The sequence below is a fragment of the Gadus chalcogrammus genome, chromosome 13 (assembly GCF_026213295.1).
Source record: "Gadus chalcogrammus isolate NIFS_2021 chromosome 13, NIFS_Gcha_1.0, whole genome shotgun sequence".
Taxonomy (NCBI): Eukaryota; Metazoa; Chordata; class Actinopteri; order Gadiformes; family Gadidae; genus Gadus; species Gadus chalcogrammus.
In genome coordinates, this window is record NC_079424.1 from 24,002,757 (window position 1) to 24,063,704 (window position 60,948).

Below are 60,948 nucleotides of genomic sequence, written 5' to 3' on the forward strand. Positions count from 1 at the left end.
CCCTATGACGTCATTGCGCCATGACGTAAATGTCCGCCATCTTGGTTTATGTCAAAAACCTTCAAAATGCTACTCCTATCACAGATCTTGTCCAATCATCTTGTAACTTGGCACACATGATCTTCTGGCCATCCTTGATGAAAAACATCGAATAGATTTGTCAAATTCAAAACCGTTTGCCCGCTAAAGCCAATCAAATTTGGCGGCGAAGCCGCCAAACAGGAAGTGAGCCGATTTCTCAGCATCCCTTTGACATATCATAACCAGACTTGGTATATAGACCCATGGCCTCATAAAGGTGACACTGATTTAATTTGGTGACCTTTGACCTGTAGGGGGCGCTGTTATTAATGTCCATGTGTTTTGACCTCTTTCTCTTCACATGAGTACATTTACAGCTTATTTTCAATGTCTGGTGATACTATCAGACCTCCCCGTATAGCTAGTATATTATAACTTGCACAAATATCCGCGACAGCCAATGATATTCAACCGCGAAGCCGCCAAACTGGAAAAACGCCAATATCTCAGTATCCCTTGGACAAATCATAACCGAACTTGATACATAGACCCATAACATCATTATGGGGACACTCAATGAATTTGGTGACCATTGACCTCTAGGGGGCGCTATAATTAATGAAGACGTGTTTTAACTCCTCTCTCTTCACATGAGTACATTTCAAACTTATTATCAATGTTTAATGATACTGTCAGACCTCCCCATATATCTTGTAAATTATTTTGTTGATATTGTTCCGAATACCCCTATGTATTTGTGACATTTGTTCTGTCAGGCAGACTGCATTGCCCCCTTACCTCTAGGTGGGGTCCTTTTCCCATTTACTCATCCCACCGGCTGTCGGTATTGCCGATTTCCGAGGCGGTCGTCATGTAGCCCCCTGGCCGATTGCGTCCATCCGGCAGAATAAGCCTACCGAGTCCGATTATGCTTGACACCCACATTGCTGCTCGCAGCTATATTTATTATTATGATGCTGCCATTGGAGTCAATGGTAGCCCATAGAACCGCTTGGCGAAAAGTTGTGAAATTTGGCACACTGGTTCAGGACAGCCCCATTAGCCCATTAAGCCAATCTCAGGTCGCTAGCCCAACAGCTCTAGCGCCACCAACAGGTCAAAGTTGGGCATGCATTCATGTTCATAACTTTCGACCTATTCGACCAATATTCACAAACCAGGTATCATTGGATTCCTTGAACCAAGCCCAGTTCAACACACCCTATGACGTCATTGTGCCATGACGTATATTTCCGCCATCTTGGTTTATGTCAAAAACCTTCAAAATGCTACTTCTATCACAAATCTTGTCCAATCATCTCGAATCTTGACACACATGATCTTCTGGCCATGCTTGATAAAAAACATCGAATAGATTTGTCAAATTCAAAACCGTTTGTCCGCTAAAGCCAATCAAATTTAACCGCCAAGTTGCCAAACCGGAAGTAAGCCCATATCTCAGAAGCCCTTTGACCTATCATAACCAACCTTGGTAGAGAGACCCATGACCGCATCACGGTGACACTGAATGAATTTGGTGACCCTTGACCTCTAGGTGGCGCTGTTATTAATGTCGATGTGTTTTGACTCCTCTCTCTTCACATGAGTACATTTAAAACTTATTTTCAATGTCTGGTGATACTATCAGACCTCCCCATATAGCTCATATATTACGTCTTGCAGAAATATCCGCGACAGCCAATGATATTCGAGCGCGAAGCCGGAAAACCGGAAACACGCCAATATCTCTGCAGCCCTTTGACATATCATAACCAAACTTGATACATTGACCCATAACATAATCATGGGGACACTCAAAGAATTTGGTGACCATTGACCGCTAGGGGGCGCTATAATTAATGAAGACGTGTTTTAACTCCTCTCTCTTCACATGAGTACATTTCAAACTTATTTTCAATGTCTGATGATACTGTCAGACCTACTCATATAGCTTATAAATTATTTCTCATTGCAACATCAGAACTTGGCCGCCATGTTGAAAGTTGTCAAAATCAGTTGTAAATTCCCACAGGCCACAAATTATGTCCAATCTTCATGAAACTCTGCTATATATGATCTTCAGACCAAGCTGAACTAATGTGTTAAACAGCTTTCTCAAATTCAAAACCGTTTGGCCGTGACAGGCAATCAAACTTGACGGCGCTCATTAATGGGTAGACACTGCACTCGTGTGGCGATAAGCGGTACTTAATGTATAATGCAACCAGGGCTCTACGCTAACTTTTTTTTTCAGGAGCACTCGTGCCCCTAAGTTAAAAAATGTAGGAGCACAGAAAAAAAAACGGGCACAATAGGTTTTTGTTCAGAACATTTACTAGGGTGCAGAAATTGCACACACCAACCGCACCAACAGCACCAACTTACTAAAACTAAATTAATACAAACAGACAAGATTACATTTAGGCTACACAAAACAGCACCAATTTACTAAAAAGATAAATAGAAAAGATCACATTTAGGCTACACAAAAATCATGTCGGACTCTGAATCACTTGGCCATGACTTGTAGTTGGGTCGACGTGACCTTTTTCCAGCTGACGGCTTTAGTGGGATCTAATAATTCAAGTGAGGGGCCCTCTGTAGTGATCCTGATAAGATCCTCTGTGGTGGAGACATGCAAGCAGCTCCTCAAAGAGCTTTTGAGGCGTTTCTGCGCAGAGAAGCCCCGCTCACACTGTGCAGAAGAAATTGGGAGGACCAACAGTATGTCCACAAGGTGTAGGATGTTCTGTAAGAGTAATTTAAAAGGGACTCATAGTAACTGATCAAAAGAAATAACTACATACCAGAAATACCTCATTACAATTAAAGTACAACCTTCCATTTAAGTGCTGAAGTGTATGTTACCTTGTAGTCAGTTCTGTATGGCTCTTTGGTTGAAACTGTATGCCATAAGCTGCTGTAGGACTTGTCCTTAAACGTGTAGCTGACAAGGGTCTTCAAACTCTGCCATTCCCCTGGCAAAGCATCCATCTGGCATCCAGAGCTAGAGAGAGAAAAACATAGGCTTGTCACTCATCTGTTTCATAATCTGGTAACCCATCAAATCCATGATATTAGACAGCAACGTGCCTTGTAAGGACATGACGGAAATGCTCCATTAGGGCCTCCAACTGATCGTTGCCATAATCAACCAGTTCATTGGTATTCTCAGGCCAGGTGTCGTGATGAAAGATTTTCATGCAATTCACTGCAGAGTAGTCTTCAGAGTCCTCATTAATGAGACTGCCTAATCTGGTGTTAATGGCTTCCACAGTGGTGGTGATGACAGAGGTGATGTTTCTCTGTAGCCTCTGCTGCATTCCTGTGACATCTCCCGAGAGTGGTACACCCTTTAAGAAAAAATTATGGAAAAAGAACAGAACATACCTAGTTATAGCATCCAGTAGCTTGTGCACACAACATGTACATTCAACCTACAGAATATTTCACACAGACATGTATAAGACATGTGAGTTGATTACAAAAGAGTAGTAATGGATTAATTCTGATTAAGCTGTTGTACTACACTCACTATCCTGTATCCCTAACAAACCTGAAATGAGATCTCTTCCTGCCCTTGTAGACATTCCATGAACTGACATAGCATGCCCCCTCTTTGCGGTGTTTCCTGCATAGCCTGCAACACCATCACTGTCTTTCTCAGCGCTGAGATGGCTTGAGGAAGAATGAGGTCATTCTTCTGCAGAACGCAACTGAGCGAGGCCAGTTCATCAAACACGTCAGCCAGGAAATGGCTAAATGCGCAGAAGTTACTCTCGTGCATTCCCTTCCTAATCTGAACAGGGGCAGTCAGAAAAAATACCTTGTTTAGATTTTAAGTGATATATCTCAAAATAAATCAGGTCACTTTCATAAGCAATGTGTACTATGGTTTTGTAAAACGTACCTTCTTTGCACGCCCTTGAATTTCAGCACTGGCTGCTGAGGAGGCAAGGTGGTCCATGTGGCGCAAAACAGCCGTATACTGACCACTGTCAGTTGACAGACTCCCTTCTTTTGCTGCACGAAGGAACACACTCAGTGCCCGGTGTACATGGGGAATCCACCTCGTCCCTTTCACGCTCGAAGGAGAGCAGACCCTCACACCTAGCTCTTCTCCAATCAGGTTCAGCTCACGCCTGGATTTAGGGCTCTGGTGGTACGTCTTCCACACAAGATGGAGAAGGTCATAGACTTTGGCCACCATTGTCTCATTGCGCTGCAGGTTGAGAATGGCCCACTCCAACCTAGACATTGACAACAAACACAGACAAATCTTATAGCAGTAGCCTATTACTAATGGACAAATGCATACAATCAACCATGACATTCTGTAATATAGTTGTGGCACAATGTATGTACATTCACCTGTGAGGCATGCAATGAATGGGAATTACATGCTGTCCGGCTGCCTGTTTGAGTAGAGCACTCACTCCCCTATGCACACCCATGTTGACTTTAGCACCATCTGCACCAAATGCGACACACTTGGCCTTTGTGATGGAAAATCTACATGTTACGTTCAGGTTCTTCTAAAATGTAAATCTTAAGGTGCGGCCACACCAAACGCGTTACCCGCGTACCTCGCGTATAAAATCGTCAATTTTTCCATAGGGAACCATTGGTTTACGCGCGTATAAGACGCGTACACGCGTTACATGCGCTAAAGCAACATTTTACCCGCGTTAGCCGTGTATGAGGCGCACGCGCGTACGCGAGGAGTTCAAAAAATTGAACTTTTTACGCTCATACGCATGACGATTAGCCGCGTTGCCCAATCAGCGTTGAGCTTGACCCGACGTCACTGGCAGAGAGTAGTGAGCTTGGACAGAAGCATACGGCCGACATCTTTCTTTATTCTGTGTGGAAATAGTAACATAGTTACGCCATTAAATGCTTTTATGGAAACATTTCTAGCGAGAAATGTGCATTTTACTTTCATAATGTTCGCTCTGTGAATGTGAAGGATGTTTGGTTTGATAGTTATGACGAAGAGGGAACGCTCCGTTCACTTGCATGGACAGAGTCTCTGGTTACTAAGCAACCTCAACGTCTTGGCGGACTATATATCTGCTGATCAACACTACGAATGCTGGAAACACACCAGACACACCATGTGAAGTTATTTAACCTGATTATTGTTATTTATATCAGAGATTATTTAATCTAACCCGATCTAAACTCTATCACCCAAACACGGCGGCGTTTGGGTTTCCTACCTCGGACTCCAGCGCAGCCACGGCCGACAACTTTCTTTATTCTGGGTGGAAATAGTAACATAGTTACGCCATTAAATGCGTTTATGGAAACATTTTTAGCGAGAAATGTGCATTTTACTTTCGTAATGTTCGCTCGGTGAATGTGAAGGATGTTTGGTTTGATAGTTATGACGAAGAGGGAACGCTCCGTTCACTTGCATGGACATGGACTCATCTAGGCGCGTAGGAGCGTAGACGCGTTAGGAGCGTATGCCCATTTTTGACACAAAATGGTCAAGCAACATTTTAGCTGCGTTACGCGCGTAAAAATTACGCGAGATACGCGTCTGGTGTGTTCGTACCATTAGTGTTTCGTGTGATGTAATCTGGTTTCACATTCCATTCTTGGAATCATGCTATTCTGCAGGGTCTTCTGAAATGTAATTCTTAGTGTTTCATGTGATGTAATCTGGTTTCACATTCCGTTTCCGTGTTGTATGTAGTTTGGTTTGGGCCTGTTTTACTTGACCCCCTGGGGAGCGTAGAGAAGCAAAGGGTGATAAGGAACAGCCTCAACCACCTTCTTAACCTCTGAAGAAACTTCAATCAATAGATTAACATCTGGTTAACAAAGGCTTTTGGTTTATTGGAGGCCAACTGCCCTCAAGGATCCAATCTAAGTGTATAAAAGCTCCTGACTTTAGCTTCTCAGTGGACTTCTCCCCAGCGTACCTTGAGTATGAAGTAACACGCAAAGAAAAAGCTCCCATCTGAGGCCTCAGATTATTGTAATGTTTGCCTGTTATGTTGTTTGTTGATGCATGTTGTGATGTATCTTGTATGTATCCAATGTATCATATAGACAGTTGGATGTATCCAAATGATTGTTGTCTGGTTCTCACCAGCCTTACGCGACCTGATCAGCTAAATGTAATATTATATATGGTTATTATATATATTTATTATATATGGTTATAGTAAACAACGGGCTATTGTAGACAGTGGATACTCGATTTTTACAATCTATCACAACCAATTTAATGGTCAACCATATCACACAGCCATGACATGACCCCGACTGACCCAGACTAACCCTGACTGACACCCGACTGACAACGTGACGGGGACAACAGAAGTGTGTTGCATAATATTGAAAATGCAGATTTTTTATATTATGATATTTTGTTTTATGGTCAAATGGCAAGAAGGTGAATTAATGAACGTATGAGAGAGATTGGAAGAAGTATGTGTTATGGAAGGAGAAGAGATAGATGAGAACGTAAGGCAAGACAAGATAAGGAAAGGGGTGGGGAGAGAGATAACCCATCTGCATCGAGTTTTGTTCAAATAGATCCGGACCTGGACAACGCTCCTCCTCCTCCTGCTTTCAGCCCGACCAGTGGCCCAATACAGTGCAAATACCCCACGTCACGACTCCTCTTCATCAGACTTTATGAAGTTACAGACCATGGGAGGCCCACCTGAAGAGCTACGGAACGGTCTGCTGGACGACACAAGGAGACAGTCCAGCAGGACCAACAGCACCAGAGTGGTGGCCTCCATGGTGCCTGTGTAGCCACAAGGAAGTGGCCTGAACAAAGAGACAAAGGAGGGTCTCAGAGACGGGAGAGACGTGGGGACAGGCACTTCAAAGGACAGCCCATGATGCGGATGAGAGGCAGGAAGCAGAGAGAGAGGGGGTGGCGTGTCCAGGCGGAGGGAGAGAAGAGCAGTGTACGGAAAGTATCGCACTAGACACAGCATTCACGTATTTTACAAGAGACGAGATCTAATGTGTAACTAGGACTGTCTATATGAGTGTGTGATAGTTTCTAAGAAGTTTATCTGAAAGGTTTGAAAGTTATTAGGAAAAGTAGTTTGAAGGATCAAAGACAAGTAGAAAAGTTGAAGGTTAAAGAAATGTTTTTTTCAGAATTAAAGTAGAAGGTTTTTGGTGCGCTCGCAACAGAAAGCCATGCTTACAGGCCTGGGCTTTCCCTTATTATGGTAAATTGACACATGGGAAAGTCCATGCGTCAAGAGGGGGGATGGGGAGCCCACAACAACAACCTTGGGTATACCAAAGCAAACCAAAGGAAATAATTACTCAGGAAAAAAAAAATGAAACAAACCCCATGTAGGTCCCTCAGAGACATCATGAAGGACAATGGGAAAGAGAAGAAGAATAACGTTTAAATTTTGGGTTATACTGTGTGTTATTAATACTGACTGGATTGACAATTAATGTTTAGAGTAGTAAACATTAAGTGCTTGCCAATTACTCATGTGTTTATATCACGGAAGCAGCATTAAGGACAAATCAAATAAGAATATTTTTTGTTTAGAAATATTTTTAAAAGGTAGCCTTGTTTCTTTGTTTTATTTATTTTTATTTTTTTATTTTTATGACTTTTGAATATATGGAAACAGATGACTTGATTGTAATGTTTATGTGGATAATTATCAAAAGGGGGGATTCCCAAAGAAATTATCCAGTGACAATGGTTCACATTTGGTGAACCAAGTCATCCAACAGAATTGATCCACGCAACCATTGTGCGTACCACCCTCGGAGTGGTGGGACAGTAGAGAGGGAGAGTGGTCCCGTAGAGAACAACGTCTATGGGACAACAAGCCAAGGCAACTGCAGATACAGCCCAAGGAAGGGCAACTCAACGATACATGGATTACTATCGAAGACGTGCCTGGAATTCACCAAGGTGGTTGGAATCATTCCAAGTCCTGTGGATCACAGCAAGGTAGCTAAGAGTGCTACCCAGACCCACGCCAGCCACTGCAAGCGGGCACCATCACCAACAACAAAGGTCACTTCCGACCCAACCCCCCTGGCCGTCACCCCACACTGAAACCAGGGTGAAGTGCAAGTAACTCACCCTTACACACACAATCACGTCAGAACCAGGCCCAAAAGACTGTCTCTGGCCTGGGGAGAGATGAGGTCCAGAATCGACATCATTCAGAATGGATGCCAGCCCTGGACCACTATCTGATGGGATTGATAGTGTGATGGAAGTTTAATTGTATTTTTCCAGGTGATTTTATGCTACCTTCTGTAAAAGCGAACGGTGGTATAAATATCTGTACTTGGAGGCCATGGTTGGACATAGTAGATTATGAACATATGCATGTTTTGATTAAGTGATCATTTTTAATCTTAAGGGTTGCATGATTTTGTGATTATAAATAATCAAAGGGGGATTGTGATGGAAAATCTACATGTTACGTTCAGGTTCTTCTAAAATGTAAATCTTAGTGTTTCGTGTGATGTAATCTGGTTTCACATTCCATTCTTGGAATCTTGCTATTCTGCAGGGTCTTCTAAAATGTAATTCTTAGTGTTTCATGTGATGTAATCTGGTTTCACATTCTGTTTCCGTGTTGTATGTAGTTTGGTTTGGGCCTGTTTTACTTGACCCCCTGGGGAGCGTAGAGAAGCAAAGGGTGATAAGGAACAGCCTCAACCACCTTCTTAACCTCTGAAGAAACTTCGATCAATAGATTAACATCTGGTTAACAAAGGCTTTTGGTTTATTGGAGGCCAACTGCCCTCAAGGATCCGATCTAAGTGTATAAAAGCTCCTGACTTTAGCTTCTCAGTGGACTTCTCCCCAGCGTACCTTGAGTATGAAGTAACACGCAAAGAGAAGCTCCCATCTGAGGCCTCCGATTATTGTAATGTTTGCCTGTTATGTTGTTTGTTGATGCATGTTGTGATGTATCTTTGTTCGTACTTTTATTACAAATATATATGACCACTAATTGTCAACAGTATTGTGTGCTTTTTGCATCTAAATATCTCATCTGCTTAGACGCAATATCTGATACAGAAACAGAAATTGCCACTACACCTTCCAGTCGCATTTACCACGTCCAAGAGCTTCAAATGCTGCATTGGTTCCAACCAGGACACCTTAAGTAAAAAAATTAATAAATTAAATTCCTTAAAGTAGCCTTTTTTTTAACAAGCAATTGTCCACATATTCATATTCTGTGTAAGTAATTTTGCATTAATTTCATTGATAATGTTAGCCTATAGGCCTAACTATTGTTGTAGACATGACATTCACATTTCAGTCCCCTTGTTTTATATTATTATTATTACCCCTTTACCATTGGACTTTATATAATACACCACCAATAAATACCTAAACTTAATATAAATATACACATTTACATTATAAACACACACACACACGCACGCACACACCACCACCAATCATCATCGCATTTCAGAATAACTAGGAGAGCTAGGCCTATACGATTGGTGAAGAAGATAAATTGTGGGGCTGTGTGATTAATATAAAAACATAGAATTTCTTTGCCACTCACCTTGCGCATGAGCGTGTAAGAGAGCCTGTTGGCCGACGAGGCGGGTCACCGGTCTGCCATCCTCCACGAAGCGCACATACACAATCTCACACTCCGTGTTTGATATGTCCGTATCGCCATCTATCAGGACTGCGAGGTAACGGGCCGCTTGTAGCTGGGCAGCGAGAGTGTCTTTGATGCCTTCTGCTGTTTGACCGACCATCTCAGCACATCTCACATCATTGTCATATGTGGGATTGATGTTGAATCCATTTTTATGGTGAAGGGCAATCCTCGGTCCAAATTTAGTGAAGGCTATCTCTTCCTTTGCGATCACATACCCTATGGTAAATTTAACCTTCAGCTGCCGGAGCGCGTCCTGATTAGAGATAGCCACTTGTCTGCCAACGGCGGCTTCCACCGTGCCAGGGTTATTGGACTGGGTGTGATTTATATATAAATCGCGACATCGAGAATGCCGAACGGACTCGCTCTGTTTTACCACAGCATCGCGTTTTAGATTAGGGTTCCCGGTTCTAAACAGAGAAGAGCCTGCCATTGCCGATGGGGCTTCCTTACAAAATGTACAGAACATTTTCATGTTCTCGGCATCATAAAGTAGCCCCCCGAAATCCTTCAACCAGTCGGGGTTGAATTTGTAGACTTTATCGACTACAGTAACTTTCTCCACTCTAACCTTCTTCCTGGCGATTTCTTCCTCTTCCTCTCTTCCTCTGTTTGTTTGTGTTTTCCCATCATTCTTTTTGAAAAACGCAGTTATGCTTTGCATATTTGTTTTAGCTTAGTAGTTAGCGGTGTTGAGATGTGCAATATCACATACAGCGAGAGGCGCTCGAGCAGCAATATCACATACAGCGGGAGGCGCGCCGCGCTCGAGCTATCACATACAGCGAGAGGCGCTCGAGCAGCAATCTAAGCAAAAATAGATCTCCGTTGAGCGGACTGTTGCCAAGCAACATATAAACAAAACACCATGCACGAAGAATGCGGAGTGAATTACAGTTTGGTGAAAAGTCAGAGTGACGTTGTACGCTCATATCAGCGCTCCTGCAGAGCACGAAATAAAAAAAATAAAAGTGCCGGAGAAGTCACTCGCACGCGTGCTCCTGTTTTGTTTTTCTCGTTCGCACGCTGAAATATTCACTCGCAAATGCGAGTGAAATGGGCGCACTGTAGAGCCCTGCGTATGTGAAAGGAGCAGTGTTTCTATGGTTGTTAACTGCCTATGGCAGCAAAACGGAAAATTACCAAGTGTTCCCAGGGTTTTTTACCTCTCGTTTGGGGAGGGGTAATTTGTTTTTCGGGCTGGGAGTGTGTGGGTGGGGGGAACTATGTGTTTTATGTTTGTACACTTCTTTATTCTTTTAGCTTGAATGTGTGTGTGGCAGTGTCATTTTCAAAATGCTGTAACATCCTTCAGTACCCTACTAATAACATAACAATCGGCCATGCTCTGATGAGCATGGTTGATTGTTTGCGGCAAAGAAATAATGGCTGACAATATTACAGTAAATTGCATTAGTTGGAACACCAAAGGCCTGAATCATATTAATAAGCGTAACAGGGTATTGTCCCATTTAAGAAGTATGGATTTTAATGTTGCTTTTCTCCAAGAAACTCATCTCAGGTCCTCTGACCATAACAGACTGTGCAAAGGATGGGTGGGGCAATTATATCATTCCATTTTTGAGGTGAAATCTAGGGGTGCTGCTAATTCTTATTAACAAGAATACTCCTTTCATCTTGCAGAAGGTTACTGCAGACCATCTGGGAAGATCTGTTGTGGTCACAGGTACCCTGTATAATGTACCTTTAATCTTGGCCAATGTTTATGCCCCAAATTGGGATGACGTGCAGTTTATGAAAAAATTCTTGTCCTCATTACCTTGTTTAAATACACACAGGCTTATTTTAGGGGGTGATTTCAACTGCGTATTAGACCCAATACTGGATCGCTCCTCGAACACCAACTACAATATATCAAAATCAGCTAGGACGATTAATGCTTTTCTACAAATGTATAATATGTCTGAACCCTGGCGCTCCTTGTATCCCAATTCTAAGCATTATTCATTTTTTTCCCCAGTACATAACTCCTACTCCTGCATTGATTACTTTTTAATTGATAACCAGCTAATGCCCTCGGTTAAGGACTGCAGATATGAGGGCATTGTCATCTCTGACCATGGGCCCGTGGTTTTACAAATATCTTTTCCAAAGAAATCTGCTCGGCGTCCTTGGCGTTTTAGTAATGTTTTGCTTGGGGATGAATCATTTGTTAAGTATATTAATACGCAAATTGATATTTTCCTGTCCATAAATGATACGTCAGATGTTAGTAAATCCACCCTCTGGGAATCCCTAAAGGCTGTTTTAAGAGGGGAGATTATCTCTTACACCTCCTGGGAAGCCAGGTCGAGAAAACTGCGTCTTAAAGACCTTTCCGACCAAATTAAACAATTCGATTATAAGAACTCAATTGCTCCCACGCGTGATTTTTTAAAGGACAGATTGACTCTGCAGACAAAATTTGACCTAATAACTACCCGCCATACAGAACAGCTCCTCCTCCAGTCTCGATCAAGGTTATATGAACATTCTGATAAGGCTGGCAAATTCCTGGCTCAACAGGTTAGACAGTCTATGACCTCTACTCTCATTACAAACATCCGAAAGCATGATGGTCAAATTTCTAATGATGAGCAGGAAATGAATGAGGAATTTAAGAGGTTTTATTCATCTCTTTATACTTCTGAGGTGATATATGACCCTTCTAAACTTGAACTCTTTTTTCCGAACTTAAATCCACCTCAAGTTAATGTATTATTAAAGGAGCAATTGGAAAAACCTATGTCTAAGGAGGAAATTACGACGGCCCTTTACAGTACGCAGAATGCAAAAGCTCCAGGCCCTGACGGATTTACGTTAGAATTTTTGAAAACATTTGGAGATAAATTATTGCCAATCTTGCTATCAGTTTTTGAGGAGTTCTTTGTCGAAGGCCACCTTCCACCAACCCTTTGTCAGGCCTCTATTTCGGTTTTACTGAAAAAGAATAAGGATCCCCTCAATTGTGGGTCATTTCGCCCTATTTCGCTCCTGAATGTGGATTATAAATTGTTGGCTAAGGCCTTGGCTCACGGTCTAGAGATCATTCTCCCTTCGATTATTTCACCGGACCAAACTGGTTTTATTAAAAAAACGCCTCTTTTTTTAATATTCGTAGACTTTTAAACATCATACATTCCGCAGACGGTCAACACTTGCCCGAGGCAGTTATCTCTTTAGACGCTGAAAAGGCGTTCGATAGAGTGGAATGGGGTTACCTATTTTGGTGTCTAGACAAATTTGGTTTTGGTCCAAAATTCATTTCTTGGGTAAAATTGCTATATAACTCTCCAACTTCATCAGTGCGCACTAATAAAACCAATTCCCAATCTTTTCCATTACAACGCGGGACAAGGCAAGGATGCCCAATTTCCCCACTTTTATTTGCTATAGCTATTGAGCCCCTTGCAATGGCAATACGCTCCTCTCCTGAGATTCGTGGTATTGTAAGAGGGGGTAAGGAACATAAAACGTCATTATATGCTGATGATCTTTTATTATATATAATTGATCCACAGAACACCTTGCCCTATCTTATGAAGTTATTAGACCTCATCAGCAGCATTTCTGGGCATAAGATTAATGTTTCGAAAAGTGAGCTTTTTCCTGTCAACTCTGCCGCTAAGTCCATATCCTTTAATTCCTGTCCTTTTAAGGTGACATCTGACAACTTCACCTACCTGGGGGTGGTTGTTACACGTGGCTTCTCTGACCTTTTTAAGCTTAATTTTGTTCCCCTTCTTGAGAGCTCTAAAATTGCCTTCAATAAATGGTCCATGCTTCCTCTCTCTTTAGCAGGAAGTATTAATCTAATTAAAATGAACAAGTCTTTCTTTTCGCACCTAAATAAGATTATATCTGACTTTATTTGGAATAAGAAGCCACCCCGTATCCATAGGGAATTTTTGCAGAGGCCAAAATCAATGGGTGGTATGGCTTTACCACATTTCCAATTATACTATTGGGCGAGCAACGGTAACACTTTACAATAAGGTACGCAAAAACGTGGGTAGTTACTGAGGAACGAATGAGTAACGAATGATGAACGACCAGGGGGCCGGCCCTAAGTGAGTTACTCAGTAACTACTGAGGAGTTACTGGTAAACAGACTAGGGGACTACTGTATTCGTTACTGAGTAACGAATGATGAACGACCAGGGGGCCCTGATCGTATTTTGTTCGCAGGGCCCCCTGGTAAACTACTGAGGAGTTACTGGTAAACAGACTAGGGGATACTGTATTCGTTACTGAGTAACGAATGATGGACGACCAGGGGGCCCTGACAGGGCCCTAAGTGAGTTACTCAGTAACTACTGATGAGTTACTGGTAAACAGACTAGGGGACTACTGTATTCGTTACTGAGTAACGAATGATGAACGACCAGGGGGCCCTGACAGGGCCCTAAGTGAGTTACTCAGTAACTACTGAGGAGTTACTGGTAAACAGACTAGGGGATACTGTATTCGTTACTGAGTAACGAATGATGAACGACCAGGGGGCCCTGACAGGGCCCTAAGTGAGTTACTCAGTAACTACTGAGGAGTTACTGGTAAACAAACTAGGGGACTACTGTATTCGTTACTGAGTAACGAATGATGAACGACCAGGGGGCCCTGACAGGGCCCTAAGTGAGTTACTCAGTAACTACTGATGAGTTACTGGTAAACAGACTAGGGGATACTGTATTAATTAATCATTCTGTGAATTAGCAAACTGACCAATTGATTATGAAAGCAACTGAATTTTCCTGGGATTTCACAATTAGTTATTAAATTAACAGGACACAGACGGGATGATTGTCATATTTTAATGAAGATATTCACAATACATACACACAGTACATACATTAATATTCACATTAAAGGTTTATTATGTGGCATTTGTAATGCTGATGGCTTAAAAGCAATTGTCCACCGCTGCAGGGCACGCTTTAAACCTGCCGCCCTTGGTTTCAAGCGCTGTCGAGGGCTGGCTTGGGTCCCACACTGGATCGACTGGTGGAGCTGGATCTGACTGATGATGAGTTGTTACTCATTCGCGAACCATTGGTTCACCAGTAGTTAAGCTTTTTGAACCATTCGTTCACCAGTAGTTAAGCTTTTTGTGTACCTTCATGTAAAGTAATGCATCATACTGAGTTGTTACTCTTTCGCGAACCATTCGTTCACCAGTAGTTAAGCTTTTTCAACCATTCGTTTACCAGTAGCAAAGCTTTTTGAATCATTTGTTTACCAGTAGTGAAGCTTTTTGTGTACCTTCATGTAAAGTAATGCATCATACTGAGTTGTTACTCTTTCGCAAACCATTCGTTCACCAGTAGTTAAGCTTTTTCAACCATTCGTTTACCAGTAGTGAAGCTTTTTGTGTACCTTCATGTAAAGTAATGCATCATACTGAGTTGTTACTCTTTCGCGAACCATTCGTTCACCAGTAGTTAAGCTTTTTCAACCATTCGTTTACCAGTAGCGAAGCTTTTTTTTTATCATTCGTTTACCAGTAGTGAAGCTTTTTGTGTACCTTCATGTAAAGTAATGCATCATACTGAGTTGTTACTCTTTCGCGAACCATTCGTTCACCAGTAGTTAAGCTTTTTCAACCATTCGTTTACCAGTAGCGAAGCTTTTTGAATCATTCGTTTACCAGTAGTGAAGCACTTTGTGTACCTTCATGTAAAGTGATGCATCATACTGAGTTGTTACTCTTTCGCGAACCATTCGTTCACCAGTAGTTAAGCTTTTTCAACCATTCGTTTACCAGTAGCGAAGCTTTTTTAATCATTCGTTTACCAGTAGTGAAGCTTTTTGTGTACCTTCATGTAAAGTAATGCATCATACTGAGTTGTTACTCTTTCGCGAACCATTCGTTCACCAGTAGTTAAGCTTTTTCAACCATTCGTTTACCAGTAGTGAAGCTTTTTGAATCATTCGTTTACCAGTAGTGAAGCACTTTAGGGTTAGTTATAAAACGCCAAACCACTGTTGATGACAATGAGGGATCTACAGCCACTTTAGTTAAACATTTATAACATAATAATAACATAATAACGGGGTAATACAGAAAATATTAACAATTTAAAACACAAACAGAAACAAAAAAAGGCATTTTAAAATGGAACAAAAACAAAGGCTGCACTTTTAACAAGGCATTTCTCGATGTCACTGAACAAATCAACCAAAAAAAAGGGCATTTTAAAATGGAACAAAAAAAAGGCACCCTAAAAACAAAACAAAAACCTGCTCTGTTCTTTACAATGCCCGGTGTCCAATTTGCAAAAGTTCCCCGTTGCTTTTCTTTTCATTCACCTTATCCTGAAGGTTCCTGCCAAGTATTTCTAGATTACATTTTGCCGAAAAAAGATAAAGTGTCTCTCCCTTGGGCATTGATGCCCTCAGCTGGTCATACAGGTCCTTGTCAACAGCGTGTAGCTCCGAAATGGCGGCCGTTGCTGCCACCGTTTTTCGGTCAACCCCGACTTTGACGTATGCCTCAGTTTTTGTCATGCCCTTTTTCACTGCTACAAAGACGCGCCTGTAGCGATCCATGGACTCTTCTGGGGTGAGGACTGAAACAAAGAAAATTATAAACATGTGTTAACTGTAATTAACAGTAGTATTTTGTCAGGATGATGGTGCAGTTGGTTAGGGGTTTACTAGTATTAATACTATTCTTGTATTAGTGTTATATAGTGTACAGAGGTATAATAATAATTATTATTACATTTCCAGTAGTATCAAGAGTACTGTGAGTGTACTGTTTATTCGAGTAGTATTATCTGTACTCTTAACAGTAGGTTATTATAAATCAAATGAGCACAACTAGAGAGTAAAGTGGAAGCACTGTATAGTTTAGATAAGTGGTAGAATAAGTCAATTATATCGTTAAGTGTTATTTGAAAGCCATGTTCAGACGTGGCTTTGATATTATAAGCAGACTTGGGACCAGCTGATCAACCAGCTGATTGATCCATAACATAGCATTTGTAGGCAGGCTTTTCCTTTTTATACAGTGGTCAGTAATATTTGTTGGAAGTTGGAACAAAGACTGGGTTAGGCATTTCAAAGGTGATAACTGTAGTACACCACAGATGTACCCCGCCTTATCCCCTGGTTGCCAACGTACCTCTTCTTCTTCTTCTTCTTCTTCTTCTTCTTCTTCTTCTTCTTCTTCTTCTTCCCTCTTTCTGAAGAAGATGATGAGGAAGAGGAGGAACTGTCGGAGGAGGAGGAGGTGGAGGAGGAAGATGAAGAGGATTTTTCAATACTTTTTTCGTGCAAGGAGGGTGCTGCTGTCACTTGGTCCTCTTTATTTGAAGCGCCAAAGCTGAAACAAGCAAGACGATAAGCACGTTACTAGTGTTACCAATAGGGGTGTGAAATTATCACTCACTCGCAATCATTCTAGCGTTATACTTATGCTTAAATGTACACCTGGGCTCCCCCACTTTAGGGTAGAGTGATTAGATTTTTGGGTTGGCATAGAAAAAACAAACAATCAGAGGCTTCCACCTTAATGAAAATAGAGGCGGCAAGACAAAAACGATCTATTTTTTCTAAACTGCCATGCAGCGCTTAGCTGTGACCATCACTTGTTAGCTGCCATCACAAGTCAAAAGTGAAACTTAAAAGTATTTTACATTATGCCCAAATGTATCAAAGTGTATAATTAATAATAATGGATGAAAAGATCTGCGAGTTCCTGGCTGTTCAAGATCTGTGGAATCAGACCCCACTCTGTATCCTCAGAATTACCCTTGATGGCCGTAGCGCTATCCCCATGTGCTATGGCAGCCGTTTTCTACTCCTACTACAACATCACACAGTATCCCCTAAGAACATACCCCTGTGAAACGGATTTCCTTCTCAGAATTGGCCCCTTACTCCAATGAAGAGTTACAAAATGGAAAATGAGTGACCTAACATGCTAAACATAATTTTTACTATTGTACATTTTTATGGCCTTATTAATGATTGACACATAGTTAATCTTAAGCTCTCTATTTTACAATTGTACTAATGTACATATTGATTACTTACTTTTACTAATTTCTTTGAATTTACAATTTTACTAATGTACATATTGATTACTTACTTTTACTAATTTCTTTGAATTTGCAATTTTACTAATGTACATATTGATTACTTTATTAATGATTGATTTTTACTAATTTATTTGAATTTTGTTCCTATTATTCTGTGTTTTAACTTGTTTTACCATCATTTGTAATCCTGTGACATAATATATCACCTGTAATAAGTGTTGATCTTATGATCAAAAAGGGAGGAACTGTCGTGGAAATATCAATCATAACTATAAATATACAATCACATACAAATTATATTAACCTTGTTTATATAATTATTACATTAGAAGAAACTGTATACATTCTCCCTGTAACTTAAAACAAATCCCTTCCTCTCTTAACTGAAAGAGGTTAAGTTAATTCGTATTCAAGTTCCCACTGGAGCCAGTAAGTCTGGTTCTGTGACGAGGCCAATCGACTGACTTCTTTGTTGTGTAAACTGCTTACAGACATGTCTTACAGACCTGCAGACATGTCCAATATCCACCCATTGTATTACAAATTTACTTGGCCTAAGGTCACTCCCACTCCCTTCCCACAATGAAAACGTTCCCTATAAGAATCTTATGAATCTATTGTCTCGTCGGATGTGTTCTTGGTAACTCTTGTATCCAGTACCTTCCCATGATCATGCCTTAAAATTAAATCAAATATTTCGCTGTCCGACGTGTCCGTGAGAGAACTTTCTCTTCATCAAATGGCGTTGTCGGCAGGATCCCAATATGAGATCATCAGACTGGTAAGTTATGTTTTTTTTTAATGACTATCTTGCCATTCTGACCCTCTGACGGGATCCGGAATTGGGAAAATAGATAAACACATGTGATTAGGATCTGACCCGGACCTTTGGAGGCGATTAGCACTAAAACAACTATTCAGCTAAAGAGGGGATAAGTGGACATAGTTGCCTGCCTTTGGTATGATGAATGTAAACTAGTGGTTTATATTATATAAGGGTTAAGATAACGCCCTCGGGAAGATCGATCTAAAAGCATGAGGTTTCATTTAAATTCTTATTTAGGCGGAGGCTCTGTCTGATATTTTTTGCTAAAATATCCAAGAATTAGGAATCCCTACGAATTGATAATCCGTACTACGTAGGCATCAATGATTGGCCAGTAGTAGACTGTTTGTTCCTACGAATGGGAAGCTTGTGCCGTGCGAATCATTAGCAAGATTTCGCTCTGCAGATTAACTCTTGTTATGTGACGAATGCAGGAATGTTGGCGGAGGATGTTCTGATTACTCGCAGTAAAGGGTAATAAACCTCCAAAGAACTACGTACATTACAAGAGTTACGTTGGTGTGTTACAAATAACTGTGCATCCCAAGTAAAGCCCATTCAGTAAGTAGCCCAGTAATAAAACAGTTTGGGACCCCACATACGGCCAACCAGTGAATGCATTTGCTTGGACCTCAGATGAATGGGTAATGTACGTCCCTCGGATGTTATGCAATTCTGACCCGGACCTTTGAACGTTTCTGTACTGACAGACTTTTCACTGGTATGATGATTAGACAGAGATCTATTTCAAATAGGGCTGATGATTGCACCCACGGGAAGAAGTTATTTAATTCTGACCCGGACCTTTGAACGGTTTCTGCACTGACAGAAACTTTCCAAAGGTATGCTGAATACACAGAGATCTATTTCAAATAGGGCTGGTGATTGCACCCACGGGAAAACCAAGTAGGATGAATTGAGCGGCCTCATGTTGTTTGAACCTGAATGAAATGTACATAAAATAGAAGAGCCTCCCAACCTAAAGACACCAACGACGGCGGAAAATTTGATTTAACCACTGTTCAACTTTTCTTGTCATGTTACTAAACTTATTTTTTGAGTGGTAAAACTAAATATAATAGAGAAATAACGTCCGGCCTTTACGGACGCAAACAGTGCCAGCGGGTAAGTATGGCACTGAAACAACTGAGGGAATAGGCCCCCCTCGGTTGTGAAAAGAAAAAATATATAAAGAACATCGTTGTGTCTCATCCCAATTGTTATGTTATGTATTTTTCGCGCCGTATCTCTATCCTTTCTTTCCATGCTTGCTTTCATGTAGTCTACAACCTCTTGTAGACCCTTCTTCTCTCCACAGCGCTCGAGAAGCAGTTTTACGCCGTCCCGAAATTCTAAATGTATTTGAATGCGATTGTAATAGATTTACTGCTGAGTTGTAATAATATGATCTGAGAGATCGTATAGATTTTTTTTCAGATAAATAGCAATGTCCAAGGAACGAATGCCCGAAAAAACGTAGCAGTTCAGGACACTGATCCAGAGCCAGAGGACAATTCAACTCCACAGAAGTTTATTCTTCAAACAGGTTTGATTGACAAACCACGAGTGAGTACCCTGAAACTAACATAGAAATTAATAAATCGGGCTCCTTTGAGACATTGACTTTACTCTGATTTACAAATTTTTACAAAATATATTAATATCATTCAGTTAGGTAACATTTCTTTGTTTCTTTATCAAACAGATCTGTGGTCTCCATTTACGTTGAGTTCCACATGTTTTACAATAATTAAATAACATTAACATAGGCTATTTTTAGCATTAAAGAATTCATGACGTAAAACTATAACAAAAGTGATTGTGTTTTGTTTCGTATATCCCTATCTGTTGTATCAGCTGTGTGTGTATTCCTTTATTTGTATTCATTTGTTTGTGTTTTCTTTCCAAAAGAACGTCTGACTCCCACAATCATAAGGAAGAGTAAAATGGACGCCCATTCATCAAAACGGGACGCTAAGGTGACAATAACGGTATCTAAGCAAATTAAAAAAAGAGCGGACCTGGTAAGAACCCACTATGGTAAAAAAAAAAACGATCCTATAGTGCCACCAAGATCCCCCGCAGATATAGTCTTGAGAGAAGAAGGCATATACTCGGTCTTTCCATTTACTTATGATGTGTACGAATGGACAGATGGCTGTTGGCCAATAGGTGGTTCTTTTGATTCTTGCAAACTACAAGAATTAAAAGAAACAATAACATCTGGACCAGATCCGAAATGGGATTTTCATTACACACAGAATTGTTTAGATGCATGGATTCGCACGGCAAAACGACACCCAATACCGAAACAAGCTAAACAAGACTTAACTCCAGAAATCGCGTCTAACATTTTCAAAATAACGATGCAAATCAACCCAGATTGGACAGAAGTGTATACACTGGAAAAAGGGTTTTAAGCCGTACTTCATCTGATTATTATTTTGTAATTCAATTCAAATAAACATTTTTTGTTTTATTTTTAAAATAACTTTTTTTTATTTCAAAATACTGTGAAATATAGATATTTTTAATTAGGAGCTCAATTAAGAAATATCCATTTTGACAAATGTAAAATTTTAAGGTTGTGTATTCAACTGATTAATAATTTTGTCATTCAATCCAAATAATTTTTTTTGTTTTCTTCCTAAAACACTGTTATACTTGATTAGGAGCTCAATTTAGAAATATTTGTTCAGACAAATGCACAATTTCAAGGTTACGTACAAGCCTGCGCATGCGCATTAAATACAAAGACGCTTACGACTACTGGACCAAACCGCAGTGTTGCCAACTTAGCGATTTTGTCGCTATATTTAGCTACTTTTCAGACCCCTTTGGCGACTTTTTTTCAAAACAGCGACAAGCGACAAATCTAGCTTCTTTTTCAGCTGCTATTGGTGACTTTTGGCGACTTTTTGAGGTGAAAGCACTAGCCTTGACCAGAGTGACGATGACTCACTGGTTCTGTGAGCTAGGACAGTCTGTCTGTGTCTGGAGGGAGGTCTGGAGTTGGTCTAACTCTGCCATTTAGATTGTTAATATATATTGTATATTGTGTGGCGGCAGTAGCTCAGGTGGTAGAGCGGGTTGGCTGGTAATCTGAAGGTTGTTGGTTCGATCCCCGGCTTCACCAAGCAGTGTATCGAGGTGTCTTTGGCAAAGCACCTAACCCTGACTGATGTCGCAATGTTATGTCGAATCCAGACAGAAGCGCCTCAAGGCCATGAGGCGGCGAGAGCCGAGCGGGAAAAAATGATGATGATGATGTATTCAATAATGAGAAACAGTAGTTTGATTAAATTGTAATCTTTTTGATTGGATAAACCAAATTATTTCTGATAGATATTTCTTAAATGAGAACCAATTGTTGGAGTGAATCAATATTTTTTTGTTTAGGATTTAACATACGATTTAAATGTATTAACTTCATTCAAAGAATAGAATTATACTTGGTGCCAAGTTGTATTATTTTGTTTTTATGAACATAGGAAATATTGTTTGAGGCAAGCTATATATTTGTCATTGGCTCAAGTTATGTAATATAGATGTGAACCATTACCCATGTTTTTTTTAATTGGTTCAACAGAAGGCTTTTTCCAGTGTAGAACAGCTCTGTTGAACATAACAGCAACTAGGAATGCAGAACATGTTGATAAATTAATGACTGAAATAGAGTTAACAGCCGCCGAAGTAGACGCTATTAAAACAGCGCAAAACAACATAAAAGAAAAAAACGTCCTCGCTACACTTTGTGTATGGAGCCAACGTCAACTCGTTATAGACCTAAACAGATTGCAGAAACTAGCGCGTAAAGTAGGACTTTCCGTTAACCAAGACTGTACAGGATTGTTTCCCAAACTGCCCACAGATAACGGACTAGACGACACCGAACTCGCCGCAATAGCAATCGCCACACTGGAAAAAGTCTTTCATTGAACCAATTAAAAAAATGTAGGGTAATGGTTCACATCTATATTACATAACTTGAGCCAATGACAAATATATAGCTTGCCTCAAACAATATTTCCTATGTTCATAAAAACAAAATAATACAACTTGGCACCAAGTATAATTCTATTCTTTGAATGAAGTTAAATACATTTAAATCGTATGTTAAATCCTAAACAAAAAAATATTGATTCACTCCAACAATTCTTTCTCATTTAAGAAATATCTATCAGAAATAATTTGTTTTATCCGATCAAAAAGATTAAAATTTAATCAAACAATTGTTTCTCATTTAAGTCATAATATGCATCCGATATAATTTGTTTTATCCAATTTTAAAGATAAAAATCTAATCAAACAATTGTTTCTCATTTAAGAAATATCTATCACAAATAATTTGTTTTATCCAATCAAAAAGATTAAAATTTAATCAAACAATTGTTTCTCATTTAAACATGAAAATTTTTAAACATAACATATTTTTGTATACAATATATATTAACAATCTAAATGGCAGAGTTAGGCCTACTCCAGACCTCCCTCCAGACACAGACAGGCTGTCCTAGCTCACAGAACCAGTGAGTCATCGTCACTCTGGTCAAGGCTCTCTACTGCAGGTTCAGCTGTAGGTGCTACACTGGAAAAAGGGTTTTAAGCCGTACTTCATCTGATTATTATTTTGTAATTCAATTCAAATAAACATTTTTTGTTTTATTTTTAAAATAACTTTTTTTTATTTCAAAATACTGTGAAATATAGATATTTTTAATTAGGAGCTCAATTAAGAAATATCCATTTTGACAAATGTAAAATTTTAAGGTTGTGTATTCAACTGATTAATAATTTTGTCATTCAATCCAAATTTTTTTTTTTGTTTTCTTCCTAAAACACTGTTATACTTGATTAGGAGCTCAATTTAGAAATATTTGTTCAGACAAATGTACAATTTCAAGGTTACGTACAAGCCTGCGCATGCGCATTAAATACAAAGACGCTTACGACTACTGGACCAAACCGCAGTGTTGCCAACTTAGCGTTTTTGTCGCTATATTTAGCTACTTTTCAGACCCCTTTGGCGACTTTTTTTCAAAACAGCGACAAGCGACAAATCAAGCTTCTTTTTCAGCTGCTATTGGTGACTTTTGGCGACTTTTTGAGGTGAAAGCACTAGCCTTGACCAGAGTGACGATGACTCACTGGTTCTGTGAGCTAGGACAGTCTGTCTGTGTCTGGAGGGAGGTCTGGAGTTGGTCTAACTCTGCCATTTACATTGTTGATATATATTGTAAATTGTGTGGCGGTAGTAGCTCAGGTGGTAGAGCGGGTTGGCTGGTAATCTGAAGGTTGTTGGTTCGATCCCCGGCTTCACCAAGCAGTGTATCGAGGTGTCTTTGGCAAAGCACCTAACCCTGACTGATGTCGCGATGTGATGTCGAATCCAGACAGAAGCGCGGCGAGAGCCGAGCGGGAAAAAATTATGATGATGATGTATACAATAATGAGAAACAATTGTTTGATTAAATTGTAATCTTTTTGATTGGATAAACCAAATTATTTCTGATAGATATTTCTTAAATGAGAACCAATTGTTGGAGTGAATCAATATTTTTTTGTTTAGGATTTAACATACGATTTAAATGTATTAACTTCATTCAAAGAATAGAATTATACTTGGTGCCAAGTTGTATTATTTTGTTTTTATGAACATAGGAAATATTGTTTGAGGCAAGCTATATATTTGTCATTGGCTCAAGTTATGTAATATAGATGTGAACCATTACCCATGTTTTTTTTAATTGGTTCAACAGAAGGCTTTTTCCAGTGTACCTTGAATGAATAAGCAGCTGATGTTCCAAAAAGCTTCAAAACATGATCAGGCAGCTGGTGCTCAAAGCAAGCATCACCTGACAGCTTTAAACCATATCGGATGTATAGGATGGAGTTTAAGGTTTGCAAGGACATCCGGTTCCTGAGTTTGCTTTTTACCACGAGGACTGAGCTGCCTGTAAATGCGTTGAGACGGGGGAGGGGCCGCGCAGGCACCCGGTGCTCGTTGTGAAGAGGTAATAGCGATAGTGCTTTCACCTCAAAAAGTCGCCAAAAGTCACCAATAGCAGCTGAAAAAGAAGCTTGATTTGTCGCTTGTCGCTGTTTTGAAAAAAAGTCGCCAAAGGGGTCTGAAAAGTAGCTAAATATAGCGACAAAAACGCTAAGTTGGCAACACTGCGGTTTGGTCCAGTAGTCGTAAGCGTCTTTGTATTTAATGCGCATGCGCAGGCTTGTACGTAACCTTGAAATTGTACATTTGTCTAAACAAATATTTCTAAATTGAGCTCCTAATCAAATATAACAGTGTTTTAGGAAGAAAACAAAAAATGTTTATTTGGATTGAATGACAAAATTATTAATCAGTTGAATACACAACCTTAAAATTTTACATTTGTCAAAATGGATATTTCTTAATTGAGCTCCTAATTAAAAATATCTATATTTCACAGTATTTTGAAATAAAAAAAAGTTATTTTAAAAATAAAACAAAAAAAGTTTATTTGAATTCAATTACAAAATAATAATCAGATGAAGTACGGCTTAAAAACCTTTTTCCAGTGCACCCGAAAATCCATAGAATCGAATCAACTCGGTGCTTCAGGTACAGTGTCTAACGCTGCACCAACAATACCCATTACAACCTCTTCACAGCCGTGTCAAATTGAGCAATGTCCGAAAATAACAATAGGCGACACCGCGATATTGAAACCTTGGTCACCAAGTGAAGCGCAATCAATGGCCAAAGATGCTCCAGATCCCCTTCGCGCGCCAACACCTTTTTTTACATTGGTTGAATCAAATGTGTACAATTTTCAGTCCATTACCGGGAGACCTGTTAATCATTCTAAAATTGGCATACGGTTCAAAATGGCAGTTAGTTCGAGAATTGTTTCATGTCCCTCAAAGAGCCGAATGGGGATCAGAAGAAAGGGGAAACAACATCTCCCTAGACATTTGGTTGGACACAGTCTGTGAAAGAGTGGTAAAAGCCGAAGCATCAAGTCAAGCTGACCTTTCCATTGTTACTCAGACCATACAGAAACCAGATGAAGCCCCCGTAGATTGTACTCAACGTTTTAGACACATATGGGAGGAAAGCGCTGGAATAACAATGGACTCAAATATGATGTTTACTGTACAAACGCTTATAAACTGCCTTAACCCACAAACTTGCTCTCTTCTCATTCTAACTGATTTGCAATGGCATAAAAAAAAACCACTAACTGAACTAACCACGCAATTGGCTAATATGGAACGCTTAGGCATGTTTAAAGATAAAAAGAAAACTAACCTAAGTAACCATCAATCAGGAATGTTTCTACAGCACAACTACAAAGAACGGAACAAAAGACAGTTCCAAAAACAGACCCAGGAGTACAAGAGAACGTACTAATGAGAACGACCGAGACCAACACGATTACACGACAACGGGATAATCTCTGCCGCCGCCGCTCTAAATCCATCATACTGGCCATCTGATGAAGACGAGCGCATCCTCTACGGCGATGAAAAACTTCTCGCCATACACAAAACTCTTGCTGTTGAGGCCGCAACCAGTCCCATACTGCTCACTGGTTCACTCCTCATCTGCGCCAGCTCAAAGCCACTGGTCGTCGACTGGAGCGACTCTACCAAAAGACTCAACTCACTGTACACCGCCAAATGTATTCGGGCCACCTCCATCACTACAAGAATGCCCTCACTACTGCCAAAACCTCATACTACTCCAACCTCATCAACACTGGTACAGGCAACAGCAGAGTCCTCTTCTCAACAGTCAGCCACTTACTTCAGCCTCCTAAATCTCTCCCTCCAGACATTTCCACCACCCAATGCACTGCGTTCCTTGACTTCTTCAGCTCTAAAATCAACACCATTCACCAACAACTGGCCTCATCTCGCACCCCCTCTGATGACCCACCCTTGATGATCACCTCTGGCCAACCTCTCATCAGCTCCCTCTCTGACTTCACCCTAGTAACAGAACAGACCGTTTCAGAACTCATCCGCAAAGCCAAAACCACCACCTGTCAGCTCGATCCTCTTCCCACCTCCCTTGTCAAAGCATGTCTTCCGTCCATCTCCCCCATGATCACCAACATAATTAACTCCTCCCTCACTACTGGTACTGTACCCCCCACTCTCAATGGCTGGCTGCCATCACTCCCATCCTGAAAAAACCTGGTGCTGACCCATCTGACCTTAACCATTACCGGCCCATCTCCAATCTCCCTTTCATCTCCAAAACACTTGAAAGGGTGGTTGCCGCACAACTACAGTCCCACCTCGACACTAACAATCTCCACGAACCGTTCCAATCTGGCTTCCGTCCAAAACACAGCACTGAAACAGCCCTAGTCAAAATCACCAACGACCTCCTCCTTGCAGCCGACTCTGGATTACTCACCATTCTCATCCTCCTCAATCTCAGCACAGCATTCGACACCATCTCCCACCCTCTGCTCCTGGACCGCCCAGCTGGTATTGGGATCACTGGTGCTGCACTCTCCTGGTTTACATCCTACCTCACCGGCCGTCAACAATTTGTTCAACTAAGCAACCACAAGTCTGGGTGTTCAGGTGTCTCACTGGGTGTCCCCCAGGGGTCAGTCTTGGGTCCACTCCTCTTCACCACTTACCTCCTCCCGCTGGGCACACTCCTCCATCACCATGGGGTCCATTTTCACTGCTACGCTGACGACACACAGGTCTACATCTCCACCAAACCCACCGCTGCCATCCCCCCCACTTCCCTCATCACGTGCCTGGAAGAGATCCGGAGCTGGTTGAGCAGGAACTTCCTGAAACTCAATGGAAACAAGACCGAGGCCCTGCTCATCGGATCCAAATCCACCCTCACTAAATCACAACACACCCCAGCTCCACTCATAATTATCGATGGATTCCCAGTACCCTTCTCCTCCAAAGTCAAGAGCCTCGGCGTCATCCTGGACAACACCCTCTCATTCGCACCCCATATTCACAACATCACCCGGACTGCATTCTTCCACCTCCGCAACATCGCCAGACTCCGCCCCTCACTGACCCAATCCAGCACTGAAATCCTAGTTCACTCATTTGTCACATCACGCATAGACTACTGCAACGCCCTCCTCACCGGACTCCCCACCAAACTCATCAACAGACTGCAGATCATTCAGAACTCAGCCGCCCGGATCATCACCCGCACCAAATCATCTGACCACATCACCCCTGTCCTCATTCAACTTCACTGGCTCCCAGTACACTACCGCATCCAATACAAAACCCTACTCCTCACCTATAAAGCTCTCCACAACCTAGCCCCCAGTTATCTCTGCGACCTCCTCCAAGAATACACTCCCTCCCGCTCCCTCCGCTCAACCTCTGCTGGACTACTATGTATCCCCACATCACGACTCACTTCAATGGGTGCCCGGTCATTCAGCTGTTCAGCACCCAGGCTCTGGAACTCCCTCCCCCCACACATAAAACAGTCAGACACCATTACAACCTTCAAGTCACAACTCAAACTCACCTGTTCAAACTCGCACACAACGTCTAACTGATCACTGTTTTGATTGTTTTTTTTGTCTTGTTTTTGTTTTATTTATTTCTTATTGCTTATGTTTATTATTTATTATTTATTTATTTATTTATTTATTTATTTATTTTTCCACAATGTCTTGTTTTTTAAATATGTATGATGACTATATGCTCTGTAAGGTGACCTTGGGTGTTTTGAAAGGCGCCTCTAAATTAAATGTATTATTATTATTATTATTATGTATCTTGTTGTCCTTAAGCTGTTAAAATACATGTTTGAACAAGGCCCCAGGTCAAGGAGGCACTGGGTTTTTTCAAATAGTTGTCTTTAAATCAGCCTTGGTCGAGGCTACTGACCTATAGTATTTTGACTATAGGTGGCACGCTCTGCTGCTGAGTGAAATAATAAATAACCCATAAATATATAGTTTGAATTAGGAACCAGTTCTGCACAGATAACCATACAGCTACCAGGGGCCGTATTCACAAAGGATCTTAGAGCTAAAAGTAGGTCCTAACTGGCGAATTTAGGAGTAACTCTTAAAAATAATGGGCGGGTCACACTTACATTTAGGACTCCTAACTTTTTTCACTAAGAGCAATTCACAAAGTATTTTAGGCCTAAAGGTAGCACCTAAGTCTAGGAGAGCTTAAAAGTCCTCAAGAGGACTCCTAACTCAGTAAGACCTATTCACAAAGAATCGTAAAATGCCTGCGAGACGAAATGTTAGATTATTCAACTTGTTGTGGAGTTAGATGCATTAACATCCCCTACTAACAGGAAAAATCAGATTAGTCCCGAAATAAAATGTTTGGCCACACTACGTTATTTAGCAACAGGGGAAATGCAACTTTGCAATGCCGACGATTTAAAAATATCGCAACCATCAGTCAGCCGTGGCATAAACTTTCCTTTGGACATTCAACAATTACACAGGATCAAAGCCAACTTCATGGCAATTGCAGGTATGCCCGGTGTGGTCGGTATGCTATTGACGGGACACACATAAAAATAATTGCGCCATCAAAAGACGAGGACGTGTTCGTCAATAGGAAGAAAGTGCATTCCATCAACACGCAGGTTGTTTTTGATGCAAATTTTAACATAGCCTACTGGATGTTGATGCAAAGTGGCCTGGAGCTTCAGCTACCCATGATTCCCGCATTTTAATGGTGAGTGGTCTGAGGCAGCTTTTTGAGATGTACCAATTGGGTGTCACTTGCTGGGTGACAGTGACTATCCATGCAAGACGTGGCTCTAGACACCCTACCTCAATCCACAACCGGGAGCACAGTTAAAGTAAAACATGTAAGTGATTACGCAGATTACGCTTAGTCCTATGCGTAAAACATATCGTATTGGCTCTTTAATTGACGCCTTTTATTTGTTGAATCCATATTTATTTTTGTTTACTGATTTCCTCCATATATGCTAGAGCACACAAACATACACGAAATGTTGTGGAGAGAGGAATTGGGCAGATGAAACGTCGGTTTCATGTCCTCCACGGCGAAATACGCCTCACCCCAGAGAGGGCAAGCACAGTAATCACTGTATGTGCCATTCTACACAACCCCTGCAAGTAGAGGAACATTCCTTAGCCAGACGATGATGATTATGATGATGGCGATCAACATGACAATGAATTTGGCCGTGTGGAACCGAGTGGACTGGCATTTAGGGATCACTTTGAAAACACATTTTAGGTAAACACCTTGGCACAAATCAGTCAACACTTGTGTAGTTCATAACATTTATTTTATTTTCAATTTAACGTATCTCTCTTGAACGTGCTGGCTACAACTTCATTATCGTGGTCTGCACAAAATTGTCATCATGCGTGTATTCTGCTAACTGCACTATAACTACTTAATAGGAATTCATTTCTAGCATAGGCTATTTCCTTGTTTTTCGGTGATTTAGTGGGCTCGTCTGAACAACCAATCACCGAACTGACCGCTTCTAAACTCGTGCACGAGAATTGACGTAATCCATAGCAACGGCGCGTCACTCTTGTTGCCAGATGGCCTAGTGTGAGTGCAGGCCAGAGAACAATGGGGCAATTTGAGCAAGGTGTGAAAACGGCCAACGGCCACGGCTAGATGGCCTCGTGTGAGTGCACCCTTAGGGTGCACTCAGATAATAACTAAGACCTTAGTTATTATCTGTTTGTACCGTGCTCATCGCCCTTGAGGGGAACTGAGAGGCCTGACTCAGACGCAGTAATACCATGAGCTACATCCTGAGATGGTCGACAGGAGTGGTCGACTGCAGCTGAGCCTCAAGGATGTCTCCCTGCTTTAACACTGCAGTGGGCCCCCTGTTAGGGGTTCACTGCAGTGGTTCCCCTGTTAGGGGTTCAGGGTTTGTGTTTAGTTTGTTTCTAAATCAAGAAAATCTCAAAGAAACCAATCTCTGCAGTTTCTTTTGTGTATGAACAAATGATTGGTGGTGGAATTGGCTGCGACATTAGCTTGAACCAATTGATAAATTGATGCAGAATAGGTACAAATTGGTGCATTAATATTGAGCAGAATGTCGATGCCAGCAGGATTAACGGTGCTGAAGACTGGTAGCCACTGGGGGTGTGAATTCGACCTAACTAGTTAACTAATTTCACAACTTGTTTAGTGAAAGTCCAATGGCAGACCAGTGTGAGGGTGAGCAGTCTGTTTCACTTTTCTTCAAAAGTGTAATTCCGGCGAAAATTTAACCCAGGGTCTTTTTCACCATTTAACCCATGAAATAACTTAACGTTGATAATCGAATATAGAGCTTGCCCAAAGTTGTTCTGAGCAATGTAACTGCCCAAATTGCTTCCATGTTATTGGCTAGGGGCAGAGTGAACGCTTCCAAATCTGCATTTTCTAACCACTAATATTGTTCAAAATAGAACCAAATCTCTGCACTAGCATGATTAGAGTCCCAACACATTAAAAAAAACATCAACAACCTAGTTAGCGCACCGGGAGATTATTAAAAAATATTTTTTTTCAAGTATGTGCCTTATCGGTAGGTCGATGTTTCCCTAAGTCCACACAAGTCAGAGGCGGCAACAAATTTTATTAAAAAATCTCCCCTCTTGATTCTTGGCTTTTTTAAATTAGTTGACGTTGCATAATGTGGGCCAGGTGAGACCAAACAACATCGTTCTTAGCCAGATTTAGGGCTGTTAGGGCTGTACAATGATTAAACATTTCAATGAGATTGAACAGGGCAACATGTTTTGCATAGAAAACATTGACATCCACCATTGTAAAAATCAACAAAATACATGTAACTAAAATGATTACAAGTGGCATTGAACACTGTGAGATATTGCAGCGAGGCCTTTCACAACAATACACAGTATAAGAGTAGGGTCTGTCTGCTGGCGGCTGACCTCTGTCCGCAGCAGCTCTCCATCCCTCTTCAGCGACACCCCGCAGGAGGCAAACAGCAGCTCTGTTCTCTGGTAGGTGTCCCCAGTGAGGGGAGCCAGGTCCCCACTGCTCAGAGACATCTCACCAGCCTCGGTGACACACTGCACCTGAAACGCGTGAGTGGAAAGGAATCGTCTGAGATTTGAAATGTACTCTGAAATGGTTTAAGACAAGCTTTGCTGCAATCAATGGTCCCGTCTAGTTTAATTGGTACACTGTACTTTATCAACTGGTAGAGCTTTATTAAAACTGTACGGGTCAGGGGTTCAACTGGTAGAGACTTATTAACAGTGTACTTTATCAACAGGGGTTCAACTGGTAGAGCTTTATTAACACTGTACTTTATCAACAGGGGCTCAACTGGTAGAGCTTTATTAAAGGTGCCATGGCATGAAAATCTCACTTTATGAGGTTTTCTAACATAAATACGAGTTCCCCTAGCCTGCCTATGGTCCCCAAGTGGCTAAAACTTGCGTTCGGTGTAAAGCGAGAACTAGGTGTTCTGCTCGCCTTTGAAAAAAACGGCTCAAGCGCGCTGATTTGGAATGTGGTTTCCTATGTCGTCACACTGCAGTAAGCTCCTCCCCTTACTCTGCCTGGCCCGAGACTTGGCCCGCCAATGAGACACGACCGTGCGAGCGCCACATGTGTGTGTGTGAGTGAATACACTGTAACGCAAGTGTTTCTTGTCGGTTCTTTGACGTCTCTTGTATTTCCACAACAAGACTGTAGTGGGGGTTATCTCAGCCATAGTTGAGAAGGAATTGGGGGAAAGGAACTTCGGCTTTGACTCCGTGAAGTATATGAACTGCGACATGCCGCGAGGCACCAGCGCCGCGAAGCACCACCGCCCGGCAGTCGGCAGCAGGCAGCGTGCGGTTCAGTCTACTTCAGATTGATGTGAAAGTAGAAGAACCAGAGACGTCGCAGAACCCGACGAAGTTGTTTGTGATTCATAATATCGTCTGGAGGCGCACACAGCTTTTGGCTGTGATAATATGTATTATATGATATAGATATCTATGTATTAGATGATATTATTTAGATATAGAGCTCCAGGACTGTAACGCAAGTGTTGTACACTTCCTTGTTATTTGGATAACCGTTCTGCTTTTGGTGTTATGGCGCATAACACGTCAGACTCTCGTCTCTGGTATTTCTACAACGAGACTCGTAGTGGGGGTTATCTCAGCCATGGTTGAGAATGAATTAGGGCAAAGGAATTTTGGCTTTGACTCCCTAAAGAACATGAACCACGACATGGAGGAGAAAGGGATTGTTGGCGGCGAATGTCTCCCTCTTGAGCCCCGCTTCCCGCTGCCGAGGGACCACCGCCTCGGCGCTGCAGGAGGCGGAGGTGCCTAAGCGCTGCCCGGCAACGATCCCTTTCTCCTCCTTGTCGCGGTTCAGTCTACTTCACATTGATGTGGAAGTGGAAGAACCAGGAACGTCGGAGAACCCAACGCGGTCGTTTGAGATTCATAATATCGGCTCACACAGCTTTTGGCCGTGATAATATATATTATACGATATAGATATCTATGTAGGCTATATGATATTATTTAGATATAGAGCTCCAGGACTCCCGTGTGTTCTAGAATATTTACAGAACACGGCTAAAGGCTGTGTGCGCCTCGCCATTGCGACACATCCACTGTAAACAGAGCGCATGGTACCATGGCTGCAAGCTGCTCAGGGCCACACCCCCACCCTCCTCCTTGACCCGCCTCGCTCCTCCTCATTTGGATTATAACTACAGACACCAAAACAGCGCATTTGGGGGAAGCTGAATGTGCGACTGGCTCGGAGTGGCTGTAATTCTGCATCACGTCTTTGAATACTGAGTTAGTGGCCCACTAATACCTATATTAAAGCATCCATAAAATAGCATGTCATGGCACCTTTAACACTGTACTTTATTAACAGGGGCTCAACTGGTAGAGCTTTATTAACACTGTACTGGTCAGGGGTTCAACTGGTAGAGCCTTATTAACACTGTATGTTATGAACAGGGGTTCAACTTGTAGAGCTTTATTAACACTGTACGGGTCAGGGGCTCAACTGGTAGAGCTTTATTAACACTGTATGGGTTGCCACCATGGCCCACCATGTGAATAATGTATGCGCTCATGGTATTTTAGAAATGCTTTGGATAAGAATGTCCACAAAATGGCAGAACGATATATTGTATTATACAATGTTGATGGAATACATACCAGCAGGTCCAGGGACTTCAACACTTGGGGGGTACAGCAGGACCCCAGGACAGCACGGCAGTCATCGCTCATTTCTGCAACAGTGGCCCACCACCAAGTGTGAGAATACTGACAGGGACACAGTAACCTCAGCTGGTACATAGTGAAGATGAAGCACTTAAGAGTCCCAGCGTGGGAGGGGCTTTATGCATTGCAGCTTTAACTGGCGTTCTCGTTATCTCAATGGAAGATCTTTCAATGTTCCTATTCCATTCCATACATATTACCTCAGGGGTCAAGGCTTGGTCCCCTGCCGTTTCATTTGTATACACTCCCACTTGGGTCCATCAATTAGCAATACAACATTTAATTCAAGGAATACATTTAGATAGATTAATTATCTATAATTTTTCATAGATTAATAAAGGCTTCATATGCAAGAACGTGTTTTGGCGCAACACATCAACTCTTTGTGAAGTCTGTTTCCATTAAGGAGATCAGGCCGGGGTCCCGCTCCAGTGGACAGTGCTGTTATCCAAATCTAGGGTTCAAGAAAGCTTTTGTCCTTTAGGAACTATTTTGACATGAAAGTACAATGTCTGCAGTCGTTTGGCCACATTACGCTTTGGATACACTGTTTAGAGACATAATTAATTTGAAAATGGCTCTCGCTCATCTTTCATTAAAGTGGCGGAGCCGGCGGTTAGTCTCACATAAAGCAGAGGGAGTTAGCGGGAACATTCTCGTCCTGTGAGTTAAGAGATACTGCAGCAGTTTTCACTGACATTAGATTAGATTAAACTTTATTCATCATAAATAAACTTGATTTACCATCTAAGGCGCTGATAACGAGGTGCAGAGCAAGCAGAGTGCAGCTGAAGTCCTCTGTCTCCACACTCTTCTCCTCACCAGATAGCACCAAGACCTCAAGTAAGGCCTGGACAGTCTGTGTCTGAGAATCGGCCTGACCACTGTCCAGAGGGGGCCGCTCACCATGTCGCATCTGGTTGAGCTAAGAGACAATGAGAGCACAAATACAGACATCGAAAATAGATTATTAGGAAATTATTTAAATGAAAAATATAAATGATTAGTGTTGGGGGAACTTCGGAGATCTTACCACACTCTCCAGTAGACTGACGGCCTCTCTCTCCTTCAGGACTGAGCAGAAGTACTGGAACAGTGAGGATCTGGTAGAGGCCTTGAGACCTGACAGCAGTTGGAAGTGACTGCCCAACTTGTCCAGTTCTGCCGATCAACATCAATAGAAAGCACAACCTCAAAGGAATCATGTACACAGAAAATGCGTCGAACTCACTCCATCTTGAATTAAAAAAACAGTGGGAAAAAACCCTGAAGCTTATGTTATAAACCTTGATTTCAAATCAGTTACATGGCCTAGTCTTGCTACCACTTTCCTTCTCAACAAGTTGTTTTCTGAGGCCTTATAAACAGCTACTTTAAATTACTAAATGTTTGTGCTTTGAACGAATGAGGATGCACATTTATGAACACCAATAATTATATTGTGGCAACACGTGAATCAGCAATAAAGTAGGATGTAATAGCCCAGATAGCTGGTACACAGTACAGATCAAAGTACACATTCATGTGATCATAAGGCAGCAAGGACAACGGTTCTGACTTAACTACATGTAAACATCATATTTTAAATATTTTGCAACAGGTCAATGCAGGCAGCAGCCAGCGTTATAGCCTACACACATATAGTATGTGAATGGAGCAGAAAGGACTGAGCTGGAGAGGAATGGGGCTAGAAAGACAGCCCAGCTGTTCTCCCTACCTTCTTTGAGCCAGTTACTGTTAGCTGTATTCTTGTGTCCATCAATGGCACCAACCAATTGTTCCTCTGAAGATCCATCCACCTCAAATCCCCCATGAGTGCCCGACATGAGACACAGCTCTGGGGGGGAGCAGAAATATCATAGCAGTCTCTTTTAAAATACAACATAAAAATATGGAGCAATTTGGAGTGTGCTCTGACTGTATTAATGTAAGGAACAGAGTCGCTCACCATAGTGTCCATTGGGCTTCACTTCCAGTTCACTGAGCCCATAAGCGATGGTTGTATGTGGGGGTAGCTCCATGGTCACATTGCTGTCTTTAGCTAAGTTGGCGTTCTCTTTAAAGGACACCTAGATATCAAATGAAAAGTTAACTTTTTTGTCTTTCAATATGCCGAAAGATTTCAGGGCTGTAAATACTGAAGAATATAATAATTATTTGTTTATGAGATATTTTTGCAATCCAATTATTAAAACCAAATGCCAAATAGCAAAAGTGCCATAATATTGACTTTTGCAAATGAATACGGCCATTGCGTTTGCCTCTTACATATTCCTAAGTACCTTAAGGGCCTTGGGCCCACAGAGGCTCAGCAGTCCTCCTAGAGCTCCAGTCTGTTGGACCTCCTCAATGACTGAGGAGGGCTGGGTCGTCTCAATCCTCTCCTTCACCACCCCAAACACCTCCCTGCGTTTCTCTTTAGTCTGCTGTATTAGACTGTGAGACATGTCCAGGACCCTAACCAGAAGAAGATGAGCAAATAAAGATTTATTCGGAATAGATTCGACAATTATTTTTTTGTTTTGCATTAAGTTATGAGGTCTTCCATAATAAACATCCCTGTCAATAATTATAGGTAAAGAATAAAAGTTGGTTATGAGACATCTTCTAACCTGTCTTTGGAATCTCGAAGTAGTTTCTGCAAATCGAGCTCTTCTTTCTTTAAACTGCCAAAGGCCGACCGGAGCTTTGAGGAATCTTTCCCCTCCACGCTCAGATTCACCGCTTCAGGGTGTAGATTAGCCTCTATATTACCCTGCATGTTGTCACTGAATCTTCCATTATACTTGATAAAGTCTGTCTCTGTGAGAACTGTGGAAATTGCACAGTATACATCCAAACATGATGTTACATGCAAAACAACAACAAAACATGTAAACTTCAAATGAGAACATGGTGGAATAAGGTTTACCTGGCAGTATCGGCTGGCCCTTTAAGATGTCATTGAAACAAAAATCTGTGGCAAGATATTTGGGTTTCTGCCAGAACCAGTATCGCCTCCGCTTGATAACCAATGACAATATTTTAATGGAGTCATTTAAACTGGACACTGGAATAAGGACGCCATCCTTATCCACCTCCTCTACAAAGTTTTTTGTAGCGGTGGCAAACATCGTTGAGGTAGGTGAGGAAATCCTGAAACAACAGTTTATTTGACTTTATTTTACCTTCATGTCTGAGTGTCTCTGTTGAAGGAGTGGACATGCTCATTATCTGGGGGGGGCTATGTACATTTGTCTTGGGTCTGTTTCACAATAAACATGATGGTCACGAAGCGGAATCCAAAACAATTGCGAAACACTGTTCTGCTACTTTACCACAACCATGCAGTTTATGTTGTTCATATATTGTCGCTGTGTCAATGTCTATATTTTAAGTAAGCCTATTCGCAAAAAAACGATTTTTACTTGAAATACAATTCCTATTTAAACACTTACGTGTTCCTTCTTCAGTCCATGCGATCTTTCGTAGGACACTTAGACTGAACTTAGACTTTCAGCAACAGATCATTGAGACAAAGGTTCGCTGAAAGAGCCACACAGTCCCCGCCCACAGCGAAGACGGAAGCGTGGGTGCGGATCCGCCCTGATGCGCCCCGCTCTTTCTTTATAGGTCCATGTCCCCGCTGGGCAATGCTGCCAGCCACTTAACCCTACCCCTAGCCATGGGAATTAAGAAAATGTAGGCTACTGGATTCGGATTTATGACCGCAAACATGATGTGGAAGAAATGACATTTTGTTTTTATAAATAAATAATAATAATTGTTCATGAAATGTATTTTCTTATTTGATTGTTTCTAGAAAATATTGTAAATGTAGAATAGCTCAGACGGAGGCTTTCTTATGAGGTTTTTTGCCCAGCTAGTACATGTTATCACTGTAGTGATGGGCAAATGAAGCTTCGGTGAAGCACTGAACCACTTAGGCACATTGTTTCGAAAATGGGTTCATTACTTGAAGCTTCAGTAACAGTGACCTCTCCTGTTGAAGTGCCAAGGCTGCAACTAAATTAGCCTGGCTATATAGTGGCCAGGAGGCTTTAAGACATAAATGGTGATATAATGATATAAATGGAGTGCGCACGCACAAAATCACACACACACACACACACACACACACACACACACACACACACACACACACACACACACACACACACACACACACACACACACACTTATACAAAGATTGTGATATCATTATTTTTTTACAAATTAAGATTAATGAATTTATGTATTGTGCTATTGGGGAGAGTGCTTGGGGAAAATAAGAATGTGCTGGGAAAATATGGCAGAAGTTGGGTGTGCTTGTGTAACCAGGGGGTATGTGGGAAAGGGAATACTCATTATTTTTTCAACACTTTTTGGACTGAGCATGTTTCTTTTTTTGCTTGCAATTTCTCCACAACATCCACGAGAACACTTGTTCAGAAGGAACAGATGAGGCCGTTGTACATAAACATTGTTGTGCCAGTATGAAGAGATGAGGGTACACATTTTGTGATTGATCTAGTTCACCAGTGGCTCCTCAGATATTTCCAGCGGTGGATCGGTCATGTACCGCTGAACAGAATAAAGTGTTTCCACATGTCAGAACGACCTCACTTCCTAGATGCTTCCACAATGATGATAAATCAATACGAACGTAATGACCAGGGCTGGACTGGCAATCTGGCATACCGGGCATTTTCCCGGTGGGCCGAGTTCCCTCGAGGGCCGATGGCCTCCCCCGTTTTTTTGTTTTTTTTTTCAAAAAAAAAAAAAAAAAAAACTGACCGGCGGCCCACGATGTCATGTTGACGGCCCTCGGCCCATGCATGTGGGGAGGGAGGGGGGGGGGGGGGGGGTACTAAATTTGTGTCTCAGATGTCACTTTGGCACTATTCGGTGGGTAACCTAACCAATACGCCGCCATACGCACTGAAACGGTGCCTGCTGAAGTCAAGTGCACAAGTGCGCCATCTGAGGCAGAACCAATTATTACGGCCCACCTCTTCCCTGTATTTAGCTATGCGCGAGTTTGCGAGAGTGGAAGACGGCAATGGACAAACCAAAGCGTAAACTTAAAGGTGGAGCTGAAAAGCTCAGGGCCAAAAGGCTCAAAAATCTAGCCGCAGACGCCGGAAAATGTGCTAAAATAACTGACATGTTCAGTGGAGGTGCTTCGGGAGCCCCCTCCACCTCAGGTGAATCAAGCACCACCAGCACCAGTGGACAGGGCGAGGGGGCTAGCTGTAGCGATCCACCCATGGAGACAGCACAGATGGTGGAAGATGAACAGGGAGGAGGAGATGATGAGTCCGAACCCGAGGGTCATGGACTGAGTGAGCCGCTGCCGGTGCACCAGGTAAGCAGCTATTAACATAAGGATAATACGTTTAGATGATGGATTTGAATTTAGCCAGCCGCAGCGATATGAAAATGATGCGTAATAGTTGTGACAAACGGCTATGCTAATATGCTAATGAAAATGCTAGATGAATAGTCATGCTACACGCTATCATGCCTGACAGATAAGCAAGCACACACGCCGTTCACAGGTGGAATGCTGTAATAATACTCGTTGGAAAGTAAAAGCGAGAGCAACAAAAAAGCAAAATGGGGAGTAGTCTATAAAATTGCATTTTTAAAACTTGGCATATTTTGGAGATATCCTACAGTGTTCTTAATATGGGTAATTTAAAGATATTAAAATGACTTAATGGAGATGAATACAGTATAACTTATTTGGATATTTCCAAATAAAATATAACATTTAAGCATTAATGTTACTACAAATAAATATACATTTGGATATTTAGTTTAAGTATTGTATTATTTGTAATTAATAATTGATCCCTCTGTTCTTTTCTAGTCAAGCCAGACTGTTGAAGCAGATGTTGACTACTTTTGCCGTCCAGACCGTGCTACACTGCAAACTTTTTTGAACCACCATCCAAAGCAAGATGCTCCAAACCCAATAGGAAAGGTCTTCACAAACAAAGAAGGTACAAGCGGGAAGTGGCTGACATACTGTGATCAACGTCCTGCTTTATTTTGTTTTGTATGTGTGTGTGTGTGTGTGTGTCTATCTGTAGGTTTCATGAGTGTTTGATGGACTGTAGTCGGTGTAGACAGACAAGGCTATGCACCAAGTGAGTAAACATATAAACATATACACATTACCACAACATAAAAGTGTTACAAATCTGATGTTGTATGTGCCTAACATCAGAGTGGGTATGTCCCCCCCCCCCCCCTCTGTGTGTGTGTGTGTGTGTGGCTATCTGTAGGTTTCATGAGTGTTTGATTGACTGTAGGGTGTATGGCCAAAGAGCTGATTGGAACTGAAGAGCGCAGACAAGGCTATGCACCAAGTGAGTAAACATATCCACATTACCACGACATAAAAGCGTTAAAAATCTGATTTTGTATGTGCCTAACATCAGAGTGGGTATGTGCCCCCCCCTCTCTCTCTGTCCAAGGAGCTGATTGGACTGAAGAGAGCAGATAAGGCCAGTTCATCGGCAGCTGCCAGGGGCTCTCTTCTCTCAACGTCCAGGTTTTCTGCCAGCTATCATGACAAATTTATAGATTCATTTTAAATAAACAATTGAGTGTGAAGTCACTGCACATTTCCTGGTGTTTTTTTTGGTACCTGAAAGAGAGTTTTTTAGTTAAATTGTGCACCTTTTCCACTAGGCCAGAACGTTTGTACATTTAGAAGACATAAGTTACGTCAATTTAATGGCAGATGTGCTCCGCTAATTATGTGGGCCGGTCTGAGCCAAAAAATGCCCGGGCCGTTTTGTTCTCCCAGTCCAGCCCTGGTAATGACTGTCACAGTATGAGATAGGCTACTACGAACCAAGCGCAATGTTGTGCATTAAAGTTTTTATGCTTTGAAGGCGCTACAATTCAGACTCGAAACGAGGCGGTGCCAGTTGTAGTGGCAGTGGCCCTCATTTATCAAACGAGCGTACGACAGAAAACGTAAAATGGACGTACGCTCATTTCAACGTTGAGCTTGGCATTTATCAATTTGAACGTGAGCGCAGGCTGCGATGAAATCTCACGTCAGGTCTGAGCTCGTGTACGCAAGTTTTTTTGGCGCAACATACGGGTATTTCACTGATGAATATTGCAGCACAAGCAGGGGCGGACTGGGGGAAAAAAGTGGCCCGGGAGTTTCTGTCAGACCGGCCCACTCAATACACGGCGCGCGGCCCACTAAGTACACGCTGCGTTGCCCACTCAATGGATCGCACTTATCGAACAGTCAGTGGCCTTCTGGGAAAAATACCCATACACTTAACATTATTTTGGATGATTACAAAGAAATTACATCATATATGTATGTTTGTTTTTTAATAACATTTGGATCCTCCAATTTGCCTGGATGGACACATGGAATAAAATGATTATTGGCTATTGTAACACTCCAAGGTAGGTATAGTTTGCTAGATGAATATGCTTAACTCTTGGCTAGTATCAGATGGTTATACAATTATAACTACAAAGCCTTAAGGAATGAATGTCAGCAGAGAAAGACCACACAATAAAGAAACTGGAATCAGAGGGTAGAATTAGTATGAACAATATATTAGAAATGAACAGAACAGAACATACGATGGGGTGTGAACATCAGTGGTATCAGTAGTGTTGCATGCTGTCATAACATATTAACAATCTAGATAACATATAAACATTATTTATAATTTTAGATTTTAGCATAACAAACTAGCTGGTTAACTTATTTGTCAAAGGTTAATAGAAATTATAAGATTTCCCTATTTACAACTACCACCATGGATAGCTTGCTCATCGATTGTAAGCCAGTGACTACGGCTAACATGTTAAAATAGCTAATCTAGATGTTGACAACAACACCATCTTGCTTATTTTACCAGATCATAACGGTCTATATATGCAAGGCTAGCTGTAGGGAACGTTACCTCACCTGCGAATAGAAAGCTCACATTTGGCAAGGTCAACGCCGCATCTTACCTTTTCACTGTCACCAGTCGGTGGTTTTCCAAAGAAATTAGATATTTTTAAATTTTTTGAGGCACCTTCCTCCAGACATATTTTCTTTTTATCTCTTAGCTTTTCAGCTCCACCTTTTCGTTTTGGTGCCGTTTTTTTATTTTTTTTATTTTTTTATGCAACTCAATGTGCTATCAATAAACAATAAAAGGAAAGGGCACAAAATAAATAAAATATAATATAAGCTAGAGTGAGTGATATTTAATAACACCTAAAACAAGAGTTTGGAAGAGGCAACGAAGAGCTGGGCCTCATGGGTTGAGCGCATGCGTAGAACTGGGTGCCGCGTTGCGTGTGTGTATGCAAATCCAAATTCTCTACCCAATCCGCACAGCTGAGAACACTTCGGCTGTGTAAGAACCAATTTAGAGGTGTTTATTAATAAGGTGGAGATCTTTTCTTACTTTGGACTTCCGAAGTCTGTAAAACACATATTAGAAGACACTTAAAAAAAAATCGAAAAAAATTGTCACCATGAGTGTGAAGACCGATTGCGAGTAGCAGTATAAAACTCAGTCAGTGCGGTTGAATAGGTATAGCTCTAAAATCACGCTTGTGCCGTTGTGTTAACCATTGTTACGTTTCTGCGATGATGGGCGTGGGCCGGTACATAATAGTGATAGGCCGGTGGGTGTATATTTTGGGCCATCGGCCCACCGGGGATGTCCCCGGTATTCCCGATGGCCAGTCCGCCCCTGAGCACAAGTAGCCCATGTTGCACATCTGTATTAATTACTAAATAAATTGGAATTAGCCCAGCCGTTCAAACAATTACAATCAAGTCAGGCCTAATTAAAAACAGTATTGCTATGAAAATAATTAGAATGTGACAGGTGAAATGTTTATTCAGCTGTCTATATAAACAGGAGCTTTGCCAAATAGGTGGTCGAGTCTCAGCGATGGCAGATCTGGCTCTGTTAGAGGGCCTCAACGCACGGAAGAGAGAGAGTTTTTCGAGACCGCGCCAAGTTTTTTATGGAGAGCGATGAATGGCTCCCGATGGAGCTATGGAATGCTTTTGGAGCCACAGTTAAGGCGAGAAACTAGGCGATCAAACGCAATACCTGTGCCAGTGCAGGTGTGTTCTACCTTGGGGTTTTTGGGACCTTTCAGCGGGAGATCGGGGACAGGTCTGGTATTTCCCAGCCAAGTATTAGCCGAACCATGCCAGCAGTTTTGGCAGCTATAATGTCCCTCTCCGAACGTTATATTAAATTCCCATGTAATAACGATCAGCAAACTGGAATCAAACGGGATTTTTATGCTATTGCTAGGTTTCAAAATGTGAGTGGTGCGGTTGATTGGTATACCCATGTGCGTATGAAGCCACCATCTATTAATGATTACGCGTACATCAACCGCAAAAGCTACCATTCAGTTAATGTTCAGATTATTTGCGATGCCAGAATGTCAATCCTGAACATGGTAGCCCGATGGCCTGGGGGCACGCACGATTCTTTTATTTTCCAAAATAGCAACGTTGTGCATCGTCTACATCAGGGCGCACTACATGGTCAGAGTCATCTCCTCGGTGAGTTACGCTGCAGTCACACTTTTTTTTCTCTTGAAAAACGTCTAAGACATCGCACTAAAAGTTTGATGTGATTCATCTCGGTGACAAAGGCTATGCCCTGAACGACCTACCTAATAACTCCTCTGGCTCATCCGAACACGGATCAGGAGCGCAACTTCAACAGCGCTCACACGCGCACAAGGGCAACAGTGGAGCGATGTATAGGCCAATCATGAGATTATTTGTGCCATTACTTTGTAACACGGAAGCTGTAGATATATTTTTTAAATAATTGCAAAGGCCTTTTTACCACTTCCATGACTGGTCTGGAGTGCATCGGTGTCTCCTCCGCCACTTATGCCCGAAATGGAGGGAGACCCGATGAGACCAGTCACTCGCTCCTCAAATGCCGTCAGTTCAAGGCTAGGGTCCACCCGGCCTCCTCCCGTTTCTTGCTTGGCCTGCTTCACAGCCGCAACACGTTTTTTGGTGCTGAGCTTCATGTCGGACCATTTTTTCTTCACCTTATTCTGAATAAAATAACTTTAACGCAATGCAAACAATAGCATATATGTGAAACGTTTTAAGCTGGATAACAGACATTTTACATTCAATTGATTATTTAGCCTAATTAATTTAATTAACAAACCTCTTCTGTAGCCCAATGAACATTGGAAACACTATTCACTGCAACATTTATTTCCTTCCATATAGCATTCTTTTGCTTGCCTTTAATGCCAGCTTTTAGGCTACCAAACAAAACCAGACGGTTCGCATCCACCAGTGACACGAGCGTCTCCATTTCGGTCTCGGAAAAATTCCTCTCTTTTTTTTACCGTTGGACTTCTGAAGACGTGCTTTTACATGGGCGTGTTACGTTAATTACGATCGATCTCAGCCGCCGTATTTATCAACACCAAGATCCTTCGTACGCTGGGATTGGTGTGATACGAAAGTTTCGGGAATCTCACGTTGGTCCTATCGTAAGATCAATCATGCGTTCAGATTTACGCTAATTTCTACGTTCGTTTGATAAATGAGGGCCAGTGTGTGGCGCTGTCATGCCAAGTTTGTACCGGCTGCCAAATTTGTACCGGGCACGTCATCAGTTGTCCGTTGCCAGGCAACGGACAACTGATTACGTAAGGGTTGTCTGTTGCCGGGCAGGTTTCAAAAAACATTCGCGCTCATGTTGCCAAAGACGAAATAACATAATACAGGTAACGGATCGCTAGATAACACTTATTTTTACTTTATATTTGTATTGTATTTAATTGTTTAATCAAATTTAGCTAGTAAACTGAGTGTTTAAAGCGGGTTTCAAAAAACATTCGCGCTCATGTTGCCAAAGACGAAATAACATAATACAGAAAATGGATCGCTAGATAACACTTGTTTTTACTTTATATTTGTGTTGGATTTAATTGTTTAATCAAATTTAGCAAGTAAACTGAGTGTTTAAAGCTGGTCAAGGATGAAATAGCACAATACAGATAACGGACAAGTGCGAATGAACGAGCTTGAAGGTTCGCGAATGTTCATGAACCTTTCACGTCATTCGAAGCGATCGTCCGTTGCCAGGCAGGTTTGGAATGGATTACGTATGGATGACACGCCCGGTACAAATTTGGCAGCCGGTACAAATTTGGCATGACAGCGCCGCAAACCACCCCAGGCGATTCAGTCAGAGAAAGAAGCAGTTGCTGTTTCTGACGTCATATGTCACGTGATTTTTCCGTACCAAAGCAACCTCCGAAGCAGTGGTTTTATGGTTAGTTTTGTTAATGGTATGAAGCACGTATCGAAGCTTCAGTGTTGGACTGCCATCACTAGTTATCAGTTCCAACATCGCTAGCCAACCAATCAACCGGGGTCTCATGCTCACGTGACTACGTGGCTCATTGGGCCAATCAAAGCTCATCAATGCAATGCAGATACAACATTCTACATCCCCCTTCTTTAGTTTAACACCTCCAATAACAGGAAACATGCATTAAAAGAATATCTCAGAATAAACAGCTGTTTTGTTAAACAAGTAACCTGTAGAAATGACAACTGTCTTCAAGTAACACACACCAGAAAATACATTGTGAACATGTGATAAGAAACAGCATAAACATTCACATATCACATGCATGGTAACATGTTCTTTTTTTTTTTTTCAGCAGTGTTCTGCCACTGATGTGGTGATGCTACGGCCACACTGCACGCGTTACTGTGCGTTCACACCAAACGCGGCGGGGCGACAGGATCCCATAAAAAGTGAACGTATTGACGCGTATCGGGCGAATTTTTCGCGAGGGAAAACCGGCGACAAGTTTTGAATTGTCGCGCCACACTTTCGCCGTGCACAGGCGAGGAATTGTGGCGCGACAAATTCGCTCGAGTTGAAATATTTGAACTTTGACGCGAATTTCGCGTGATGACAGCTAATCAGCGTACAACAGCGTGGCCACTGAGCCACATGTGTAACGTAACAGCCAATCAGCGTTCAACGGTCAAACTCAGTGCAGTGCAGTCCGGGGTGAACTGCAGCATGGAAGAGAAAGTGAATGTTGCCGTTTGCGACTCCCGGAGCTCTATAATATAATAGTATACAGAGGTGTCAAGTAACAAATTACAAATACTTCGTTACCTTACTTAAGTAGAAATTTTGGGTATCTCTACTTTACTGGAGTAATTTTTTTTCAGGCTACTTTTTACTTCTACTTCTTATATTTTCACACACTTATCTGCACTTTCTACTCCTTACTTTTTAAAAATGGCCTCGTTACTCCTATTTAATTTCGGCTTGTTTTTATTCCGCCGGCGTTCAAAAAAACACAAACAAAAAAACCTATTCAGACAATTCGCGTCATCGGATAGAGTGAATTTGATTGGTTGGATGAGAATAGAAACATATACCATTCTGACACCCTATTGGTTGCAGGGCTGATCTTCAGTCCAAAAAGAGCATGCAGTGGCTCGAAGAACTTTGAGAACCAGTTGCTTTTGCAGCTGAACAAAGCCTATTGGTAACTCTTTGTTGCATGGTCTGTGCATAACTGATGTAGATACTGGTGTAGATATATATATGGTTTTTTTTCAGGAAATGTTTAATCACTCGCAAAAGTTTGGTTAGCACCGTAAGCTGGGCACTGCTGATTTGTTATGGTGCGTCCCAGTTTGCCAAGTTCTTACTCGTTACATCTTAAATTCCTGCAGCTAAGCTTGGATACATACATTTACATTCCCAATAAAGGCTTTTGATAACATGCCTCTGAAGTTTGACTTTTTGCACCATTCCAATACTTACAGGAAACTAGTCATCATATCTTCCGCTCCATGAAACACATGTTAATGCTCAGTAGTACACATATATGGTTCTTTAATGTATTTGCATTGTACTAATATGCGTTCATTTTCTATGGGCATAAATGTGTCTGAAACAGGTGCATCCCAATTTTTTCAACATTAACATTATAGTCATTAGATGGCATTTAGAAAAAAAAAAATTGGGGGAAGTGGGGCAGTGTGCTATAGAGGTGTGCTGTGTGTGCGTGTCACTAATTCACGGATGGGATAAATGCAGAGACCAAATTCCTTGTATGTGTGAGCATACTTGGCAAACAAGCTGATTGTAATTCTATAGACCCCTGTGGCACGGCCTAAGCTTTTTTTTCCCCTTGTATTACTTTTACTTTAATACTTTAAGTAGCTTTGAAACCAGAACTTTTATACTTTTACTTAAGTAAAAAGCTTGAGTTGATGCTTCAACTTCTACAGAAGTATTTTTAAATGCTAGTATCTAAACTTCTACTTGAGTAATGAATGTGAATACTTTTGAGACCTGATAGTATATAATATAATATTTGCATATATAATATCACGGCCAAAAGCTCTGTGCGCCTCCGGATGGCCGTAGCGCGGGGAGCTCTCATAGGGATTGGGCTTCTCTGGGTTTGTTTACCGGCATTGATATGTTTCCGGTCTTGTATGTTCCAACGGTTTATTAAGTCGGCCTATCTAATAAATCTCTGTCTATTCAATACTTCATTCACTGCCTCTTCCGTGGTCATTACAATATTATGAATATACTGCGTCGGGTCCTCCGACGTCTCTCCCTCTTCCACAAAAGGTAAAGACATGCAATGGTAGTTATCTTGTTGTGGCGCGACAAATTAGACAAAACTTGCACAGCAACAGATTATGATGTGCGGCGACGCGGCGTGACAACGCGAACGGGCGACAAATTCCGCGTTTGGTGTGAACCCACAGTAAGGCCACACTGCACGCGCGTTGGTGTTGAAAATCGGCATTTTTGCATAGGGAACCATTGGTGTAGGCGCGTTAAAGCGGCACGTAAGTGGCGTTAGACGCGGCATACGCACGTAATGACGCACATAAACGCACCAATGTGCCCAACGCACCAACACGCAGAGTTAAAAAAATGAACTTTTGACAAGTGCCCCTGACTGCAGCCCGCAGATCGAGGAGGAGCTAAATGTGGGCGGGCTTAAACGTTTAAGCCAGCCCACATTTAAGGAAAATTCCGCGCAGTATCATGGACCAGACGGAAATACGTTCTCCCGCTTCTGTCTTTGGTTTATTTGACTTAGCTAATATAATTGTGTACGAGTGTACGAAATAATGTGAAATAATGTGTCTATACTAAAAAAGACATTGCAAATGACAAGTTAAAAGTAGGAATGTCTAAGTCTATCAAATGCATGAACCCTTTTCCATATTACCGGTAAGTCATTGTGCTGTGCTGTGCTGTATTGATGTTTGAGAATGTGCTGCCGGATCTCCGCCACCAGATGGCGCCCGAGAGGATAAAACCATGGGTTAAACGTTTAGACCCGCCCACATTTAGCTCCTCCTCGATCTGCGAGCTGCAGTCAGGGGTTACTCACTTTTGACGCACCTACGCGTGACGCTTAGCCACGATAGCCAACCAGCGTGGAGCTTGACTCCACGTCACAGAAGCATATGGCGGACATCTTTCTTTAATCTGAGTGGAAATAGTAACATAGTTACGCCATTAAAAGCGTTTATGTAAACATTTTTAGCGAGAAATGTGCATTTTACTTTCATAATGTTCGCTCGGTGAATGTGTAGGATGTTTGGTTTGATAGTTATGACGAAGAGGGAACGCTCCATTTACTTGCATGGACAGCGTCTCTGGTTGCTAAGCAACCTCAACGTTTTGGCAGACTATATCTCTGCTGATCAACACTACGAATGCTGGAAACACACCAGACACACCATGTGAAGTTATTGATTTTTGTTATTTATATCCGAGATTATTTAATCCAACCCGATCTAACCTCTATCATGCACCCAAACACGGCAGCGTTTGGGTTTCCTACCTCGGACTCCTAAATCCAGCGCAGCCGTCATGCCAAATTTGTACCGGCTGCCAAATTTGTACCGGGCGCGTCATCCATACGTAATCCATTCCAAACCTGCATGGCAGCACATGATCGCATCGTCCGTTGCCGGGCAGGTTTCAAAAAACATTTGCGCTCATGTTGCCAAAGACAAAATAACATAATACAGTTAACGGATCGCTAGATAACACTTGTTTTTACTTTATATTTGTATTGTATTTAATTGTTAAATCAAATTTAGCAAGTAAACTGAGTGTTTAAAGCAGGTCAAGGACGAAATAGCACAATACAGATAACGGATCGCTAGATAGAAGGTTCGCGAATGTTCGTGAACCTTTCACGTCATTCGACGCGATCATCTGTTGCCAGGCAGGTTTGGAATGGATTACGTATGGATGACGCGCCCGGTACAAATTTGGCATGACACAGCCACCAACACAGTCTCACTCCGAGAACGTCAAATACCGACTGTTGGCAAAGGCACTTTAGCGTCGGTGACTGACGGGAAAGGTACCCTTTGCCGTCAGTCGGTGACGGGAAAGGTACCCTTCGGCGTCTTCTGCCGACGGCATGGGGGGTGCCTCACTACGTCTCTAATATACGCTGTGAGCATCTTTCCTATTGGATAGTTTTTAGGATATCTTTCTGTGAAAATGGCGGACATACTTTTTATTCTGGGTGGAAAATATGATATTTTAGCATAGTTACACCATTAAAAGTGTTTATGCAAACATTTTTTGCGAGAAATGTGCACTTTACTTTCATAATCGTCGTTCGGCGAATGTGAAGGATGTTTGGTTTGATAGTTATGACGAACAATATTTCATTCGTCTCCACATAATTATAATAACATGGTTGATATGATGTTACTGAAACCAGCAGCTCGCATGCCGTTTAAATCATGGGTATGAAACCATTGTCATTGCTGGTTATGTAAGGGATAATGTATAGAACGTCGGCCATTATCGGGCGATAATGGCCGGCGTACAGGCATCCCGGGCTCACGAAGATAGGTGACACTGTCACGTTATTTAATCTATTGAAACGTGATCAGGTACACGTATTTTCTAAATGTTCGTGTCAAAAAGCACAATTTTCAAACTCATGCATATCAATTGGAAGTATTTGTCGTGATTTGTCACTAAGCACGACTTCCATCTAAGGTTCTGTCCGGGAGCGTTCTCCCTATTGTCCCTTAAGGAGCTCCGTACAGAACATTTATTGTTAAAAATTGTCTGTGATAACTAAGAATATGACAGCTTTTGGCCACCCGTTTCTACTTAAAATTGTCTGTGATAATCAACCCAGTCTCACCAATATGCGTACAGATCGCACGGTTTGACACTTTCAAAATGCGTGCAGTACATACGCCAAATGACCATTTTGCGTGCATATGATACGCAAAACCCAGCATTAACTACTGTGGAGGGCGGATACGTCCATTTCGCGTGCATATGATACGCAAAACCCAGCATTAACTGAATGGGAAATGCGATATTTTAGGACAGATTCACCATTAAACGTGTTTCTAATGACATTTCTAGCGAGAAATGTACTTTTTCCTTGAATAATCTTCAGTCAGTGAATGTGTATGATCTTTATTAATCTTTATTATCTGAATGGGAAATGCAATATTTTAGGACCGATTCACCGTAAACGTGTTTCTAATAACATTTCTAGCGAGAAATATACTTTTTACTTGCATAATCTTCAGTCAGTGATTGTGTCTGATCTTTGTTTCAACAACGTCAGGTTGTTAGGGACGCTGCTTTCGCTAAACTAGCAACTCACGTGTTTCCTGCGTTTGTGTTATTAAACCGTTACTTTATGTAACTTTTAATGATATCATCTTGTTAGAAACACGTATATCTGAGAGCCAACCCAGTCGCCAAAAGCATACGTTGACAGTGTACGTTTTCGTGAACACTGGATTACGTCGCATTTCAACATAAAATAGCGTGTTATACACACACACACACACACACACACACACACACACACACACACACACTGCATTTCACTGCTAAATAAATAAATAAATACTAAGGCAGAATAAAGAATAAATTCATTCATTATCATTCAACTTCAACATGTTATTACAGTATAGTTGTGGAGGGATGACGTATGTTGGCCAACCCGGAAGTGAGCGTCGCCCTGGGTTCCCTTGACAAAAAGCCAACGGGTTTTTCCATTTGATTTTGGATTATTGCAGAAAAATTAGCATCTTTGAAGCACCTCCTCAAAAACTGAAAATAAATAAAAATAACTGTGCTCCAAAGAAAGAAATGTAAACCAATGCATTCCGAATGGGAGTGTTTCTCATATTTTTCCATGCTACACAGAACGAAATGTAAACCCATGCAAATAAAGACTTCATGGTCATAATCATTTAAATATCATTAATCTCCTGAGGGTGGTATTCTATTTTTTTCAAGGGGGCTGCATCCAGTCACTTGACCGTCATGGTTGCTATGGTGGTTACTATCGACCAGCCCCTCTAATCCTTACATGGCTCTAAAAACCACGCGGCAAATGAGCTGCCGTAAATTGTGTTGTTTTTGTCGTAAACTAGGGTCCGATGGTTAAAAAATAGACAGATATTCCAAGGTATCCTTAAAAGGCAGCTTGGATGTTTTTATTTTCTGCAGTTTAGACTTCTTCTATAACCTATTTTTGAAAGCAAAACACCAAGCTCATTGATTTAACGAGGCAGGGTTATTTGAAGCAATTTATTAAATAAATATTTATGAGAGGTCATTCCTTCTCCTGAGTTTTCTTCCTATTTATGTCTAGTGTACAACCCTACTGTCCACAAGCATCACCCCCCCCTCCCCATATGGATTTGGAGAATTGTTGCCACGACCCAGTGGTGGAGGTATCATATATATGAAAGAGGGCATTCAATTATACTACAATGATCAATTAGGAGGCCGAAGCCCTAAAGGAAGTGATGCAATAGGTGGGTCGACAACATTTAAGTAAGCTTTACTTTGAGGTCTCTTATATATCAAAGGGGGTCTCAAAAAAGGACGCATACGCTTCAAACTGTGGCTCCAGCCCTACAGGAAATGACTCAGCAAGTGCTCCATCTCGTTGCACCTGCACCCAGCGGCTCGCTTGCAAGATTTTGGCCTGAAGTTATTCCCAGACCTACACCGTAGCCATCCAACCTGCATATCTGAGAATCAGGCCTCTCTTTAATAATGACAAAAATGCATGAGAGAAATACACATTAACTTTTGTCTCATAAGCGGCGTGGTGCCGGCTCCTTTTGACCCCAGACTTCTGGGGGAATAGCTGAATCAATTCATTAGTCAATCAGAAGCATGTAAATATCTTCCCGGTGGCGTAAGAGGGCAAACAAGGTGTCCTTTAACATCTACGCTTCCAGGCGATTGCAACGGTGCCACACATGAGCATATTTGAACATGTTTAATGGTAGTAATTAGCTGTCGAAATTGGAGGCCTTAATCAATAATGAGCAGCTATTGATTTGCTTCCCGATAGAAATTTGTGACAAATGACATGTTATTTAGCATCTACACGTTGAGCTGAGTCCAATGACACCAAGCATGACACTCTAGAAAATGGTAACATGTATTTTACATGGTACACCTAGGTCTAGGACATGATCTCGGTGTAGCAAGAGGGCGAGCTTGATCTCATTGGACTCAGCTTAACGTGTAGATGCTAAATAACATGTAATTTGTCAAAAATCTCCATCGGGAAGCAAATCTATAGCTGGTCATTATTGATAAATAATGACCAGCACACAGTCTGTTCTCCCTTCTACCATCAGGGAAGCGGTACCGCAGCCTGCGGTCCCGCACAAGCAGACTGAGTAACAGCTTCTTTCCACAAGCCATCAGACTCATCAACACACTGAAGAAAACCACATGAACTTCACCATGTCACTGGCACTTTACTGTTGCACTTTACTTTACTGTTGCACCTTGTGACCACTGATTGTACTTCTGCTGCTGTGTGTGTGTGTGTGTGTGTGTGTGTGTGTGTGTGTGTGTGTGTGTGTGTGTGTGTGTGTGTGTGTGTGTGTGTGTGTGTGTGTGTGTGTGTGTGTGTGTGTGTGTGTGTGTGTGTGTGACGTGTGTGTGTGTGTGTGTGTGTGTGTGTGTGTGTGTGTGTGTGTGTGTGTTTGTGAGATTATTGTCAATGTCTTATTTAAATGTTTTTTTTAATTACACATTGGAGTCTGGCCAAACGCAATTTCAAACTTCTGTGCTAACCCTGTTACATAGATTTTTGACAATAAAGTACACTTGAACTTGAACTTGAACTTGATAAAGGCCTCCAAAATCGACAGCTAATTACTACCCCGAAACATATGTGTGGCACTGTTGCAATCGCCTCGAAACGTAGATGTCAAAGGACACCTTGTTTGCCCTGTTACGCCACCGGGAAGATATTTTCATACTTCTAATGGATTGATTCATATTTTAAGGTTCTCGGAGTGAGACTTTAAGCGGCTGCAGCAGAAGTGTTGAGACGAAAGATGATATCAAGACATTTATAGAATATTCCCATTCACATCACATGACAGCTTGGAATATTACTGTCAGGATCCGTTCACCCTGTTCTAAATGGTCAAATTTAGTGATATCAGCCTGAAAATCACAGCATTTATCGGTTGTGGGGAAATAAGTCAGCAGTATGAATTTGAAAGATGTGTGAGCCTCCTTTCCTATGGAACAGAGGGGGAACAGTATCTGACAGTAATATTCCAAGCTGTCAGGATGCGTTCCCCCTGTTCTAAATGGTCAAATTTAGTGATATCAGCCTGAAAATCACAGCACTTATCTGTTGTGTGGAAATAAGTCAGCAGTATGAATTTGAAAGATGTGTGAGCCTCCTTTCCTATGGAACAGAGGGGGAACGGTATCTGACAGTAATATTCCAAGCTGTCAGGATGCGTTCCCCCTGTTCTAAATGGTCAAATTTAGTGATATCAGCCTGAAAATCACAGCACTTATCTGTTGTGGGGAAATAAGTCAGCAGTATGAATTTGAAAGATGTGTGAGCCTCCTTTCCTATGGAACAAAGGGGGAACGGTATCTGACAGTAATATTCCAAGCTGTCAGGATGTGTTCCCCCTGTTCTAAATGGTCAAATTTAGTGATATCAGCCTGAAAATCACAGCACTTATCTGTTGTGGGGAAATAAGTCAGCAGTATGAATTTGAAAGATGTGTGAGCCTCCTTTCCTATGGAACAGAGGGGGAACGGTATCTGACAGTAATATTCCAAGCTGTCAGGATGCGTTCCCCCTGTTCGAAATGGTCAAATTTAGTGATATCAGCCTGAAAATCACAGCACTTATCTGTTGTGGGGAAATAAGTCAGCAGTATGAATTTGAAAGATGTGTGAGCCTCCTTTCCTATGGAACAGAGGGGGAACGGTATCTGACAGTAATATTCCAAGCTGTCAGGATGCGTTCCCCCTGTTCTAAATGGTCAAATTTAGTGATATCAGCCTGAAAATCACAGCACTTATCTGTTGTGGGGAAATAAGTCAGCAGTATGAATTTGAAAGATGTGTGAGCCTCCTTTCCTATGGAACAAAGGGGGAACGGTATCTGACAGTAATATTCCAAGCTGTCAGGATGTGTTCCCCCTGTTCTAAATGGTCAAATTTAGTGATATCAGCCTGAAAATCACAGCACTTATCTGTTGTGGGGAAATAAGTCAGCAGTATGAATTTGAAAGATGTGTGAGCCTCCTTTCCTATGGAACAGAGGGGGAACGGCATCTGACAGTAATATTCCAAGCTGTCAGGATGCGTTCCCCCTGTTCGAAATGGTCAAATTTAGTGATATCAGCCTGAAAATCACAGCACTTATCTGTTGTGGGGAAATAAGTCAGCAGTATGAATTTGAAAGATGTGTGAGCCTCCTTTCCTATGGAACAGAGGGGGAACGGTATCTGACAGTAATATTCCAAGCTGTCAGGATGCGTTCCCCCTGTTCGAAATGGTCAAATTTAGTGATATCAGCCTGAAAATCACAGCACTTATCTGTTGTGGGGAAATAAGTCAGCAGTATGAATTTGAAAGATGTGTGAGCCTCCTTTCCTATGGAACAGAGGGGGGACAGTATCTGACAGTATTATGAATGAGCACACTTCCTTCCAAAAGTCCATAACATTCAAAATGAAAAGTCTCTCACAAAAATAATATTTTTTATTGATAGAAATCTACAATACAACATCTTCAGATAAAACTCGCTAAAGAAAGTCAGTTTTGAACCTTAGCTCTCTCCAAAGTGCCTCTGTGGTACGAGCACAGCAGCTCGTGGGCGAGCTTTTTGTGTACGCGCGCTTCCTTCGCTCTTCGGGTAATTTCGGACGGGGGCGGGGACTAGGGGAAACACATCTCGACGGGGAAACCGATCTCGACACAACACCGGCTTTAGGCCGGACAGTCCAGATTTTCAATGCCCTGTCCGGCGTCCGGCGCAGCATCAAGCCGGACGCGTATTTGTCCTCCTTTTTGTGGCATAGGCTTGAAGAGCGGAGTTTTTTCATCTTTGCTGGGCTGCAGCACAATATCCAATCATAGACTGTAAAAAATGCATCCAACGCAGTAACATATCTGGTCTAACAAATGACGGCTAAGAGCGGTGTCAGGTGACCTGCTTATCATTGGTTAAAAAAGTAAACAAGGGTCCATGTGCTGCTACGTCATATGACATTGACAGAAAGTTAGCATCATGCCAAAACGCAAGACCTCGGCTGAATCCGAATACTCATACTTGACTGCTATATAGTAAGCATTTTGTAGTACGCCACAAATATAGCGCGTCCCAATGCTCAGTACGCATTGTGTAGTACGGAAAACGTTTCCGAATGCGTACTACCGCCACAGTAAACAACTGAGTTCACTACGCCAGGGGTTTTCAAAGTGTGAGAGAGTGAGCCCCCCCTCAGAGAAAAAAATTCAGCTGAGCCCCCCCCCCCCCCCCCCCATTTTTTTTTCTAAAGACCTGTGTTTGGAAAGCTATCTTAATTATTTTACACATTTTAAACATCACTGATCATAATTTTAAAACATTTGAAACATATTTTTTAAACATTTTAAACATATTTCTGAAACATTACAACATCTTTGTGCGTTTTTAAACACATTTCTTAACAACTTTATCTAAGCATATATTAGCTTAACCTTTTTTAAATACATTTGAACATCTTAATCTGTGTAAACTGCCAGTTTACACCGATTCCTTCAGGGTCCCCGACTCTAAATGAGTCGAATCAGATCTGCTTTTTCAGTCCAGAGATTCGACTATTCAGCGGGGTTTGTTTACCGGCGTTGCTATGGTGACCTAAATTATTATAAGCAACTGAAAACGATGCCGGTTTGAAACTAAAACTGTGATTCTGAAAAAAGTATAAATGCTATCAAAATTCCGTTTGGATAGTATTGTAGATACAAGAGTGTAGATTTGTTCAATGGTTTGAACGATGGTAAACGGTTGAAAAATGAATGAGTTACGATGTCTAGAAGTAGGTGTATCAGAATGGGCAGACGTCTTCAATGAAAACAGCTGAAAACGAAGCGGTATGAAACTAAAACGGTGGTTCTGAAGAAATTTTAAATGATATCGAAATTCTGTTTGGATATGATTGAAGATACAAGTGTGTAGATTTGTTAAATGGTTTGCACGAAGATAAACGGTTGAAAATTGATTTAGTTAGGTTACTTCTACAGTTGAAGTACGATTGATGATTTGAATCATCGACTTTCAGGTTTTTCTTCGGGTTTATTTGTTTCTCACGTCGCGCCCCCCCTGAAGAACACTGGCGCCCCCCAGGGGGGGCGCGCCCCACAGTTTGAAAACCACTGCACTACGCTATCCCACAATGCAACCGGAGTCTATTAACGAACGAAGAAGAGATGGCTGACCCGACTCCACCAGAAAGACGTAGAAAGCGGCGAAAAAAATAGTCATTAAAAAAAGTAAAGTAAGTAATTAAGTAAAAAGAGACATTTTTAATTTAATAGCAACGATGACAAGACGGAAAACAGGTAACTTATCAAGGTAATTTTGCCGGCATCTGAGGGGAGATACGTCATCTCCAAACATCCGGTGGAGTTTCGGCGGTGTTCGGAAGCGTTCGGAGGTGTTCTACGCATAGCTGTAGACCGTACTAAACAGTCAAGTGTGGTACGGTCAAGTAGTAGACACTGAACAGAAATAGTATGTACTAAGTATTCTGATTTGTTTAATTCTGAATGGACAAAAGAGCATGAATTTATATCGAAAAGTTTTAAAAAGCATTTTTTTTTATTAGGTTGTTACCTGTTAATTGTTTTTCACATTTAAGTCCCAACATGTTATTCTTTGTGGCACTCTTCACTTTAAAAGATTAATCTCAGTGGTGACTTTTTGAACGCCACAATGTATTGAATAACTACAAATACTGTGAACAAACACTTTTTGACTTTTCATTAATAAAATTCATTAAATCATTAAATCTTCCTATTCAGCTACACAAACATCATCTTTAAACCACTCAAAATTGTGATATAAATGAGAGTATACCAGAGTCCTATGTAAACCATAGTAATTTATTGATATGCCGCATAATGTCCTCCTTTTTGGTGTTATTGAAATGGTCACCCTACACAGAGGTGCGGTGGCTAAGCCGGGGGAGGGTGCTGAACAGATGTTTCGAGTTGCGTGAGGAAATATGTCAGTTCATGGAAAGCAAAGGAAAAGACACAACAGAGCTCCGGGACAAAGGGTTTTGGTGTGAATGGGCGTTTCTGTGTGACATTACGAGCCATCTCAATGCGCTCAACCTGCAGCTGCAAGGACGGGATCATGTGATCACTGACATGCACTCTGCGGTGAAGGCGTTTAAAACCAAGCTGCGCCTGTGGGAGATGCAAATACTGCGAGAAAACCTGGGCCATTTCCCGTGCTGCCAAACTATGAAAGAGCAGGTCTCTGTGTTCCCAAGTGCACAATTTGCTGAAAAGCTCGGCCTACTTAGCGCCGACTTCCCACGCTGATTTGCCGACTTTGAAGCCCAAAAGAGTAGGTTTGAACTGCTCAGTAATCCGTTTGCAGTTGACGTGGAAAGCGCAACAACCAACCTCCAAAGATCATGGAGCTGATCGAACTCCAATGTAGCGACACACGCAGGTCGAAGTATGACTCTGTTGGTGCTGCACAGTTTCCACGTTTCATCCCTGACACAATGCCCCAGCTGCGTGCTCAAGTTGCTCAAATGCTCTCTATGTTTGGTAGCACATACCTATATGAACAACTTTCCTCTGTAATGAAGTTGAACAAAACATCACACAGGAGTTGTCTCACTGATGAACGCTTCACTCAATCCTGAGGATTTCCTCAGCTCAGCCTCAGAGCCTGACCCCAAACATTGAGGAACTTGCGTCGATAAAGAGATGTCAAGTATCTGGTTCAGGCACCAGGGCAAATCACAGTGCAGTAAACTGAGCTTTAATGTAGCATAGGTTTCATTTTTGCACTTTTGTATATGTTTGGATTTTAATTGAGGCATGTGAAATGAGTGTCTTCTTTATTGTATTTTGAAATTTGATTTGAGTTAGATTCCTTGTTTCAGATTACACATCTATTTATATGTGTACAACTAAGGCTGAGTTCATGTTTAGGCCTACCAATAAATAAATCTTAATGTTTGGATTTTCAATGAGAGCGGCATGAGAATTAGTGTCTTCTTTATTTTATTTTGAAAATCGATCTGAGACTCCTTGTTTCAGATAACATATATATGTGTAAAACTAAGGCTGAGTTCATGTTTAGGCCTACAAATAAATAAATCTTATTGTTTTGATTTTCAATTTGAGAGGCATGAGAATTAGTGTCTTCTTTATTTTATTTTGAAATTTGATCTGAGTTAGACTCCTTGTTTCAGATTATATATATATATGTCTAAAACTAAGGCTGAGTTCATGTTTAGGTCTACAAATGAATAGATCTTATTGCAATAGCTAATAAGCCTAAGCTTTAGGACACTCGTGATCTAGACCAAGCTCTCCTAATCGGGTCAGCAATAGCCGTGTTTGAATGATAATGAATGAATGGAACGTTGCATTTAAATATTCTATACTAGACAGCCAATCAATGAAACCTTAAGTCGGCTCTCTTGCTGCGCAAAGTCTCTCATCTCATCTCATTTTCGTCCGCTTATCCGGGGTCGGGTCGCGGGGGGAGCAGCTCAAGCAGGGGGCCCCAGACTTCCCTTTCCCGGGCCACATTGACCAACTCTGACGGGGGGATCCCGAGGCGTTCCCAGGCCAGTGTTGAGATATAATCTCTCCACCTAGTCCTGGGTCTTCCCCGAGGTCTCCTCCCCACTGGACGTGCCTGAAACACCTCCCAAGGAAGGCGCCCAGTGGGCATCCTTACCAGATGCCCGAACCACCTCAGCTGACTCCTTTCTAAGTAAAGGAGCAGCGGCTCTATTCCGAGTTCCTCACGGATGGCTGAGCTTCTCACCCTATCCCTAAGGGAGACGCCAGCCGCCCTTCTGAGAAAACTCATCTCGGCCGCTTGTACCCGCGATCTCGTCCTTTCGGTAATCACCCAGCCCTCATGACCATAGGTGAGGATAGGAACGAAGATCGACCGGTAGATCGAGAGCTTTGCCTTGCGGCTCAGCTCTCTTTTCGTTACAACGGTGCGGTAAAGCGAACGCAATACCGCCCCCGCTGCTCCGATTCTCCGGCCAATCTCACGCTCCATAGTACCCTCACTCGCAAACAAGACCCCGAGGTACTTGAACTCCTTCACTTGGGCTAAGGACTCATTTCCTACCCGGAGTAAGCAATCCATCGGTTTCCTGCTAAGAGTCATGGCCTCAGATTTAGCGGTGCTGATCCTCATCCCAGCTGCTTCACACTCGGCCGCCAGCCGATCCAGTGAGTGCTGAAGGTCACAGGCCGATGATCCCATGAGGACCACATCATCTGCAAAAAGCAGTGACGAGATCCTCAGACCACCGAACTGCAACCCCTCCCCACCACGACTATGCCTCGATATCCTGTCCATGTATATCACAAACAGGATTGGTGACAAGGCGCAGCCCTGGCGGAGACCAGCACCCACTGAGAACGAAACTGACTGGCTGCCGAGGACGCGAACACAGCTCTCGCTTTGGAAGTACAGGGATTGGATGGCCATGAGGATAGACCCCCTTACCCCATACTCCCGCAGCACCTCCCACAGTTTCTCCCGGGGGACCCGGTCATACGCCTTCTCCAGATCCACAAAACACATGTAGACCGGATGGGCATACTCCCAGGCCCCCTCCAGGATCCTTGCGAGAGAGAAGAGCTGGTCCGTAGTTCCACGTCCGGGGCAAAAACCGCATTGTTCCTCTTCAATCTGAGGTTCGACGATCGGCCGAACCCTCCTTTCCAGCACCTTGGAGTAGACTTTACCAGGGAGGCTGAGAAGTGTGATACCCCGGTAATTGGCACACACTCTCTGGTCCCCCTTTTTGAACAGGGGAACCACCACCCTGGTTTGCCACTCCTTTGACACTGTACCCGACTCCCACGCGATGTTGAATAGGCGTGTCAACCATGACAGCCCCTCAACACCCAGAGCCTTTAGCATTTCTGGCTGGATCTCATCAATCCCGGGGCTTTGCCACTGCGGAGATGTTTGACTACCTCAGTGACCTCCACCAGGGAAATTGACGACGAAACACCATCAACCTCGAGCTCTGCTCGAGGTTGATGTGAGCTCTGCGCAAAGTATGTTTCAGAAATCAGCACATTAAGATAAGTGTAAGATAAATGTAGTTGTCACACAAGCTATTTTGGATTTTTGTAATATGGAATTATTTCAGGGGGGGGAAATGCCGTGAATAAATGTATGCAGTGCGTTCAGGATTAGGACTGATATATATGTCGGCCTAGGCCTAATCAATTGTGTTTTAATATCTTTAGCATTCATATTATTGCAATCTATTCTTTTCGTAGGCTACTCTGCGGTTGGCCTTGATGGGGAGATATTTTGACCCTTTTTAACCCCATTTTCCTGCGACATTCCTGCGTCCCCCCCTGCGTCATAGCCCGTTTCAGAACTATGTCAGTGGACAGGTACAATCCTACGATCGTCGTGAGTGCAGCAAATGCGCGTTCACGTGAAGAGGAGTTTCAGGAAACGCTCCAAAGAAATTAACGATGGTTCGAAAGATCCATCGGGAGAATGATCGTACGAGCGAAGATCCATCGTTATCGGGAAACGGGGCCCAG

General features: G+C 42.0%; 2 protein-coding genes across 2 annotated transcripts; both read right to left on the reverse strand.

Moving 5' to 3' along the window:
* Positions 1 to 8,441: 8,441 nt before the first annotated feature.
* Positions 8,442 to 10,709, reverse strand: LOC130401795 (uncharacterized). Its single transcript, XM_056605765.1, has 2 exons — positions 9,573 to 10,709; positions 8,442 to 9,153 (listed from the first exon to the last, which is right to left on the reverse strand). The coding sequence occupies exons 1-2, from the start codon at positions 10,339 to 10,341 to the stop codon at positions 9,086 to 9,088; spliced, it is 837 nt and encodes a 278-aa protein (XP_056461740.1). The 5' UTR covers positions 10,342 to 10,709; the 3' UTR covers positions 8,442 to 9,085.
* Positions 10,710 to 28,557: 17,848 nt separating this feature from the next.
* On the reverse strand, positions 28,558 to 37,352 carry LOC130402193 (gasdermin-E-like). Its single transcript, XM_056606327.1, has 10 exons — positions 37,213 to 37,352; positions 36,687 to 36,910; positions 36,388 to 36,586; positions 36,058 to 36,232; positions 35,724 to 35,844; positions 35,493 to 35,612; positions 34,809 to 34,936; positions 34,520 to 34,700; positions 33,710 to 33,783; positions 28,558 to 31,600 (listed from the first exon to the last, which is right to left on the reverse strand). The coding sequence occupies exons 2-10, from the start codon at positions 36,886 to 36,888 to the stop codon at positions 31,361 to 31,363; spliced, it is 1,440 nt and encodes a 479-aa protein (XP_056462302.1). The 5' UTR covers positions 36,889 to 36,910; positions 37,213 to 37,352; the 3' UTR covers positions 28,558 to 31,360.
* Positions 37,353 to 60,948: the final 23,596 nt, after the last annotated feature.

What these genes read in the sequence shown, in the direction of transcription:
- LOC130401795 (XM_056605765.1), bottom strand. Translation starts at nt 10,341, where the DNA reads ATGCAAAGCATAACTGCGTTTTTCAAAAAGAATGATGGGAAAACACAA. An exon ending in CTTACACGCTCATGCGCAAG is followed by an intron (nt 9,154 to 9,572) that starts GTGAGTGGCAAA and finishes TTTTTACTTAAG; the next exon opens with GTGTCCTGGTTGGAACCAAT.
- LOC130402193 (XM_056606327.1), bottom strand. Translation starts at nt 36,888, where the DNA reads ATGTTTGCCACCGCTACAAAAAACTTTGTAGAGGAGGTGGATAAGGAT. An exon ending in GTGGGCCCAAGGCCCTTAAG is followed by an intron (nt 35,845 to 36,057) that starts GTACTTAGGAAT and finishes TTTGATATCTAG; the next exon opens with GTGTCCTTTAAAGAGAACGC. An exon ending in GAAGCCCAATGGACACTATG is followed by an intron (nt 35,613 to 35,723) that starts GTGAGCGACTCT and finishes GCTCCCCCCCAG; the next exon opens with AGCTGTGTCTCATGTCGGGC.